The 60,667-nt window shown below is 51.8% G+C and overlaps 2 protein-coding genes across 4 annotated transcripts; one reads left to right on the top strand and one right to left on the bottom strand.

Annotated features, from left to right (window-relative positions):
- The first annotated feature begins 209 nt into the window (after positions 1-209).
- Positions 210-33,035, top strand: NSMCE1 (NSE1 homolog, SMC5-SMC6 complex component). The gene is made up of 8 exons (XM_055339791.1): positions 210-345; positions 6,956-7,102; positions 26,170-26,291; positions 27,203-27,280; positions 28,731-28,877; positions 31,404-31,520; positions 32,273-32,393; positions 32,820-33,035. The coding sequence occupies exons 1-8, from the start codon at positions 306-308 to the stop codon at positions 32,897-32,899; spliced, it is 852 nt and encodes a 283-aa protein (XP_055195766.1). The 5' UTR covers positions 210-305; the 3' UTR covers positions 32,900-33,035.
- A 91-nt stretch (positions 33,036-33,126) lies between these two features.
- On the bottom strand, positions 33,127-60,177 carry KDM8 (lysine demethylase 8). 3 transcript variants are annotated; one of them, XM_055339790.1, is made up of 8 exons: positions 60,037-60,177; positions 49,536-50,037; positions 47,482-47,648; positions 46,185-46,317; positions 43,013-43,057; positions 38,183-38,332; positions 37,390-37,443; positions 33,127-37,276 (listed from the first exon to the last, which is right to left on the bottom strand). In XM_055339790.1, the coding sequence occupies exons 2-8, from the start codon at positions 50,019-50,021 to the stop codon at positions 37,112-37,114; spliced, it is 1,200 nt and encodes a 399-aa protein (XP_055195765.1). In that variant the 5' UTR covers positions 50,022-50,037; positions 60,037-60,177; the 3' UTR covers positions 33,127-37,111. The 3 variants fall into 3 exon arrangements, with proteins under 3 accessions (XP_055195765.1, XP_055195763.1, XP_055195764.1); XM_055339788.1 differs by having other exon boundaries at positions 37,390-37,482; positions 60,037-60,175; XM_055339789.1 differs by lacking the exon at positions 60,037-60,177 and adding an exon at positions 59,577-59,647 and having other exon boundaries at positions 37,390-37,482.
- Between the last annotated feature and the right edge of the window lie 490 nt (positions 60,178-60,667).

Genomic DNA, 60,667 nt, shown 5'->3' with positions numbered 1-60,667 from the left:
CTGGAGGCAGAAGGTGACCCGCCCGCGGCCCCGCCGGGTGAGGTCCGGAGAGTGGCGGGAGCGGCACGGAAGTCGCCGCCTACCCCGCCGGCTCCTCGGCGCCATGGCAACGGCGAGCAGGAAGTGCGTCACCCGGTGGGAGGGACGAGCGTGAGGCTGCCGCCAATAGGAGAGCCGCGCCCGCGTTGGTCCCGCCCCGGAGGGGGCGTGCCAAGCCCGCCTTTCGGCGTCGGCGGCGGGCAGTGGGGGCTGCGCCCGGGTACCGCGGAGGGTGAGCCGCGCGCGCGCCCGCGAGGCTGTCGGGGATGGAAGAGGGCCGCGCAGAGAGGCGACGGAGGACGGAAGGTGGGCGTCAGGCCCCGGGGGCGGCCCGCGTGGGTGCCGGAGCGCGGCTCCGGGGGCCCGGGGGGCTCCTCGTTGGCTGATGCAGACAGGCCCAGAGACGGGCAGGAAGGCCGGCGGGCTGGGACCTGGTGCCCCCGACGCCCCCCGACGCCCCCCGACGCTGGCGGGTCGTAGCGTTAGGTGCTGACCTCGGTTTGACCCCGCTCTTGGGGGACGGAGGCAAAAGACGGATGCCTGAACCGAATACGGAAAATACGGCCTTCGAGGAGCACCTGTCGGTTACCTGTGCCCGTGCTCTCTGTCGCGGTCCGGGGACCCGTAGAGAGCCCCGAGGCTAGACGTGTGCAGATGCCCCGATGTTTCGGATTTTTCGAAAGGGATATGGTATATTCCTATTCCCCATGGTCTTTGGGGTCTGGGCTGCATCTTGTCATCACATACATGAATCCGTGCACATTTGCCCCCAAAGGAGGTCAAGAATGGCCCAGAGATAGCCTCACCTTATAGGTCAGATCAGGTCTTCAGGCTTCCAAGGTTGGAGGCCTTAGATCTTTCTTAGATCGGAGAATTGTAGGTGAGGAGTCCCTGCAGGTGAGGGATCTCGATTTGCTTGTTCCCTGCTATGCCTCGCTTACCTGGGGTGTGTGTGTGTGTGTGTGTGTGTGTGACAGTGGCGGTGGCGGTGCTAGGGTTCCTGAACTCTGCTTTTGCATCGCCACTCTCCTGCCCATCGCTGACTCCGTGCATCTCCTGGTGCCTCCAGCCTTGCCGCATCTGGAAAATGGGGGCATGGATGTGAGGATCCTCAGGTTCCCAGGAGGATGGAATGAGAGTGCAGTGAAGCACTCCCCCCTCTGCCTCGCGTGTGGCTCAGGTGGAGGTGCTTGAGATCTGCTTATTGCACAGACATTTCTGTTTTTAAATGTTTTTTTTTTTTTTTTGGGGGGGTAGGCAGTTCACCATGGTTAACTTCTACCACCCAGTCCATCTTCAGACAATCGCCTTCTGTGTGTAAACAGGCCTATCTGTATCTGTGTCCCTCTCCTTTTTTTTTTTCCCCCGAGATTATTGACTTCTGTGCTGTTCCAGAGTTGGTCCTCCCCACTGCCAAGATTTTTAATTTATTTATTCAGGAGAGACACAGATAGAAAGAGAGGCAGAGGGCAGCCCCGATGGCTCAGCGGTTTAGCACGGCCTTTGGCCCAGGGCGTGATCCTGGAGACCTCGGATCGAGTCCCACATCGAGCTCCTTGCATGGAGCCTGCTTCTCCCTCTGCTTGTGTCTCTGCCTCTCTCTCTCTATATATATGTCTCTCATGCATAAATAAATAAAATCTTAAAAAAAGAAAGAGGCAGAGACACAGGCAGAGGGAGAAGCAGGCTTCCCGAGGGGACCCTGATGCAGGACTCGGTCCTGGGACCCCACGATCACACCCTGAGCCAAAGGCAGACACACTCAACCAGTGAGCTACCCAGGCGTCCCTAGAGTTGGTCCTTTTTAGCATTTATTTTGGCTGTTACGTAACGTATTTACATCATTTCTTCTTTTTTTAATCAAGATATGTAACATACCTATAAAAATGTTTGCAAATGTAAGTTCGAAGAATAAAAATAAGGAACACACGTATACTCCCCATCAGGTTAAGAAATAGAACATTATCTTATGCTGAAAGCTCCCGCTGAATCCTTTCTTCCCCTCACTAAAGATGAGCACTGCCCTGAGTACTGTTACTCATTCCCTTGTTTTTCCTTTATGGTTTTTACTATGTATCTGTAAAATGACTGCCGTGTATGGTTTTGTTAGGTTTTGAATTTGATGGAGAATCCTCACATATAATTAGTGTGACTTTACTTTTGCACATAACATTCCCGTATGTGAGATGCATCCACAGTGATTTGAGTAGCTCTACGTCACCTTCATTGCTTCATCGCTATTTGGAATTCCATGGTTTGAATATAAATGCTTTGCTAGGCATTTTTCAACTGGTTGCCATTGCTACTGTTGCCAGATTTTTGCTACCACATGGTGCTTTTATACACATATTTCCTTAGGCAGATGTGGATAGTTTCTGTAAGTGAAAAATCGAATACCGCATTTCTGGGCATACCCAAATTCACCAGTAAAATCAAATTGTCTGACACGGTTCATAAGAGTTTACACTCCACCAGCAGTGGATGAGTTTTAGCCGAGGCCATTCTTCAGAATCTTTGCCTTATCTGGTGATGAGTAAGAGATTTGTCACTGTAGTTTGGATACTCGTTAGCCTGATGACCTCAAGACTGTGTATCTTTTAATATATTTATTAATCATTTGTATATCTTCTTTGGAAATTTCAGTTGCTAATTTTTCTTTTGCAGTTTTCTTCCTCTAACTGATTTGTAGGAATTCATTACATATTCTGAGTATGAATCTTTCATGGGTTCAGCATGTTTCAGATGCTTCCCAGTTTGTAGCTTGTCTTCTCTCTCTCTCTCTCTCTCTCTCTCCTTCCCCCCGCCTCAAGTATTTTCAGTGAACAGAGGTTCTTAATTTTAACAAAGTTGAATTTACCTGTATATTCCTTTATGATTTGTACTTTTTGCATTATTATTATTATTATTATTATTATTATATCTTTTAAAGAAATCCCTGCCTTTGGCTTATAAAAGCCAACTGCCTATATTGTTGTCCAAAAGTTTTGTAGCATTTCCTTTCATATAACCTTAATCTTCAAAAATATTTTGTGCATAATGAGGTGAAGGTTCAATTCTCCAGTTTTTTCACATAAGGGTAATCTATTGTTCTGGCACCTTTTTTTTTTTTTTTTCTGGCACCTTTTTTTAAAAAGCTGTTTTGATCTGGAGTTCCATTTCTCCAGCGTGTCAAGTATCCACATCCACATGTGTTTCTTATCTGGGTTCTCTGTTCTGTCCCACTGGTCTTACTTGGTCCATGTTTATACCATTATCGTCTATTATTCATTACTCTAGGTTTAAAATAAGTCATTACCTGGTAGGACAAGTCTTTCTGCCTTTATCTTCTCCCAGAATGGCTTTGCTGTTTGGCCTTTGTGTGTTCCATGTAAATTTTGGGGTCATTTTGTCAAATATCACACGCACACACCCACAGAGCCTGTTGGATTTTTTTTTTTAAGATTTTATTTATTTATTCACAAGAGACAGAGAGAAAGAGAGGCAGAGAGAGAAGCAGGCTCCATGCAGGGACCCCGATGTGGGACTTGATCTCAGGACTCCAGGATCATGCCCTGGGCCAAAGGAAGGCTCCAAACCGCTGAGCCACCTAGGGATCCCTGAGCCTGTTGGATTTTGATTGGAATTGCATGAGTTCAGTTGCATTGGATCAGTTTGGATTTGAAAGTGATTGCTTTCAATATTCCATTATTTAAAGAAGATTTTATTTATTCATGAGAAACACATGCACAGAGAGAGAGAGAGAGAGACAGAGAGAGAGACAGAGAGAGAGAGAGGCAGAGACACAGGCAGAGGGAGAAGCAGGCTCCATGCAGGGAGCCTGACGTGGGACTCGATCCTGGGTCTCCAGGATCACACCCTGGGCGGAAGGCAGTGCTAAACCGCTGAGCCACCGGGGCTGCCTCTCAATATTCCATTTTTAAGTTTTATGTTTACTGTAGGTTTTCGTAGATATCATTTAGTAGATAAAGGAAATTTCCTTCAATTCTAAGTTTGTTAAGAGTTTTTAGTATATGCGACTGTCAAATTTAACAATCATAGTTTCTGAATCTATTAAGATGATTGTAGACTTTCTCCCGTGTTTTGTTAATGTGGTGACTCACACTGATTGATTTTTCCCCCCAGCTTTATTGAGATATTATTGACAGGTGACATTCTATTGATTTTCAATTGTTAGACTATTGAGGGGATAAACCCAACTTGGTTATCATATACTAGCCTTTCTATTTTGCTAGATGCAATTAAGGTTTTGCTTCGGACCATTGAAGTTGCATACCTGAAAGATACAGGCCTTTTCATTTTCCTTTCTTTTAAAGCTTCTGTTAGGTTTTAATGCCCAACTTATGTCAGCCTTATCAAATTATTTGAAGAGGGTTTGCTCTTTTGCAGCCCTGGGATAGTTCTGTGAAATTTGAAATCACTTGCTTCCAGAAGGCTTGGTAGGGCTTCTTGATAAATCCATCTGGATCTGAAGTTATCTTTGTGGGAGGTTGGACTTCCCACAGAAGGTTTTCAGTGGTTATAAAACTTGTTGATTTCCAGATAATTCTGTAGTTGGTTTTGAATGGATTTCCTATAACTTTGCGTATATTTACAACTTCAGATTATTGTTTTTATGCCTTTTTTTAATGTTTGTGTCCTCAATTAGTTCTCCTTTTTAATTCCAAACAGTGTTTGTCAGTCTTCTCTCTCAGAAAATCTTGTCAGAGTTTGGTGGCTTTTATTATGTTCTTTTTCAAAGAATACTTTTGGTTTGGGATGCCTGGGTGGCTCAGTGGTTGGGCGTCTGCCTTTGGCTCGGGGTGTGATCGCAGAGTACTGGGATCAAGTCCCACATCGGGCTCCCTACATGGAGCCTGCTTCACCCTCTGCCTGTGTCTCTGCCTCTCTGTCTCCATGTCTCTCATGGATGGATAAATAGAACTTAAAAAAAAAAAACTAATTAAAAAATCAAATTATACCAACCAAAAAAACAAAAAAATCAAATTCATTACCAACAATACAAAAAAATTCAAAACAATTTAATTCAACAAAATATTACACTATCATCCCACATAAATTTCAAATTATTTCCTATATAATCTTTATATCTTCCTTCTTCACTCTAATTCTCACTTCATATTCCAATTATACCATTAACTACATAAATACATTCCTCAATCTCACTACACTTCCCTCCCACTTTATCTTATTTTTCCTCTCTCATCTACCCAATTTATACCCTTAATTATATCTATAACCTTTACTACTCTTCTAATCTTCCAAATTATTAATTATTAAAAATTTTATATTAAAAACAAAAACACCACCAAAAAAAAAAAACCACAAAAAAAAAAAAAAAAAACAACCCAAAAAACACAAAAAAAAAAACAACAAAAAAACCCCCCCCAACCCCAAAAACACAAAAAAAACCCAAAAAAAACAAAACAACACCCCCCCCCAATCCCCCCCCCCCCCCCCCCCCCCCCCAATCCATTTTTTTTACCCCCCCCCCCCCCCCCCCCAATTACCCCCATTTTTTGTGTTTAGAAGAACAGTAAGCAGCAGCTAGCCTTCTTGTGTCTCTCCTATGTGCCAGGTCCTTGGCAAAGCTTTGGTAGCCACATCTCATTTAAATGGCATCTTCTGCCTTAAACATACATTTTGTTGTCCCCATTTTATGGCTGAAAAGACTGAGGCCTAGGGTGATGAAGCTTGTCGGCTAGAAATGTTTTTACTCTGTATTTGCCTAAGGGAACAGCGACTTTCTTGCCAGATCATGGCATCACCTGAAGTGAATGTTAAAACCTCAGAATTCCAGGCCCCTCTGCCATCATCAGAACCTCCAGGAACGGTGGGCGGTGGGTGGCAGGTGGTGGAGGGAGTGCAGGAAGCTGTATTTTTCCTGCACGGCTTTGATGATCCTTGAGATCAAGCAGGTCTGGCAAACACTGGTCTCAGTACCACCTGCCGATTTCTAAACCCACGCTCTTTGCCTCCGTGCAGTACCACCTCTCCGTGGCGAGAACAGGCTTTTTGATCAGGACTTGTGTAATGCTTTTATCAGCTCTGATCTTTGTGGTTTGTGGAAAGATGATGCTTTAGTAGAGAGCAAGAGATTGAAAAAGCACCCCACAGTGACAGTTGTTTCATTAGTGGTTTGGGAAATGAGAAGGAAACTAGCACTGAATACACCTTTACTCGAGGCATCCTCTGGGCAGTGAGTGCTGTTCTAAGTTTAGCGTGAGAAAATGGGGCCTCAGCTGCTTTTCTCCAAGGCCATAGATCTGCTTGGTGGCTGAACCAAGGTTCAGACCCAGAACTATCTAGGAGTAAATATAGCTAGCACTTACCTCGTGTTTAGCTTTTATTTTGTGTTAACTTTTATTATGTGTTAACTCACTGGGGCACCTGGGTGGCTCAGTGGTTGAGCATCTGCCTTTGGCTCGGGGTATGATCCTGGAGACCTGGGATCGAGTCCCACATCGGGCTCCCTGCAGGGAGCCTGCTTCTCCCTCTGCCTGTGTCTCTGCCTCTCTCTTCCTCTGTGTCTCTCATGAATAAATAAATAAAATCTGTTATGTGTTAACTCACTGAATAGAGTAATTCTGTGGAGCACGGTTCTGTCGTTAGTCTCATAGATCAGAAACTGAAGCACAGGGAGGACAGGTTCTCCAATTTCACTCATTTAGATGGAAAGGTAAGCTGGGTCCAGGCGTGCTGGCTGGCTCTGGGACCCACGTTACTCTTTAGTACCTGCTGGTACTAGTTGGCTTGCCCCTGACTGGTGTCCTTTTCATTTTTGGGCTATTCGGCAGGATGCTCTTGAGTCTAAAAACTATAACAAATGGCTAGCTGTGAATGTAAGTTAGTACAAAATATAGAACCTGGCTTTCGGAGCGCTCAGAGGTGAATGGGTTTTGTTTGCTTCTTTTCTTAGCTCCTTCGCACACACAGGGTGGTACTAGAAGAGCGGGCGTCATGACTGACGTTCACCGGCGATTCCTCCAGTTGCTGATGACTCATGGAGTGCTGGAGGAGTGGGACGTTCGGCGCCTGCAGAACCACTGCTATCGAGTCCATGACCGTGAGTATCATTTCCCCGTTCCCAGGATGCCCTGGAGCTGTGCGATCAGGGACTAAGACACTGGGATAAAACAACCTGGGTAGTCAGGTCTCTCCCATACTCTCACACCAGCCTGTGCTTCTCATCTTGGCTTTGACTTTACTTTTTATTTATTTACTTTTTTTTAGTAAATCTAATAGCCCAATGGGTAGGAATTTGGACTTTGAAGCTGTTTAATTGTGGTTCACGCCAAGGCTCCAGCATCTTCTCTAGCCTGAACTTCTTCATCTCTCACATGAGGATAATTAATCATCCTTGACACCATAGAGGGGTTCAGAGGATTAAGAGACAAGATACGTACAAAGTGCCTGACCCTGGGGAAGGTGCTCATTTAGCTGTCAGTGGTTAGAGGGCAGCTTAGCACAGGGGGTCAGAGTGTGGCCTTGGACTCAGCCAAACCCAGAGATAATGCCACCCTGTCCTGGGCCAGCTGGGAATTTGGAGCATCTTCTCAGTGGGTTGCTGAGATGGGATGTAAGATAATACACACAGACCAGACCTGGCTGAGTTTTCATTAACTGGAAGTCACAGCAGAAACAATAGGATCATTGCTGGCAGGTCAGTAAAATCAATATTGGTAGCTCGGGTTGAGTGGAGTGTCAGTATGGGTAGATCCTGTTGAATGAAAAAGAAAGTGGATAAATCATACTTACTGTACGATGTCACTGTGTTACGCTTTTTGTAAAACATAACAAATTTTTAAAAGATTTCATTTATTTGAGAGAGAAAAAGAGAGAGTGCGTATGAGCAGGGGCGGGGTAAAGGGAGAGGGAGAAGGAGACTCCCTGCTGAGCAGGGAGCCCAATGCCATGCGGGGCTGGATCCCAGGACCCTGAGATCATGACCCAAGCTGAAGGCAGTAGTTTAACCTACTGAGCCACCCTTGTGCCCCAACTTATAAATACTTAACATCTGCATGTAAAAAAAGTAAGAGTGGACCGAAAGGATATGTAACACACTTGTGAGGTGCTTGCCTTTGGGGAGAAATCAAAGGACACTCATCTTTATTCTATTTTGCTCTTTTATTAAAGAAAAGAAGACTTGAAGTAAACATGACATTCATAGTATAGTCTGATGATCATCACTTCTGATTAACGGGAATACAGGTGTTTATATTCTGTGCTTTTGTCTTTCTGAGTGTATTTTCTGTTTCCAAAACAAGAGTGGAAAGCACAGAGAGGTGAGCCAGCCAGGAGGTGTGAGGAAAGGTGTGTGCATGGGGCACTGGGTTTAGGGGTGAAGGCCCATGAGAAGATGAGAAGAGGGGCCACATATGGAGAAGTGCCGAATGTGGCATGGGGGAGGCAGAAGCCAGATCTGAGAGAGGTGAAGGGTGGATGGGAGCAGGAAGGGCGAGCTGGTGGGTACAGAGACACATTCTCCCCCATGACGTGCAGAAGGAAGACGAGAGCTTACGGGTTAGGGCAGAGGCAGTTTTGGAGAGACTGGCCCCTTGAGGTATGCCACATGAAATTCTGGGAGCTGGCTGGTACATGCTAACAAATGAAATGCCTACAGGGATCCGATAGTAAGGAAACCTGTTGAACTTGGTTTAATCCCATGTATCTAAACCTCGTTGACCTCCACTTGACATACTTTGGGAAACCCCAGATAGGAACATATGATGTGTGGGAACAGATGCGTCTTTGTGGTATGTGAGTCTATAAATCAGGAAGAACCCATAGTATGTGCACCAGAGTAATGGGGTTTCTTATGTACTTAATTCTGAGTACAGTGTGGACGTCTGAAAGGACTTGAGACGGGAAAGGGACATAATTAGTGTTGTGCTGGAAAACTATTCTTCTGGTAAAAACACGTCTGTCCTACTTGCCTGTGTTGGGGTGGATAGAGGTCTTTGGTGAGGGCCTCTATTAGGGGAAGGGAATGTTACACCTGCCAAGCCAGCCTCTCTCACTCCTTGAAAAAGCACAACAGGATTTCCACCCTCCCCCTCAGAATGCTCTGGTGAAGGGCATAAGAATGTTTTTCTTAGTCTTTTATCCCTTCCTCCTCCCCTTCAGTTTCTCTTGTAAGTCCTAAATGTGGGCTTTAATGCTAATGGGGAAGTTTCATAGCTCACTGCAGGGAGCCACATGGTGCCTTAGTACTAAGAATGAAAGTGTTTTTGCCTTTGTTTGACCTTTAAAGTTGTTATGACCTAATTTAGGAAAGTCCTGTAGAATATATCTAGGAATTAATTTATTATTCACACTTTATGTGCCATATCTGTGCATAAAGATATCAAGATATGCTTATGGCTGGGCTAAATGGGATAGAGCTGTAGTTTGCTTTTCCCCACACCCTTCATTTAAAAAAAAAAAAAAGCTTTCTCTCAAGCATTAATGTTATTTCAGAGATTTTAAAATGAGAGATGATGGAAAGAAATGATCTCAAATTAAATAAATATAAACATCATTAATCTGTCTTTTGAAAAGATGCCCTGGAAAGTCCCCTTTTACCAGCTGGAAAAATATTCAGCTTCTAAGATAATTATGAAACAGAGGAGTAATTGAATCTGTGAGTTATTCTGATTGTAGTTTCCCATGGTCTTTTGTCCAACTTATCAAACATGCTTCCTATTCTGGGCTCTGGTTCCAGGTCTTACCATCATTAAACTAGAAGCAAATTCCCCAGTTATCTGGGTTAGGGAGAGTTTATATTTTGTTGTGATGGGCTGGTGTAGAGCTTTGGGTCTGGGCTTTCTAAGTGGCATGGAGGGCCTATGTGCCCTCTGAGGGCACCTGGGGTTGTGAGCTGGATCTTGTGCACATGTGTGTGATCATCTAGCACCTCTTGCTGTGGCATCATGGAGGCCAGGTCCCTGTGCTAGGGACTGGTGACACAGAGACAAAGCTCTTGCTTCACCTTGGGTTTCATGAATCATGCAGATGCAGAATCATATGATTCTAGTATAAGCTTCCTTTAATGGAACTAGGCACAGGAAGCCTAGGGAGTGGTGGTTAAGAAGACCTGTGTTTGAGGATTTCTACTTTTGACCAAGATAGAGCAACAGGGAGCAGTTTACCTTCCTGTATGAAACAATTAAAAATAAATGAAACAAGGGACATTAGTCAGTGAAGGACAGAGAATCCTTGAGAGATAGGGAGTGAAAGTTTTTTTTTCCTTTCCTGACACCAAATATGTGTTGTATTTTCCAGTACTTCCTCCCCAGTTCTCTGGATGCTCACTGGATGTCCAGTGGTTCAGCTCAGTTCTGACACTGTTTACCTGGAGTGAGGGTCAGATCTCATGGTTAAAGGGGTTCAGCCCTACCAGGCTGCCCCACTTCAGATGCCAGTCTCAAGTCTAGGCCTCAGACTTCTGACCAACCACCTATAAGGTCAAGTCCTATGGTCCACCCCTCAAGTTCAGTAATTTGGTAGAATGGCTCACAGAACCCAGGAAAACACTTATGTTTGCTGGCCTCATATAAAGGATAGAGCTCAGGAACAGCCAAATGGGAAGAATGCATAGGGCAGGGCTTAGGGGGCAGGGGTGGCATGCAACTCCCACACCCTTTCTAGATGCTCCACTTTCCCAATACTTTGATGTGTTCATCTCAGTGGATCTCCAAAAGCCATCATTTGGAGGTTTTTATGGAGCTATCATTACTTGTGTGATTTGACTGAATCATGGGCCATTGGTGATTAACTCCGTATGTAGTCCCTCTGCTCTTCCCAGAGTTGGGGATGGGGCTGACAGTTCCAAGCTTCTAATCAAAGCTCGTTTTTTTCTGGCAACCGACTCCCATCCTGAAGTTCTTTAGGGACCTGCCAAGAGTTGCCTCATTAGAACAAAACACTTCTGTCACCCTTGTCACTCAGGAAATTCCAAGGGTTTTAGGAGTTCTGTGCCAGGAACCAGGAATGACAACCAAGTATTCCCTCTTTTTTTCCCCCAAGTATATTTTTTATACCATAGGCAAAAACAAAATGAGCACTACAATTGCCTCAGCTCAGTGCCCTGAGAGTTTTCAGGCCATGGCGTAGGGGAAACCCAGGTAGTACTGAACAGACAGCTGAGGGGATGGAGGATGAGAGCTCAAGGAGACCAAAGTGTTTGCAGGTCAGAGTGGGGTGGGGGTAGAGTGGGGGCAGGAAGAGGTGCCTAGAGAGGTGGAGTCAGCTACCTCCCCCCACTCCCTGGCAGGGATCCATCTAAGAGCAGATACACTGGTTGCTGCCTGAGGCCAGGCAAAGATACATTTGAAAGGATTAAGAGAGAAGCAGTGCCTGATGTTCACGGGGCAGGGGGCTGAGAATAGTATGGTTCCAGGAACAGCAGCTTTGCTAGGGAGTTCTACCAAGTATTTAAGGAAAGAATGGTACCAGTTCCACCCACATTCCTCCAGAAGATTGAAGAGAAGGGAGCATTTCCCAACTCATTCTTTGAGGCCTGCATTATCCTGATACCAGAACCAGACAAAGATATTGCAAGGAGAGAAATCTAAAGACCAAGATCCTTTGTGAATATAGATGCTAAAATTATAAACACAATTTTAGCAAGTCTACTCCAGCAATATATAGAAAGGATGGTATAATATGACTAAAGTGGGGTTTAGCCCAAGAATGCAGGGTTGGTTTATTATTTGAAAAATCAATACATGTGATTTACACCTTAAAAGAAAAAGAAAAACCATATGGTCATCTCAGTAGTGCAGAAAAAGCATTTGATAAAATCTGATATATCTCCTGGCATGACGCAGCAGAAGTTTCATACAGGAAACTAGAGACCCTAAGGATCAGGGTAGAAGCAGAGTTATAGGAACTTGGGGCTTAGAGCAGTAGAGAGTACTCAACAACTGTTTGTACAGAATTAAAAAATCTAACATCTATTCTTGATAAAAGCCCTCAGCAAAGTAACAAAAGAAGGGAGATTCTTTAACCTGATAGAGAGGGTCTATGGAAAGCCTATAGCTGACATCATACTTCATTGTGAAGACTGAACACTTTACCCTAATATCAGGTGCAAGATAAGAATGTCCAGTCTAATCATTTGTGTTCTAGCCAGTGCACTTAGGCAAGAAAAAAATAAAAGGCTTTCAGTTTGGAAAGGAAAAAGTAAAACTGTTGAAAGACAGGATCATCTATGTAGAAAATCTGATGGATCTTCAAAAAAGCTACTAGAACTAATAAGTGGGTTCAATAAAGTAGCAGGATACAAGATCAATATCCAGAAATCCAAGTATTTTTGATGCTTACAATGAGTCATCTCATTGAAATTGAAAATTTGAAAAGCACTATTCATAATAGCATAAAAAATATGAAATACTTAGAAATAAATGTGATGGGGCACCTGGGTGGCTCAGTGGTTGAGCCTCTGCCTTTGGCTCAGGTCAAGATCCCGGGGTCTTGGGATCGAGTCCAGCATCAGGCTCCCCACAGGGAGCCTGCTTCTCCTTATGCCTATGTTTCTGTCTCTCATGAACAAATAAATAAAATCTTTTTTTTTTTTTTAGAAATGTGATAAAACATTCCAAGCCCTGTACACTGAAATGTACAAAAGATGTTGAGAGAGGTCAAAGAAGACCTAAATAAATGATAACCATGCTCATAGGCTGGAAAACTCAATATTATTAAGATATCTATTCTCAAATTGATCTAAAGATTTAATTGAATCCCAATTAAGTCCCAGCAAGGCTTTTTATAGAAATTGACAAACTGATTCTGAAATTCATGTGGAAAGGTGAAGGACCTAGAAAACCAAAACTATTTTGGAAAAAGACAATCAAACTTGGAGGATTAACACTGAGTAATTAAAGTTAAGAGTAACCTGATCTTAAGACATATTATATAGCTACCCTATCAAGACAGTGTGGTATTGGCATAAAGATAAATTCAGAGATCAGTGGAATAGAATGGAGTCTAGAAATAAACCCAAAATAGATGGATAGCTAATGTAAAGGCAATTCAATGGAGATAATCTTTTCCAAAAATGATGCTGGAATAATTGGATACTGCATATTTTATTTTTTATTGTGTTGTATTGTATTTTTAAATTTTTATTTAATTTTTATTTTTTAATTTTGTTTTTTAAAGATTTTATTTTTGAGCAATCTCTACACCCAACAAAGGGCTTGTACTTACAGCCCCAAGATTAAGAGTCATGTGCTCCACTGACCAGGCCCAGCCAGGTACCCTAGATATACCATATTTTAAAAAATGAACCTTGATCCATGCTTTGTACAATAATAAAAAAAAATTAACTCAAAATGAATCATAGATCTCAACATAAAACCTGGAACTATAACAATTTTAGAAGAAAATGTAGGAGAAAATCTTTGTGACTTTAGGTTAGACAAAGATTTCTTGGATATAACACAAAGATGTGATCTGTAAGAGTACAAGTTGATAAATTGGACTTCAGAATGTAAAACTTCTCTTTAAAATATACTGTTTAGGGGCACCTGGGTTGCTCAGTCAGTTAAATGTCTACCTTTGGCTCAGGTCATGATCCCAGGGTACTGGGACGAGCTCCCTGCTCAGTGGGGAGTCCACTTCTCCCTCTCTCTGCCTCTTCCCCTGGCTTGTGCTCCCTCTCTTTCTCAAATAAGTAAAATCTTAAAAAAAAAAAAATACTGTTTAGGGGATAAAAAGACAAGCAAAATGCTGGGAGAAAATATTTGCAAATCATATAACCAATAAAGTATTTGTATCCAAAATATGTAGAGAACTCCCCAATTCAACAGTTAGAAAATATACAACTGAAAAAAATGGGCAAAAGACTTGAACAGATAGACACTTCACCAAAGAAGTTAGATTGATTGCAAAGTACGTGAAAAGTGCCCAGCTTCATTAAGGAAATGGCAAACTAAAACCACAGTGAGGTACACTACATGCCCACCAGAATGGCTAAAATTGAAAAGATTGCATACCAAGTATTGACGAGAAAGTAGTGGAACTGGAACTCTATCTGTTTGAATCTAAAATGGTATAGTCATTTTGAAAAAACATGAACACTTTCATGACACAGCTATTTCTGTTTCAAATAGTTGTTTTTAGACTCAAGAGAAATGAAGATCTATGTCCTCACAAAGGCTAGTACATAAATGATCAGAGTCGGTTTGCCTATATGGCCACAAACTGGAAACGCCTAGCTGTCTACCAACAGGCAAACCGATAAACACACCGTGATATGATCCTTCTGATGGAATACTACTTAGCAGCAAAAAAGAATGAGCTGGTGCTACAGGCTCTTACATGAATGAATCTCAAAGTGATTATATGCTGAATGGAAGAAGCGAGGCAAAGGAGTTTATGTCCTCTAAGAATCTGCTAACATACACTCCTAGACAGCGTGCACTTGGGTGGAGTGACGAAAAGGATGGCATAGGGGAGGGTTGAGCGGATGCTAAACCACTGAGCTACCTAGGTGCCCCCAGTGCTGCTCTTAAAAACAAAAAAAAATCTGAATTTAAAGCTACTTTGCTGCTTGGTAGCTCCATTGCCTTGGTCAAATTGCTAAACCTCAGTGCTTCCATTTTCCTAGCTATGAGGTGGGGCTGGAGATATCTGGCACCCTGGGTTATTTGTGAAGATTACAAATGTAATGTGTAACATGTGCTTAAGGCCTCTAAGTGCCCAAGATGGCAAAATGTAGGGGATAATCAGGTTCACACAATAGAGCTCATTTTCTGGGTGTGGTGAGGGGCCCTGCATCATCTGTGTGGGTCTCTAAGAAAATAGATGTAGCATCCAGGAAATAGATCCTTTCTGTCCTGTATCCAGGGTTTACCTGGAGGAACGCCTTCCTTGAAGTCCAACTCACAAAAGAGTTGGGAAGTAGTTATGTAGTAATCAGGTAGTTATGGACAGTTTCTTTGGTTCAGTTTCCTAGAAAACAGAATGAATTGGAAACTTGAATTCTGAAGCCTTCACAAGTGGCCCAAGGCCCTTGAAGAGGAGGTGTGTAAGCCTGATGATTTTGTCATGGGATGGTGTTGGCCAAGAGCCTGACTCTTGGTTGGCACCTCTGTTTCATTTCTTATGTGGCATTACTGAACAGAGGCAGAGGGTCACCATATGGCAACAATTCGAGTTCCTGGCCTCATTAAAATGTTTTGGGTCTGATCTTCTGTCTTTTGGTTGAAACTCATAGGAAAGCTATAAGAACAGTACAAGGAACTATTTCTCCCCAGATCATTTGAGAGCTACCTATTGGAAGTTCTGTCACCCCTAAATTCTTTAGGGAACATGCCCTTCTAGCAAAGACATTCTCCTAAATCATCATGAGATAATCATTCAGATCAGGACATTAATGTTTATGTCTCCCTGTCCTCTCATCCACAGAGCCCACTGGAGTTTCATTTGTCCCAGTATTGTCTCCTGTAGCAAAGGATCCATCGCTGGGGCATGTGTTGCATTAGTGGTCATGGACATTTCTTTAGGTGCCTTCGACTGGGAAGTACTCCTCAGAGGCCTTTTCCTTGACTTTTGTGACCTTGACATTTTTGAAGATTATGGGTTGATTATTTAGTAGAACAGAGCTGATAGAAGTTTAATGTAAGCCACATATGTAATTAAAATTTTCTGGTGGCCATGTTAAAAGAGATAGAAAGAAACAGGTATAATTTATATCCCAAGTAACATCATTTCGCCATGTAATGAATATCAAAAATTATTTTTATTAAAGATTTTATTTATTTATTCATGAGAGACACAGAGAAAGGGAGATAGAGACACAGGCAGAGACAGAAGCAGGCTCCATGCAGGGAGCCCGACATGGGACTTGATCCTGGGACTCCCGGATCACGCCCTGGGCTGAAGGCAAGCGCTAAACCGCTGAGCCACCTGGGCTGCCCAATATCAAAAAATATTCTTATTATCATTATTAATCGATATCAAAAATTATTAATGAGATACTTTCTGTCTTCTAATAGCACATCTTTGAAATGCAGGCTGTATTTTACACTTGGGATGTATCTAAATTTGGACCCGCCACATTGCATGTGCCAGGTTGCCATGGGCCTGGTGGCTGCTGTATTGGACAGCATGGCTGTAGGCTGTCCTTCAGTTCAGGTTTGTTTGCTGTTCCTTCTGAGTCCGTTATGGTTATGCTTTTTATTTTTGCAGGAGTAATACAAGAAGTGGTGTTCTCTGCATCCTAGCTGGTGGTATATGATTTTGGTTTAACATGGTGTCTGCCAGGTGTCTGCGCTGTAAAGTTGCTCTTTCCTGTGTGATTAAGAAGTATTTTGCAGAGAGGTTCTCTGAGACAAAGTCATCCCACTTATACGCACTAGACTTAGCATCCAGTGGGGTTTCTTCCCTAAGATCATGTATTTTTTTCATGGTTGCCAGCTTGCTGTGTGGTCCTTTTCTATATTCCCAGCACTCACATTTTGTAATTAATGATGTTTATTATTTGTTAATTTTAGTGGGTTTTAAAATTATCTACGGCCCTAAGGACAAATTAGGTAAAATATCTCAAATTTTAGCTAAAAACAAATGAAGAGTTGGCTTGATTTCCGTAAGCAGAGTAAATAATACGGTGTTCAAGCAAAAAACCAGTTAACCGAAATGCACGTTCCAAAAATAGATTCGCGAGCACAGTGTGAGAGGAACGTTGGGTTTTGACAGGTATTTTCCATTTCTGTCAAACCTTTTACCTAGCTTCACCATGGCTCTGTTTTTCTCATGCTGAGTTACAGGGGAGGTCTGCCCCCGTCAGGACCCCTGCACCTCATTAGGTGGTGCGTTGGTAGTGAGTCACAGCGATATAGTTGACGTTTTTGTGTTCCCTCCAGCATATGGCCATATTTGTAAGTGTCTGCTCTTTTAAGGGAGGACTCTGTGGTCATTAGAAGCCAGCTCCCAATAAACTTGCCCCCTGTTTTTAATGATTTCATTGTGCCTGTTTCCCCTTTGGCTGTGAGGAACAGGTAATAAGCTTGCCACCATGCCAAGCTGCCTGCCCTCCCAGTTAATCAAGGGGGATTAAGGATATGATCATAACTGAAAATTGGCAGAAAATTAGCTTGAAAAGTAATGTCTACAATGTAACTTGATGAATTCCACAACAGGTGTCTGTTGCCTGCTTTACCAGGACTGTCTGGGTTCAGCAAGCTCCTTAACCACAAGGAAATGAACGTTGCTTTCACGTCCCTGGCTCCTGAAGGCCTCTGGGTCCATATCCCCTCCCGCTCTTGACCTTGTGCAGTGCAGCCCTCAGGGTGGGACGACCCTACAGTGGCCCGCACAGATGTCCTAAGCCAGGACTTCTGTGTGCTCCACGCCCTTCTAAGTGTGCACTTCATTGGTTTTGGATTGCATTTTGTCCTGGATCTCAAACACAAGGGAGGTTACGTGTGGCCACTGGAGGGCCAGGGATGAATTCTTCAACAGGATTGTCACAGAGGCCTCTGGCAAGAGCAGGGAAGCCTTTTCTTTTTTCTTTTTTTCTTTTTTCCAGATAGAGGTTCCAGTCAGAGACTTGGGGGAAGTTCTTTTAGTTTCTGAGTCTCAGCTTTCTGTTCTAGAAAGGAAATCTTACCTACTTCATGGAAAAGTCGTGAGGGTTAACCAGGGAAACTTGTATTAGGTGCCTGGTGCAGGGTGCTTCTTGGTGGGTGTTCAGTACATGCTACCTGCTGCCCCTTCCTTCCTCTGTCAGATGACTCTTACTCTGTCATCTGACCCCGCATCCTGGGGATAGGGCGTGAGGGTAGTGACTATCAGAAGATTCATAGTGCTGATAAAGAGCATGATATAGACCATAGGGGGCTGAATTTCTGGCGTGGTCTCTATTTCCTAATGGAAGGAAGTCACAAGTTCCTTGTGGCGTTCCTTGTGGGCAGGCAGGAGGCCCACGTGGTGCGAGTATAGAGCGAGGAGGGGGCGCGCACATTGGGATCATGAAGGAGTGTAGCTGAGTGTGGCTAAGGGTGATGGAGCCCCCATTGGGGGTGTGGAGAAGCGGTGCCAGGACCTGGCCCTGTTCTGGCTGTGTATGGGGGCCTGGGGTAGAGGGCTGCAGTAGGTCTCCCAGGAGACTGTAGGAAGCTGGGCCACATTCCAGGGATGAGGTGAGGGCTGTGGAGAAGTGGACAAAGTGTCCAGAGTCTCCCCTCACAGCACCATAGACCTGTGCACACCATTCAGCCACCTTGCTAATGCCTGCCGGGAACGGGGCACTGAGCTAAGTCTTGCATGTGGACCTCAACAGAGACCACCCAAATGGGAGTAGGCAGGGGCTGTTTATTCAGAGCTCGCTGTGGCGAGGGAGGCGGCCCCCTCACTTGTGTTTTGGCAGAGACTCAATGGCAGGCCGAGGAGCGAGAGAGAATGGAAGGCATCAGGTGTGCCCTGACTGCAGGCCAGAGGCTGGTTAACTAGAAGCAGGACATCCCTCGGTCAGTTGAAGGGAGCGTATTGGCTTCCTCTGGTTGGTCCTAAGCAGGAACAGAAAAACGAGGGGAGCTTTCAGTTACAGATCAAGTCCTGGTCATCTTGAGCCAGTTATTTCGGAGGTTTTTGTCTGCCTTCCTGGCCTGGATGCTAGAGGTAGGGGGCTGACTTCCTACAAGTCTGGCTTCTAGGGAGTAGGCTGGCTCCCTGGGCTGATTAGCGTGGAGAAGGGGCTGCTTCTCTGTGCTGGCAGCTGCAGATTGTGGGTCATAGTCCTGTTCTTACATGTGGTCTGTTCCTGGTGTGTAGACCTCTTTTTCTTGCAGTTTGCTTTATCATGCTTTCTAGATGTTGCATTTTTTTTTTTTAAACAAATCAAAGGTTTGTGGCAACCTTGCATCAGGCAAGTCTGTTGGTGTCTTTGCCAATGGCATACTTTGTGTCTCTGTGTCCCATTTTGGTAATTCTTGGCAATATTTCAAATTTTTGTATTATTATATGTTATGGTGATGTGTGATCAGTGATTACAACTTGCTGAAAGCTCAGATGTTGGTTAGCATTTTTAGCAATAATGTATTTTTAAGTGAAGGTATGTGCATGGTGTTTTTAGACATAATGCCATTGTATATTTATTAGTTAACCGTGTAGTTCAAGTTTAACTTTTATATGCACTAGGAAGCAAAAAAAAAATTTTTTTTTTTACTTGCCTTATTGCAGTGATACTTGATTGTGGTGGTTTGGAACAAAGCCTGTGCTATCTCTGAGGTATGTCTGTAGCCAGTCTCTCAGAAGAGTGAGTGTGACACAGTCTGTTCTGAGTTATTCACAGCCCAACCCGCAGTCTCTTATCTGGCAGGTCAGGGAACAGAGTGGCCCCATTAATCATCTTGTCTCTGTATGGCAGGGTCCCAGCCCACATCAGAATTTGCAGACTGGGCCTGTCAATGGTTTCTAGCTGATGGGCACAGTTTGTTTGCCCTACAATGTTTTAAAAATTAATTACCATATTAAAAACAAAAACCAATCAGGAAATTTCTCATTAAAATCCAAAGATTGAGTATGTGGTTGAAGCAGAGTAGTCCTGCTGCTCTCGATGGGGCGGGTGTTCTCCATTTCACCCCCTGCATCTGCTCTTGTCCCCCTGCCCCACCCACCTTGCCTGGCCTCTATGGGCATCTGATTCTGTCAGGAACAACAGGCTTTGTTCAGATGAAACCAGGGGAAGAGGAAGCTCACACACCAGGGATAAAAGAGCTACTGGGGTTTTAGCATGTGGGTGGCCAGTTCTCTGCAGAGGCCCTTCATCTGCTCCCTGAACTTTCCAGGGGTGGGGGAGGCAGGGTTGGGGCTGCTTCTCATCTCAATGGTAGGTGGCCCACCTGTTTTCAAAGGCTGAGATGAAGTGAAATGCACATTAATAGTATCAACAGTCAAGTTCTGCTGAAAGTGGCTTCATCTTCTGTGATGACTCACATTGTAATTCAGGATGCCCCAGCACCTTCTTGACAAGGAGGCAGCGCTGCTCTGTTCCCCACAGGAGCACTGACCAACAGAGCTCTGGCGAGGGGCCTGGCTGATGGGTGGGTTCCCGGACATACAGAGACAGTAGGCACACCACCCATCACCACCCCAGCAATGGTGTTCTAGGTCTTAGGGTCCTTGGTACCCTGTGGCCAAGATGCAGGGAACTGTGCCAAGTAGTGTAAAATAAGTTTTGTCTGCTGCCATTTGAAGGAAGGTCCAAAGAGCAGGCTTTCTAACTAAAGTTATATTAAAAAAAAAAGAGGGGAAAAAAAAGTCTCTGTGTACTTAGAAACAGCTCTCTAAGCAACAGATATAAGAACAGTCCGTTATTAAAAAGCCTGTTTCCCTTGTACGGTCAGAGTTCTGAGCTCACTTACCTTGTCTAGGAGCACTGTCATTTCTCTTTTCAGATTTAGAAACCCGAGGGTGAAGGCATCAGATTACATCGTTCTTGAGGATTGACTTTTTTTTTTTTTTTTACCCTTAACTGGGGAAAGTCAGACAGAAAAATAGAATAATGCAGTGAAGCCCATTGCCCAGTAAAAAATGGCAACTCCTCACTAATCTTATTTGACCTACACATCTCCCACATACCTGACCCATATTGTGAAGTAATTCTCAGATATTGTTGCACATCTAAGCAAAACTTTGTTTTAATGAATGCTCGAGTCCTTTTTGTCACTGTACCAAACACTAAAGGCCAGACATCGGATTTCCAGTCTGCTGTTTGTCATTCACTGGCCCTGGGATCTTGGGTAAGCCTTTAAGCTCTCTGACCCTTCGGGTCCTCTGTGGAAACCCCTGCCCTGGACCATGCTGTATCCTAGCTCGGCTCAGTGGTTGTTGATGAGGCCCTGCTGAGACCACAAGGGAGTAGGAGCAGGGTACATGGTGAACAATTGATGCACAGACACAGAGAATTACTTATCAAATGTATTTGCCACATGAAAGACTGCTCCTCCCCTCCCCGCTCTTCTGGCGGCATTCACTAGCCAGACTTTGGAAATGGCATTGTTGTCAGTTCCCATCTTTCTCCCATATAGCTGAGTGTCCAGAGAGGCCTTTTCCCAGGCAGTTGATGTGAAGGTCACAAGCTGAGATGTGACCCCTTAAATGCCTCTCTGTGTCCCTGCCTGCCAGCCTTTCCCAGCCCGGGGGGCATGTTCTGGGCCCAGTGTGCCCCAGCACCCGTGTGTGGTCCAGCGCTGGCCCTGCCCTGTCCTTAGCGCTGCGCTCAGATGGACCACCTGGCCAGCCCCAGCAAAGGAGAGGGCGACTTGGCCCACAAGTGGTTTGGTCCCTTGGGGTCTTATTTTTTGCTGTTATTTCCTCTGCCTAAAAATAGCATTTTCTATCTATAGTACCTAGTTTGGAACAAAACTGTTGCTCAGAAGTTAGGGCAGCAGACTTCCTGAGTGCCTGCCGCCCGAGTGTGCAGTGAGCCCTAGGTTCTAGTAGCCTGATGGGAAGCAGGAACCCTGATGAGTGAGAAGAGGTTTGTTGGTTAAGCTAAAATCTAATTTTACAAGAAAAGGAAATCATATATATATATATATAGAAGTGGCCAGAAAAAGCAATCTCTCAAATTGAAGCAGCCCCGCTCATCAGAGGAATGGTGTTCCCTTTTGTTTGGTGCCACCCCAGCCTATGCACTGCCCCAAGTCCCCGCTTTTTAATTGTCCTGTTGGAAGGCATTTCCCACTAAAGAAAGAGCTATCCTGTCCTCCCCAGGACCTTGGTGTTTCAGCCCCGCACATGGCAGGGTGTGTTCACAGGGAACACTCGCTCTGCATTGTGGACGCTCTGTGGCTTCGTGTGCCAGAGCTTGGGATGTGGTGTCACGCAGGCCTGGGCACCCCTGCTAAACTATGGGAACACTGGGTAAGTTCTCGGACCTCCCCAAGCTTCTTGTGTATAAAGATGATATTCATAACTTGCGTTCTAGAGCTCCTGTAGTGATGAAGTGAAGCAAGCTAGTGAGCAGTGCCCAGCACACACTCAGGCGAATGATAGCCACACATTTGTAGGCTCCCTATTTCTAGCTCAACCAGAGCAACTTTGCCACAACCCACAAGGAAGGCCGAGGGACACCCTGCTCCCAAGTAGAAAGGATCCAGGAGGCACCTAAAATCCATAGGCCTTGGCTTGGTTTGGACATGGTACCCCATGCCCTGGTTTGGGTGGTACCCTGCTCTCAGAAGAGACAGTGGTGGTGGGACCAGGACCATGCTCGTCACTTCTTAGAACTGGTCATCCCATGGTGCTGACTGCAGGTCCATGGGATTGAAAGACCCAGCCTCTGATCCAGCTCAACTGCAAAAAAACTGGTTACTTTGATACGTAGCTGAGGCCTGTCTTTTTTTCTCAGTGGGTTTGGGATTCTGAAGGGAAGAGTGATGTTATTAATTAATTCTCTTAAGTCATCAAAATGGTGGGACTAAGACTGGACATAATTGCCTCAGAAGTGTGTGGGTCTGTCTTTTATCTCATGCACTTTGACATGACCATAAATTCACAGGATGTTGGAGCCAATAGGATCCATGGACACTCCTTTAGCCTGGGCTGTTTGTACAGATCTGCAGACTATAGCTGCTCCATGAGGGCTTCAGGAACAGGGCAGGAGAGGGGGCACAGCAGTGAAAATAGTGCATCAGAGGATGGGAGGTCGGGAAGCGCGCTGGTCTGGTGTACCCGGGACACTTGATGGGCCTATCAGGGATCTTGGTAGCAAGCAGGTGGCCTCAGTTCTGGCTGACTTTAAAAGAACCACGTGGGAAGGGTGTTGGGACAGGATTACACAGGACTGGTTGGCAGCTAAGGGCCAGCCTGGGGAGTGGGCAGGACCCCAAGGACACCAGGGCACAGGACGACCTTATGGCCAAAGCCATCTTCCCACCTTCCCACCTTCTGGTGGCTGAGCTGGAACCACCTCCAGCCCTCCCTTTGTCCCTTCCTAGATTGAGGGTATCTGTCTGATGGATCTTGGACCACTCCTGACTGACCTGAGATCTGGTCCCTTCAGCTTCCTGCCTTCTGGTTCTCTGGATATGGGTTCTTGGAATTATTCTCCTCCCCAGATCACACACATAGGGGAAAGACAATAAAAAAAAAAAAAACCCCAAAACAAAAACAAAACTGAGATCCTGTTAGGATCTCAGCAAACGTTACCAGATGACTCCGGTAGTGGGGTGGCCAGATTTGGTAATCCGAGCAGCCAAGTGATTGGGAAAGGCAGTGCTTGACAGCGGTAGGAGGCCAGGCCACGGGAACCTCCCCTCAGCTGGTCTGGTCCAAGAAGCTTGCATGGGAGGGGAGACGTGTCCAGGATGCCAGGGGAGTGGGAGGCTAGGGGGGTCGGAACGAGGGGTGGCTTTAGAGAGAGGGTCAGAGGGATGTGTTTCAGACACATGAAGTTGAAGGTGAGGCAGTGGGTGGCCTTCAGAGATGAGAGGAAGGGAGAGACTCACCTGGGGTCCCCCAGAGAGGCGGGTGGGACTGGGCTGGCTACACAGCACCATGCTGTTGCCCCCCCAAAACTCAAGTCAGGTGGGGGGTGTTACTGAACACAAGAGAAGTTTATTCTTAGGTAGTGATTAAGAAGGAGGTAGTAGGGGATCCCTGGGTGGCGCAGTGGTTTGGCGCCTGCCTTTGGCCCAGGGCGCGATCCTGGAGACCCGGGATCGAATCCCACATCGGGCTCCCCGTACCTGGAGCCTGCTTCTCCCTCTGCCTGTGTCTCTGCCTCTCTCCTTCTGTCTCTCTCTATGTGACTATCATAAATAAATAAAAAAAAAAAGAAGGAGGTAGTATGGCACAGGGTGTGAGAAACACGCAGGGTGTCAGCAGTTGGCAGGGACGAGGACTTGCCCTTGACATAGGAAGCAGTGTGGTCGGAGAGGGTGAGGCCAGAGAACGTGAGCAGGGGAGCAGGTGGCTGGTTTCTGCAAATGAGGACTGCAGTAGGAAGTGGGTTTTTTGTTTTTGTTTTTGTTTTTGATCTTTTTTTTCTTTTTGGTAAAGTGAAAACATTCATTATTTCTGAAAAATGAGACTGGACAAAACGCCAGAGGGAGTGGGAGAGGGGAAAGTGCCGAGTGGCTATTAGCTCACCTCCATGCAGATAAAGTATCTGGAAAGTCCGATGTATTAGAGTGTTTGTGATCTGCCCACAGGGTACCTTTTTCTGAGCGACACCCAGGAGTGGCCTTTTCAATGGAAAATGTGTATTATCACTTTCAGAGGGAGGTGGGACTTGCCATTGTGTCATGTAACTGGGTGGACGGAGCAGCTCCTGCCCACGAAGAGCCCTGTCACCCCCCGCCCCCAAGTCAGTGAGCAGTGCCCCCAGCTTCCCAGGGTTGGAGCTTGGCAGCAGGAAGGGCTTCCCGCATGCGGAGAAGCCTCCTGGCCATGCTGCACAAGCCCCGGCCCACATGCTGCTTGCGCACGTCTGTGTGGAAGAGGAACAGCAAAGGCACCGCGTGCTGGGAGCTGCGGAGAACATTTCATGGAAAAAAAGTGCTATTCAAGCTGGCTTCCGTGATGAGTAGTAGGTAGAAACGGGGGTGAGGAGGAGGAAGGAGGCATTTCGGAAAGGAAGAGCCTGAGCGAAGGTGCAGGTGCGGGGGCTGGAGTCCCGCCCGGCCTCTGCCCCGGGCTCTCCGCAGCTGTCGGCGCTCTTCGCGCCATGTCCACGCACCGCCTACTCACTACTACTGATGTTTTATTTAAAGTGTTTTTTTTTTTTTAAACTTAAACAAGTTTACTTAAAAAGGAAGATTGGATCCCTGCTGTGATTTGCACATATAGTACTGTTGTCATGGTCATCAGCTGTTCCGGGCCACCTCGTGTCCTCCCTTGCTTGTGTTAGGACAGTCTCCTTGTGTGGTCCACATGGCTGTGACCGTTGGTGCCACCAGTGTAACCGGTTATTGTTTTTAACCTTCAGTCTGTAGGTATACAGGAGCTTCGAAGTGTCGTTCTCTGTGGGAAGTCAAACACAGAGTTCAAGTGCCCTGGGCCGACCCCCTCGTCTGTGTTTCCCTCCTGGCAGTGGCCTGAGCCATCAGCTTGCTGGGTCGTTCTTCCTGGCCTTTCTCCTGAAGTATTGTTTTGTTGGTTTTATCATTGCCTTTAACATTAAGGGTATCATATTGTTTGTATGCCTGCTGCTTCTCAAATTTGTTGAAAGTCCTTTAATAAGTAAAAACAGTAATAAACACTTTTTATTTAAAAAAGTATCACAGTACACAGAGGGGGTAAATCTAAGACACAAAGCTGCTTTCTCTGTTTCCAACTCGGAAAGGCTCCCCATTGCCCCCTCCCTCTGGGCTGCAGGGCCTCCTGCTGCAGCCTCACTGGCTCCCTGATTGCTTTCTGTCCCCAGCTGGTGGGTGGTTCATTCACTGCAGCCCCTGCAACATGGGGATGCTGATCGCATACCTCTGCTGTATGGATTGGCAGCCCCAGGACAGTGGTGGGGCCTTCCTTGTGCAGCTCCAGGCAGCCTGGAGGCGGGCTAGCATACAGGTTGGAGCTCAGGTCATGGCTGTGCTGCGAGGCTCCCTGCTGCTCACTGTGCCCCAGGGGTTCATTGCAGGCAAGTCAGCTCCCTGTGCATCCGGGCCTCATCCCCACACCAGAGGACGCTCATGCCTGCCTCAGAGGCCTGCTGGCAGGATGGACTAATGCCTGGAAAGTGCTTAGTGCAGGGCCTCCCTGGGGGGCAGGGGTGATCAGTGCACGCTGGTCTCTTACCCAGGTCGTTTAGTCTTCACTGCTGCCCCCTGACCCGCCCACCACCCCTTGCCCCCAGCCCAGCACGAAGGCTGGCATGGGGGTGTTCGGTATGTGTCTGGATGGTGGAGAAAGGGAAGAAGGAATAGAGATGGATCGGGCATGGGGGAGGCTGTGAGGGGGAAGCCTGCAGAGGGGCATAGGAGGTGGCAGGGGACAGCAAGGACAGGAAGAGCTGGGTGGGCTCAGAAACCATTCCCCGGGGGTCTGATGACTCGAGGAAGGAAGCCATTGGCATTCACCAAGGGTCTGGGCCTCCACCTGCTTCTGGCCTTGGTGTCACGGGCTCAGGTGGATGGAGAGATTCCAAGCACCACACTTCTTGGTGCCCTCCCCCCCCCCCCCGGGCTCATTTCTCTCCAGGTACTGCCGCTGTGGAGGAGCTGGAAGACTTTATCAACAACATTAACAGCGTCCTGGAATCCTTGTATATTGAGATCAAGAAAGGAGCCACCGAAGATGACGGGAGACCCGTGTACGCGCTGGTGAGTGCCTGCTGGCGCCCTCTTGCGGCGTCTGTGCGGAGCAGAGGCGCCCCTGCCGCAGCTGCCCTGCAGGGGGACGCAGACGCAGCCCAGGCCACCAGAGCCACCAGGCCACCAGGCCACCAGAGCGTCCTGTGCCATGATCAGGGCTAGGGGCTGTCACCTCCGTGTGCACATCACTGCCCCACACCGAGCCCCTGCCCGAGACAGGGCAGCGTGCACTAGGCTTTGTTTGGTCTGTTGACAGTTCAACGCAAGCAGTCACCTCAAAAGTGTGGAATATTAGGATTAAAGGGAGGAGAGTGGTTTCTCATTTTTCATAAGGCATAGAAGCTGTGAGAAGGAAAAAAATGTGGGGCACTAGGGGTTGAGAGCCAGTCAGGCCTTCTGTTGTTCCAGTGTCCCTCCTGGCCAGGGAACAAGGGGCGAAACAGGCAGGCGGAGCAGACAGGCCCCCGGCCCGGGCTAGAGCACCACTGTAGGCCCATCTGAGGAGACCAGGCTCCCGCAGCCAGGCCCATCCAGAGACAGGCGCTGGCCAGGACTCCCACACCCTTCCCCGGGAAAAGGGTTGTGGAGTCAAGTAGCTATGGGAATGCTGGATTAAATGGGTGAATCTGATTTGTTTACTGCTGGCCTTGTCAGTTACTTTTGCATGTGAGGCTCCATGAAGCATGCAGGTAAGTTCCCCAAATGTATCTGGGTTTGGAAGATACTACACGTTCTGAAAATCTGAGATTCAGACGTGCTGACTGAGTTAGAGACTTAAGTCTGTAACATGTGACTGTTCACAAATCCAGCCCTATGGCCAGCAGCACCTGCACACTAGTGCTCAGTGGCTGGTGAGAGGTGCTCTACTAGCTGACCAGCGAGGGGCCCAGCCTGACTGCCATGCTGACCTCTTTTTTTAGGTGAATCTTGCGACAACTTCCGTTTCCAAAATGGCCTCAGATTTTGCAGAGAATGAGCTGGATCTGTTTAGAAAGGCTGTAAGTACAGTAGTTCCTGTTTATGGGCTGGGCTTCTTAGGGGAGATTTGCTGTCTTCCATCATTAGAAATGGAAACCAAGATCTTGGAGAGTCACCACTGCTGCCCTAGATAGCCATCTGCAGGGGGTGGGTCACTGAGCAGCTCACCACGGATGGCAGAAGGGCACCAGGGCTTCCCAGGAAGGAAGAACTTCTCTAGGTTTAAACCCGGATTGGTTGTGCACCATGCCTCTGGTTGTGCAATGCAGGTGAACAAGTGCTCCTCTTGCTGCTCCCAGCAGGGTCCAGACCCCCAGAAGCAGCAGCAGCAGCACCAGGGAAGTTGCTAGAAAGGCCAAATCCTAGTTCCCCCCCCTCCCCTCCGCCCCACACCACAGACTGTTGAATCCAGGTCTGCATTTTAATGAGGTGCCCCAATGGCATGTTTCCCCATTCACACTCGAGAGGCACTGCTCTGCCTCCCCAGTATCAGAACTGTTGGTTCAGCCTTGTCACTCACCTGGTGAGCACCTGGCCGTGACAGTGGTTCTCAGCCCTGGGTGCATATTCTAATAACCGGAGGGTAAAAATAGTTGAGACATTGGGACCTCATCCACACCTGGCGAATCCAGGTCTCTGATAACTCCTCCTAGAATCATTCCTTTCCAAGCCTCTGGTGACAACTGGCAGCCTAGGTTGAGAACCAGGCACTGGGATGCTAGCCGGCCTGTGCGGGCAGGAAGCCTATCTTCCCAGCAGCCCTGTGAGCAGTGTCGGGACCAGCCCGCTGGGCCCTCCTGGCCTGGGCTCCACACCGTCTCTGCAGCTTCCGAGCAAGCCTGCCTCCTGGTCCACCCTGGCTTTGCTGTCTTGCCCTTCCTGCCTCCAGCCTGCCCTTCACCTGTGAGGTCCTGTCCGTGTGAGTCCTACCAACTGAGTAGGAGGGTGCTACCTTGGTATTCATTCATTCCCCAGCTTCTCTACCTTCAGGGAGGTGGGGGCAAGAGAGGATTCTTTTTTTTTTTTTTTTAATTTTTTATTTGTTTATGATAGTCACAGAGAGAGAGAGAGGGGCAGAGACATAGGCAGAGGGAGAAGCAGGCTCCATGCACCGGGAGCCCGACGTGGGATTCGATCCCGGGTCTCCACGATCACGCCCTGGGCCAAAGGCAGGCGCCAAACCGCTGCGCCACCCAGGGATCCCAAGAGGATTCTTGATTTAGGGGTGTTAAGGTCATCCATTTGGCATGATATCTCAGGGTGAGCACTGAGTCTAAAGGACTGACCGTGGTTATGGCTTTTGGTGCTCGTCACAAAGCTGTCTTCCTGAAGGAGCGTCCCAGGGCCCAGTGCTGCCGCTCATTGTGAGCAGTTTCACAGCCTCCTGCCCCCGCCAGGATTGGTGTTCTTGCTCAAATGTTGTTTTTTGGCGGTTTGATAGATGAACGTGGTACCTGCTGTTTCTTCCAGTTGGAACTGATTATTGACTCAGAAACTGGCTTTGCATCTTCCACAAATATTTTGAACCTGGTCGATCAACTTAAAGGCAAGAAGATGAGGAAGAAGGAAGCAGAGCAGGTGCTGCAGAAGTTTGTACAGAACAAATGGCTGATCGAGGTAGTGTGGTTTCCCCAGCCCGGCACATTTAGAACAGAGAACAGTTTTTCTCTAAAACCATATCGTATCCAGTTGTTGTCTGTTGAGCTAGGCCCTATCAGGCCTCTTGTCTGCTTTAATGCCCATCGGGACCCTATGAGAAGGACTTGGAGCCTCCCGCTTGCTCGTGTCATGTGGCCAGGGCACCCTGGCCAGAAGTGCAGAGCAGGGACTCTACCCGGTTTGGCACTCTGGTCCACAGATGTGGGGCCATGGGCGCTGTGGGTGAGAGCATGGCTCTGGCACCGGACCCGGCCCAGTTCCTGGTCAGGGAACCTAGAGCTCCTCTTCTGTAGGAGGGGAGGAACAGTGTCACCTCCTGGTGGGAGGTGGGGGGAAGGGACGGCAGACATCCAGTGCCCAGTGCTGGGCTCCCAAAGGAATTTGCCATCCTTGTGGTGGTTATTGTCAATGTTACATCAGTCAGGGCCCGGGGTCCATGGGCCTTTTGCTTCGACATGGCCCCAAGGTGCAGAGAGGACTTGGGGGCAGATGCTGGGGAGGAGCTGTGGATGTCTAAAAGGGACCAGACAGCACTCATGTTCACATTTCTAGACCCCCCGTGGCTGCTTCTGCTGACTGGAGCAGAGCAGATGTTTCTGGGCTTTTCCCACGAAAGGTACCACCAGGAAGCCCGAGGCAGACAAGCCCTGAGCTGGCCTCTGACCTCAGCCGTGCCCCTGAGTGCCTGTGTCTGCACGTGGTGGGCTCAGGTCACCCTCTACTTCCTCGTTCGGCGGTCTTTCCCGTGGCTGGAGGCTGCAGCTCACGGTGAGACACTTCTTCACTACCCTCCCCGGGACAGCCTGCCTCTGGTCACCGAGCGGCGGCACTGAGTACTTGCTCCCGAGGGGCGGGCCATCCCTGCAGTGTGACCAGCAGGCCTCAGGGCCTCCGGTGCTTCCCTGGCCAGGGGAAGACAGTTGCAGGGCTGAGGGCAGGGGTGGTGGGACCCACCACAGTCTTGGGTTCTCCGCTGTGCCCTGACGACAGCCCCTCAGCTCTGGTGTTTAGCTGGGCACCTGCGGCTCCGTGGCATGGGTGGTGTCCCCCATCCAGGCCTGGGCCAGGGTGACCACAGCTCCCAACAGTGGCCGTGTCACAGGCTCTCTTCCCCTCCAGGGCAGGTTTGGCACAAGGGAGCATTCTTGGGTAGCTCAGGTTACAACCGACTGAGGTCTGCCCCAGACCAAGTGTTTTAACAATCTCTCCCTGCACCTTGCCGCCCCTGCAGACACTCCGCCAGTGCTGCTGGGGGGATGGCTGGGTAGGGAGGGGATAACCTGGAGGGATAGAACTTAATTAAAATGAACTCAAACACATGCAAGAAGTATTTGCTCCTCATGGGAGGATGAGAAGATAACTATTCTCCATGATCGCCCATTGGTCCACCCCCCAGAGCTCCCCACCCTGCCACTCAGCAGCCCTGAGCACCCTGCTGTGGGTGCACATCCAGGGCACAGATATGAAGGTGTCCCGGTGGTGGGGGCTGGCAGGTGGGCATCCGGGACCGGGGGAGGCCCCTAGGTGGGCTGGCTGCAGTGAGGGTGCGGGTCCTCAGCGTGGGGGCCTCTGCTGACAGCCACACTCCACACAGCAGGGGCCATCCTGCTGCAGGGCCTGAGCTCAAAGGATAGCTGGGAGGCCTGGGAGATCTTGGGAGTCTGGCTCTTCTTTGGGGGACCAGGGCACCTCATCTGCAACAGGGCCCCCATAGGACTGAGCAGGGTCATGAACTATGAGCACTGGCCAGTTCCAGACACACAGTAGGTGTGTAGCACGAGTAGAACTTGTTCATGGGGGCCTGGGCATTCACCCCGTGGTCTCAGTGCAGGGCCGAGTCCACCTGCCCTGGGAGGTTTATCACGGGATTGCCCAGTGCTGAGCCCTGCACTAGGCTTGGGGACACAAGAGCAGAACCGGGCCTGGTGCTGTCCCGGGGCCCGCGGCCTGGGGAGGAGCCAGAGATTGGGCAGGCAGCTTGCTGAAGTCGAGGTACAGGTAGAAAGGAAACACGCTCGCAGGACAGCTTTTCCCCAACTGAGGCAATGACCCCGGAGCTGAAGGCTGGAGTGCTGGCTGGGGAAGGAGAGGGAGGGGTGCACATGAGGGCAGGGGATGTGCCCAGCTCACCCCGTGGGAGGCCGCCTCCCTCTCCCTGCTCCGCATCCTCCCTGTAGGGGAGCGAGGGCAGTCCTTGCTCGGGGGCTGCTGGCACACTCGTGGTTCACGCCTGTGTGGTACAAGGGAGGTGCCGAGGCAGGGGTGTGCAGAGCCTCACCTCATTCTCTTTCAGTCTCGGCCCAGGTTTTCGTGGCTTGTGGCTCTGCCCAGGGGCCGGCGTGGACACCTGCGGGTGGGGACTGGTGAAAACCAGTGGCGTGAGGGGTGCCCCGTCTGCAGCTCTGTGGACCGTGGGCCTGCTGGGTGGGAAGGCCCTGACTTGCCAGAGGCTCAGACGTCGCCACTTCCCGTTCTGCCCTGCAGAAGGAAGGGGAGTTCACCCTGCACAGCCGGGCCATCCTGGAGATGGAGCAGTACATCCGGGAGACGTACCCCGATGCCGTGAAGATCTGCAACATCTGCCACAGCCTCCTCATCCAGGTACCGTACCAGCGGCGGGGCACCTTCTAGAACTCATCCTGAGCCTCTGCCTCTGGCATGGGCAGACATAGGGCATCCCCTGGGAAGTGTCTGAGGATGACCAAGCAAATGCCCGCCCTTTCTCCCCGCGGAGCCTTAGTTCTAGTCCAGGGGCTCTCAGAGGTCTGTGTGTAGCCTGCGTCACCTTGGCAGTGGCGTGCTGAACATCTGGGCGTGTTGACCTCTGGTGTTTGGTTCTGTGCTGCCTACTTGGCGAGGTTTTGCTGCCGCCGGGCCAGCACGGGACGTCTAGGGTTCTTCCTTCTGATTCTTACCTTTCCACTGTCGTCAGCTGTGCCTCGATGAGCCTCTTTGCACACCTACTTCTGGGCACCTGGGGTTGGTTCCCTGGGCCAGATTCCTAGAAGTGGAATTACTGGAGGGGCTCACACGTTTTCTTAAAGCCTCTGACCCACGTTGCCCGGGGGCCTTCCTGAAGGCTGTAGCTGTGCACAGGACCCCTGCGAGGTCTGTGCCACTGTGCGCTGGCTGGCAGAGCTTTCAGTGTCCTCCACCTACATTCCTTTCTCAGAATTCTGTAATAAAAATTCCTAAAAGCCCTTGAGCTGAGGGCTTTGGGATTATCATTATTCATTGGGGGCCTGGAAGACAAAACTGTGGAGCCTGTTGGGCATTCTCCTGGCCATTTGCTGAAGGTATGTGACCACGGAGGTGCACCCAAGGCTCCACAGCCGTCGCCTTTCTGGTTTCAGGGTCAAAGCTGCGAGACCTGTGGGATCAGGATGCATTTACCTTGCGTGGCCAAGTATTTCCAGTCCAATTCAGAGCCACGCTGTCCCCACTGTAATGACTACTGGCCTCACGAGATACCAGGTTCGTGTCCCTGCAGTGCTCGGGTGCTGACCCCTGGCCTCTGGGGGGGGTGCTGGGTGGCAGGACTGAGGGGACACCTGGGGACAGGGAGTGCTCAGACGAGGGCTCCGTGCCTGCAGGTCTGTGTGATCAGGACCCGAACCCAGTAAGTGGAGGCCTTCCTGCTTGCACACTTGCAATGGCTTAGAACCCAGTAGAACTCCCATGGCACGTGAGGCTCTGGTCTAAACAAGCCCCCCCACCTGCCTCGACAGCCATCTCGGGATGTGAGGTGACCCTCCCTTCCTGGCTGTGGTGTGGGGGTAGATCAGCAGGGAGGGACGAGCAGAGCCCACGGCAGGCGACATGTGGCAGTGGACGCGGCTGCTGCTGTGTGTGCGCCCAGCACTGCCACTCATGGTACCTTCTCGCCTTTTCCATGTACAGAGGTCTTCGACCCCGAGAAGGAGCGGGAGGCTAGTACCTCCAAGGCCAACAGAAAGTCCTTGCGGTCCAGGCAGCACTAGCTGGCCCAGGCTTGCTGCCTTTGGGGGATGGCAGGTGAGCCCTGTTGGGAGGACTAGCATCAGCGTTCACGCTGCCCGAATCCCGTCTGCTCTGTGTTCACTCATCAGCAGGTTCAGAATAAAAGTTACTAATGAGTCACTGCTTCCTTGGTCTGTGGTCGTGCACCGCCCTGGGAGGCTTCACGTGGTAGCCCGTCCTCTCCTGGGCTCCCTGATAACTGAGAACCCCCTGGCTTGGGTCACTTGACCCTTCAGCGCAGGCCAGCCCAGCTGTCCCCAGCTCCCTGCAGTCTGGAGCCTCCTGTGGCCCAAGAGGCAGCTTGCCTGAGCGGGCAGGAGGCTGGCAGGCTGGGCTGGAGGGCACTCTCCTCCTGGGGCCCTCCACCCCTGCATGGCGACGGGCTGCCTTGCCATCTGCTGTCCTAGCTGCAGCTTCCTCCCTCTGTCCTGCGTCAAACCAGCTTCCGAATCCTATGCCCCTGCCCCCTCCGCCTCTGCTAGGTCTGCTCCTGGGGCAGCCGGCCCCCCCGCTCCAGGTTCTCCCACCAAGGCGACCTGCCCCTGACACGTCAGCGTGGTGTGGCTCCTGCTGCCCAGGGGCTCAGGTGTAGACCCGGGATCCAGGAGGCCGGGCTGTGCCCGCTGTTCCCACGTGGCATTTCCCTCAGTTCGGAAGGGCCCTCTGTTCCTGGCCTCGGAGCCCCTGCACACACTGTGCCCTCTGCTCAGGAACTTTCCCTTCTTGTTTCCCACCATTGTCTGTGTCTGGCTGCTCTTTGGATCTTGTCCCGCTTCCAGCCCTCGGTCCCCATTTACCCACACTTCCCTGCTCATCACACTTGCCTTCTGGTTCCTGTCTCCGTCTCTTCCACCCTGAATATCCCCTTTAGTCATGACCGAAAGCCTAACCAGACTGGCTAAAACAGGGAAGGACTTGGCCAGAAGGCATCCTTCCGGAGAAGCTTGACCCGGTGGGTCCCGTGATGTCACCGAGCATCCACTTTGCTGCCTCTGCTGTATTTTCATGAGCTGGCCTTGTGCGTGGGGCCTACTAGATGGTCTCCCAGAAAAATCCAGCCACTTTCTTCCTGCTAGCCATACTTCCAGGCCTCGCACACTAGTGCCCCAGCAGACACCTCATGGTCATAGCTCCACTCTGGATACTTACGGAGGCGGGGACAGGATGGGCCAGTTGGCACTAGCAAATCAGGGCTTGCCTCTGAGCCACAGAGTTATCTCCCAAAGATAACTGGACATGCTCTTATCAGGCAGGTGGAGAATCAACTTGGCACCAAATGGACAGTGTGGCCTCCACCCATGCAGGCAGGGATGCTCTGCCCCGGTCCGTTCCACAAGCGCAGTGCACAGGGGCGTCTAGCATACAGGACACGGTGGACAAATGACACCTGCTGATGGGAGGCTCACCTTCCCAGCCTCAGGTGGGTCTCATTGCCCAGCTTCCGGACAGTGAGACTGCTGCCAACTGGAGCTTCTGGGAGCCAGCCTGGGATCCCCGCGCTGCCCTCAGGAGGCAAACAGCAGCCCACTGATAGAACCCCATGGGTACCCCCCGACTGCATGGGGAGGTCAGTAGTGTCAGGCAGGCAACCAGAGAAGGGCTTTCTTGGCAGCCTGCAGGGATGATGGGAAGGCAGGGAAACCAGTTGAGAAAAGATGGTACCTTGGAACTGGGGTTTTGGGAGGGCCAGGGGGCGGGGGGGTTCCCCACAGCCTGCTTCCTGCCTGCCTGGCCTGGTGGTGTGGCTGTCAAGGAGGGGCAGGGTCATACCATGCAGGTCCGGTTGAGTCCTATGACTCCACAAGCTCTGAGCACTGGCCCCTGGCCCCTCCCCACCCAAGGCTTGCATCTCCCCTGCATGGATCCCAACGTGAACTTCTGGAGGACTCCTTGACCCCGCCCAACCAAACCTTCACAATTCTGAAGACCTTGTCTGGTGCCCCAGGCTTTTGGGATCAGGCCATTGTTGGCCTCCCTGTGCAGCCTGTCTTCACCCCCTGCTCCCCCTGCTGACACGGTCACTCCAGGAACTGACAGGACAGGTGACACTCGTGGCTGTTCCCTTTCCAGGCTTCCCCTCCGGCCCGTCTTACAGGCTGTCTCCTTGGCTCAGCACCCTTGCTTGTCCCCCGCTCCTCCCACCCCTGGCTCAGTCCAGGCCCCTTTGCTCCGGCTGTTCCGGTTCCTTCCTCTCCCCAGGGCCAAGGCCTTCCTGCCCCAGGGCTGCTGCACCTGTTTGTGGGCAGTGCTGGCCTCCTGGTCCTTCTGGCTTACTCAGATGCCGTCTGTGGTTAGTCACATCTGTCCCTGTCCCTTCACAGCCCTCACCACCATCTGCATGAATTCACTGCCACCCTCCTCTCCAGACCCTAGGAGACCGTGTGACCTGCCAGGGCAGGGCCACATCTGCTCAAGGCCACATGTGCCTGTCGGGGCAGACCCTGAGCAGGCCTCTGCAGCTCGGGTGGGGAGTGGGGGGCTGAGCTGGCCTTGTGCTCGCCCCTCCTTGGCTCTGTGAAGAGCTGGCGGGCACTCTTCCTTTGAGTGGCCTTGAGCCTACCCTCCACAGGGCTGAGGCCAGCCCTCGGCAGCTGCTGTAGCTGGCAGCCTTGGACCCCTGTCCAGAGGGCACCTAAAGATTTTGTCTTTTGCCACTTTACAAGGGACATTTGTTGGAGACGGCCAGGCCTCTGTATCGTGTTTTAATGCCCGTGTCACCTGGTCCCTAACCTCAGAAGCATGATGTTACAGATGAGAACGGTGGCTCGGAGCAGACGTGGGGCCTGGCAGTTGGGAGACCGGAGCCCCACAGTCACCCTCGGGTGGGGAGGGCTGTGGTGCAGGCAGGCCCCTGACTTAAGGGCTTCTGCAGAGCCAGGTGGCCGCCTTTCCTGATGGCCGGTGTGCCGGACACTATTTTCTATTTTATGACCCACTGCCTTCAGCGGCATCAATATTTGGTGTACGTTCTTCATCTGAAAAATTTGGCAGAGAACTATTAATGATGCCAGGTGGGGGAACCAGCGGTCTCCACAGAGAGCCCTCCCTCCACTTCCCGAATAGCCGGCCTCGGCCTTGGCCTGTGCCCTCGGAGCCCTCACCCCGTGTGAGTTCCAGCCGTCCTACAGGCTCCACCCGCCCCCCGCCCTGCCCCCATCTGCCTGCTCCAAACCCGGGAGCCCCAAGTGATAAAGCTCAAACGAGCAGCTAAGATTTCCAGCTGCCCACCGGTGCCTCCCACCCCACTCGGTTACCCAGGGTCCGCGTGTCAGCCAGGCCCGTCCGCCTGAGTGGCCAGGCCCCAGCTGCGGGAACTGCACCTCATTGGCTCCTGGAGCTCTGGAGCGAGCCTGTGGGCCCTGGCGCTGACTGCAGGGCCATCTGCTCCCCTGGGGGCAAGGCTATCTGCAAGAGGGGGACCAGTGAGACTGAGGGGCACGACGGGGGTTCCTGGGTGCTGCTGATGGTGGTTTCATGATTCGGGAACTGGCTACTGGGAGGGCGCACACTTGGAAAGCGTCAGGCCGTGGGTGTATGATAACTAAACCTCCCTGGACTTCCCGCCGTTGGCTGGGCTGGGCTGAGCGAGCCCACAGGACCCTTCCCTTGCCCAACACCATCTCACCAGAGTCTGCGTGTTGGGGTGTCCTGTCAGACCCAGTCAGGACAGACCAGTCGGTAGCAGTTGTAAGAATTCTTAACATCAGACAGCTACGTTCACGGACCTGCGGGGGCGGTCCACGCACCACCTCTCGAACGTTCTGGTGGGCGCTCCAGCTGCCCCGTATTCCACACCATGACCCGATGAGGTGCCTGTCCCAACCGTCACGGCAAGTAAGCCCAGGGGCTGGGTTGGAGTCCAGGGAGCCAAGCCCAGATCCCAGCTCTGTCACTGCACATGCTGCTGCCTGTGACCGCAGCTCTTCAGGCCTCGGTGCCATGGTCTCCATGGGGTGTCGGCCTGCAGCGTCCTTCTGGGGGCTTGCCCACCTGGCTCTGCTGCCGGCCCCTGGCCTGAAGCGTGCACCTTGCGGGGCCCCCCGCCCGTGTCCGCCCAGCTTGGTCTCCAGCACAGGCTTCGGCACAGGCCAGGTTGGGCTGGTCTCAATGCTGGGACCTGGCGACAGGCCAGCTGCGGAGCTGGGGATGCGTGAAGCCACAGCTGCTGCTGGCGTGTCATCCTTGCACTGTGGCTATGACCACCAGAAGCTGACCGAGAAACTCAAGTCCAGAGCCCGCACGTAATGCCAGTACTGAAGCGGGATAAACAGAATCTCCCCGGGAGACAGGATGCAGGACAGGGACGGGGCCTCGGCAAACCTGGGGAACTTGTCCAGGTCAGGATTCTCCACGTCAACCTGAGGAAAACAGGAGCTGTCTCCTGCCCACCCTCCCGAGACCCAGGGAGGGGCGGGGCATGCTGGCGGGAGGGGGTGAATGTGCAGCGTCACGCAGGGTCCCATGTACCCACCTGGCTCGTGTTATGAAGAAGGTGCGTCTCGTGTGGATATAAAGCCTCGGACTCCTGCGGGGAGTACAGGCGGATGTACTTCCTGCCCATCACCTGGGGGACGGGGACTCGTCACTCTGCTGCCTCCTCCTGCCGAGGGCAGGTCCCGGGACCCACCATCCGCCCACGCCTCTCCTTGCCTTCCCACATGCTGTTCCCCGCGCCCAGACTGCCCCATCCCTGCTGCGCACATTCTAGGTTGGGACTAGGTTCAGCCTCCACATACATCACGGATCAGTAACCAGAGAGGCTGGCCGGGTGGCCCACGGTCACCGAGCTGACAGGTGCCAGGGCTGGCGTTGACGCCAAGCAGTGGCTCCTGGGCCCAGCTCACAGCCTCTCTCTAGAGCCTCTGGGCTGGAAGAATGTTCCCGTCTGTTAAATTCTCTGGGTCTCAGGACACACCATCCGGTGGCCGAGAAGCCGTGCCCTATCTGGGGAGAGACTCTGGAACGGGGATGCTGACCTGGTTGAGGCGAAGGCAGGCGGCGTGGGGATGCCCGCTCAGCCCTGAGATGGCGCCCGGCCCTGCTCTGCCCTAGGGACACGGCCAGGATCCCAGGGGCTCCTGGTCCCAGAACCACATCCGGAAGCAGCCCCAGCCAGAAGGAGGGCCCCACAGGGGCCAGGTACCATCCCTGTGTTTTCATTTTTGCCCACATCCCTCTCTGGAATTTAAACACGGATAACGTGGCCAGGCCTCACGGGGCTGGGCAGGAGGAGGCAAAGGCTGATGTTCTGGAGCATCTCCCACCTGGACCAGGAAGTTCTGCTGAGGGTCCTGATGAAGGGGGGACACAGTGCCTTGGGGGCCAAACCAGGCATTAATGGTGATCTCTTCCTCCGCCCCGTCGCCCAGGCAGCAGTAGTCAGGGATGCTGATGTCCTGCCTCAGCTCCGGGATCTGTGGGTGTCCAAGCACACGTGGAGGCTGAGCCAGGGCTGGGGGGACACACCAGCCAGCACTCAACAGGCCATCTCCCAGGAGGGCCAAACACACTGCCTTTTTGGGTAACACCACGACTGCATCTGCATTTTACTGTAGGGGAATTTACAAACCAATTGAAAAAATAAATATACAGGGGCGCCTGGGTGCTCAGTCGGTTGAGCGTCTGACTCTTGATTTACGTCATGATCTCAGGGTCGTGAGATCGGGCCCTGTGTTGGGCTCTGTGCTCAGCAGTGTCTCTTTGTCCCTCTCCCTCTGCTCCTCCCCTAATGTAAGCTCTCTCTCTTACACATAAATAAATACAATGTTAAAAAAAAAGAAATAAATAATTATTAGTTAAGAGTTACATATAATTTTCTTTCCAGACTTGTTTCTCTGCCTATGCATTTTATTTTTGTTTTCTTTTCGAAAAACCTGATAGTACTGTTCTGCACTTAAAAACACCAGCTCGCGATGTTCCGAAGAGTGCAATGTTTTTGAAAACCAAATGAAAAGAAAAACCAGAAAGAAAATGGAATTGGCTATCAAATCTCTGGGAAGGAAGATTTTCCAAAATTGACTAACGAGAAAGCAGCCACTGCGCACACATTTTAAATACGTTCATTAATACAAAGACCAGTAAAGGGAGAAACTTGAACTGTGGTCCGTGAGGGTTAATGTGCTCGTACAAAATAACAAAAATAATAAGGATCCTGGTACGTAAGTAAGCAACACAAATAATCAAAGGGCAAAAGCCAGATGGTGCGTAGAAATGAATTAGATACAAGGAAGGGGCTGCCGGCTCCCCCGCCCCGGCCACTGGCCCCGGCCGGCTGACAAGAGGTGCTTTGGAACAGCAAGCAGTGGCCCCCCCTAGAGTTTTCTTCTAGCCCTGCGTCCTCCCCGGCTGGGGCTGCACCCGGCACAAGGTGCTGCACCCAGCAGAGTGGTCCCCAGTGCCCCTGCCCAGGGCTGATTGGGGTCTGGACACCCCGGCCCGTGGCCTCCTGAAGGCTAGCCAGGGAGCGCTTTCCTCACCGGCGGATGTCGGCTCGCTCCCGCGGAGGCCAGGCCGCCACAGCCCCGTGCAGCCCCAGACCTCCAAGACTGCCTGCTGCTGGGGCAGGTGGCTCAGAGGCTTGGGGAAATGCCACAGAAACCCAAGTCTGGTCCCTAATGGGTGCCAAGGCGGGGACCCCTCTGCTACTTTCCTCAGGTATTTTGAGAGTGACATTTCCCTGCTCTGCCTGGGCGGCGACCCTGGCCACTCTTTCAATAATAGTGGCTCTGAGTTCAGGATGCTGAGAAGCCACTGATCGATCCCTAGAATGGCAGGGGCCTCAGGCTCTTCTGTCTCAAACAGCCTGTGCAGACATACAGAAATGCTGCTATGTCCACTGCTCTGGGGGTAACCTACAAGTTCCCAATCTGGGGGTCCCCTGTCCTGTTGGCCAGTGTGGGGGGGTGGGGGTGGCAGGTCCCAAAGGCCTCTGGGAACCTCCTGCTTCTCCACCACCACCAGGCTCAGTGACACTGCACACCTGCTTCTAGCTGGGACTGCATCTGACCCCCTCGCCTCACCTCACCATGGAATGCTCAGAAGCTGACTGGTCCCTGATGACATCAGGATCTCTGAAATGGGACTGGTTGATCAAATGGTGTAATCAGAGCCACTGGCCAAGGACTCAGCCCCCCCCCCCCCCCAAGAGAAGGAATGCTTCCTGGACATGACTGATAATTAAAGGGAAGCCTAGTGTGGTGGCCAAAATCTTCCATGATGGGGGGCCCTGGAAGGAAAGGCAGTAAGAGGTTTTGAGCCATTGAGCTTGGTGGAGGCAAGAAGGCAGTGCAGGGCCTGCCAGGTGGTGGTCTGGGCAGCAGAGGTGAGAGCACCCCTCTGGGGAGCTGAGGTGAAGACCCAGGTGGCCGTCCAAAGGCAAAATGTCTTCAAGGGCTTGGTTCGTCTTAAAAACAATGGGGCACTTGGCCTTCCACTTCTAAGACAGCTTCCTCTTGTTCTAGTCAAGTCGAAAATGGCTGCTCTAGGACATGGAGGCTTCGGGGGACCCCTGGGGGGTGTGACTGAGGTCAGGGGGCAGGCTGGCCACGCACGTGGGATGGCACAGTAGGGGCCTGCTCCCATAGACTCCCCCTTTCCTTCAGAGAGGGCAGGAGGCAGGATCTCCAAGCCCTAATCCCAGAGGCCCAGCCCGGCCTGGCTCCGGCCCCTTTAGTTCTGGTGTGCAGGGTCCCCTGCCAGGACAGGCAGAGAGAGTAGGCCCCCCGCCCCGGGGCAGACCTGGCACAATCGTGCCCCATCCCCCCAGATCTTCCCCCTTTGGGGTATGAGCCCCGTCCTGGCCCTGGCCACGTGCTGCCCTGCTGAGCCCCACCGTGGTGTCTGGCCTGGCCCAGGCACCAGCAGAGTCCCTCTTGGATCCCCCGGCTCCCCTGAGCGGGCGCTCAGTCTCAAATCTAGAGTGTTCCCTGACAGCTACTTTTCCCTCAACTCGCCTAGCCACCTGCATCCAGGTGTGCCGGCTGCTGACACCTGTCTGGAGCCTGTCAGCTTCCATGGGCATCAGCTCCCCGCCGATTCTGGCAGCAGCCTCCTGGAGGTCCCCTCACGTCCACAGCTGCCCACCTTCCCTTCCCCTCCAGGATGGGGCCTCGGCCACCTGAGAAACACCCCAACCCTCCCAGCTGCCCAGCACGTGTCCTGCCTCTTCAGCCCCACCTGCTGCATCCCTCCCCACCAGGCTCTGGGCCCAGCCCCACTGCTCCCCTAGCTGGCACGGCCCCCTCTCGGCCCCCTCTTGGCTCTGTTTAGACCCGCATCAAATACGGCGCTTACAGTGACAACTAGCTTAGACCCAGAACGTACACGGAGAACTCGTGACACTCAGAAGGAGATAAACAACCCAATAAAAAAATGGGCAAACTATCCGCTCCACGGCTGGAGACCGCTCGCCTTTCAGGCCCTCTCCGTCGCCTCCTGGAGACGCCTTCCCTGCCCTGGGCTCGCAAGCCCTCCTCCCCGAGCAGCCCCCTCCACGCACTGCCTCTGTTCTCCTGGACATGCCCCTCACCAGCTCTGGGGTAGGGGTAGGACAACTCTTCCTTATCCTGCCCCCCACCCCCCACCCCCACCGGGCCCAGAACATGGTGCAGAGGGGCCCGCGAGGCAGCCCAGGCCCAGGGGTGGGGGTGTTGCAGCCCGCGATCCACAGACAGAGTGAAGTGAGGGGGACGGGGAGGGGGTGGGCAGAAGGCCAGACTGTTCGACGATCTCCTTGGGATAAGCCCTCAGGTTGTCTCCGCCTAACCAGGCAGCTCTGAAAATGCAGAAGGCAATGGTTCTTCACTTTGTTCCCTCGTTGGGTCTGCGTTTACAAAGTCTGTTTCTTCTCATTATGATGAGTGTACCTTGCTCTGCGAACAGCAGAGAGGAGAGACCCCACACGCCTTGCCGCCCGCAAGCACTGCCCATCTTCTGGGGGTACTTCCTTCTGTCCCCACCAGAGCAAAGGTCCCTGTGTACGTGATGGCGCGTCCTGACTTTCTCACTTCCCGCCAGCCAGCCCCTGGGGTCCCATGACCGTGTCGTGAGTGAGCACACCTCAGCCCCCCGGGTGCTCAGGGCCCTGGGTGACCCGCGCTGCTACCGGGGTGGGGGCTGAGAGTGATCCTGCATTTCCATCAGCTCCCGGGGCACTGGGAGGCCACGCTGGGGTGCCCCCTTCTTAGGGCTGACAGGTGAGGGAGAAGGAGCTGATGCAGGACTTCTGGCTCCTGGATGCTCTCCCAGGCTCCCCTGAGGGATCTCCTGGGACACCTCCTCTTCCCGGGACCCTCCTGCTCAGAACCTCCCAGGTTCCCTGCTGCCCTGCAGCTAAATCCGAGCCCTTGGTCTGGCCTTCCAGGCTCACCCAGGTGGGCCCCAGACCCCTCCCCCTTCTCGCTCTGCTCTCCTGAATGCACCCTCCCAGGCAGGTGGACTAGGCCAGTGCCCGGGCCTCGGTGCGAGAGGCGCCTCTGGCCCCCTGGACCCCGCTCTGCCTCTCCACCCCGCTTGGAGCCCCCTGAACTTCCGCTCTCCAGCCAGCCTGTCCTGAGGGTCTTCAATCTGGCCCACCGGGGCTGGGCACCCGGGGGAATGGAACCTGGGCCTGCCAGGCGCCCCAGGCCCAGCCCTGGGGAGACAGCCTCACAGGTGGGCGACTGAAATGGGGTGAGGGCAGTGCCGGGACCCCCAGAGAACTCCAGGGCAGGGGAGGCAGCAGCCTGCTCTTGCCGGGTCGGGGCAGAGCCTGCCACCCTCGCGTGGCTCCCCGGGACCCATTCCTCAGCTCTGACCACACCTGCTCAGACTTCTGGCTCCCCACGCCCTTCACAGGGGCCACCTCCGTCCAAGTCATGGCTTCCTCATACCCCCACCCCAGGCTCGGGCCCTGGGGTTGGCACGCCTGGTCTGTCGCTGGCCACCTGGCAGCTGCATCTGTTCTCCTGCTGCCCCGCTGGAGCGGAGGACACGTGCACCACACCCGGGGGTGGCCAACGAGGCTGCCAGCCTCTCCTGCCTCCCTCCCTGGGCTCTGAGCCCAGAGGGCGGGAGAGGGTGGGCGGGTCAAGGACGGGGCGCGGTCTCAGACTCACCTGGTCAAAGAGCTGGTGCTGCGCAAGGTACCCGACGTCCTTGGGCTAATCCGCAGAAGGGAAACCAGAAGTGACAGAGAAGCCTGGTTAGTCGTGGAGGGACACGCCCCGGGACTACTGCTCAGGGGCTCTCAGAGCCGGGCGCGCCCCAGCCGCAGGCAGCCACGGCCACAGCCCTCCAGTGGGTTCGCTTGGTCCCCTCTGTGACCCGTCTCGGGTGGGGGTGGGGCTGGGGAGACTCGGGGGCTGGGGCCGCCTCTGTAGGGACTGCCCCGGGCTCAGGCTCCCCCTGGAAATGAAGAGGCTGCACGCACACGAGGATTTCTTTTTTCAATAAAAATGGAATCATCTTATGTGTGTTACTTTGAAGTCTTTTGTTTCATTTAACGACAACCTCACGAATGTCTCCTCAGGTGAGCACACACAGATCTGCGTCATCTTTCATCTTTTTGATGGATTCGTGTTTTATAGCCAGGACCCCCATTAATTCAACTGCCCCGCTCCCCCGCTGGCGGACAGTCAGGTTATTTTGCCAGTGTTCCCACAAACAGCCTAATATTCTAGTCCCCCAAAAGTAGAACAACTGAGTCACGGAGTGTGTACAGTTCAAATTCTAATAGCTTCAGCCAGCTTCTTTTCCCAAAATTCAGCACATACTGTCTTCCCAGCAAAACCGTGAGTGCCCACTGCCTACGGCCTAGCCTGTACTCCTGGGAGATGGTCACTTTGTGAACATGCATCAGATGGATGACAAGATCCAGCTTCACTAACTGGGCTTCTTGGGAGGTGCGTGTGGGCTCTGGAAGGGTCGGTGTGGGTAGAGCCCCCGGGGGGCTGGCCGCCACGCCCCCAGCCACAGCCTGGCTCCCACGGGCTCTGAGGCTCCTCCCCAGGATCCCTTGAGACTCTGTGCTGCCGGCCCTCTCCCTCATTCCCTTCTCTTGCTGATAACCATGGAAGTCACAACATGCCAGACCCGGTGGGCAGGGCCGGATCTGTGTGATCTCTGCTGTCACGGATGTTCTGGCCCAAAGACACTAAGTCAGGTTAATGGGGCACTAACCACGCTGCGCTTAGAGCTTTGTGTTTTACTCTCGCCACGACCCTCTGAGGAAGGCATTAGTAACCTCTAAGTAATCCCAACTAACCCTGACTCACCCACAGTCAGGGCACTGGGCGTTGAGAGGTTAGATGACCAGCCCAGGCCACACAGCCAATGACACAGTGCTGGGGTCAACGCTCTTTTTTTTTTTTTTTTAAGATTTTATTTATTCATGAGAGACACACAGAGAGAGAAGCAGGCTTCATGCAGGGAACCCGATGTGGGGCTCGATCCCAGGACCCTGGGATCATGTCCTGAGCCAAAGGCAGACGCTCAACCACCGAGCCACCAGGCATCTCTGGAGTTAACACTTTTGTACCTGAATCCAAAGCCTGCCTTCCTGCCTACTTGACAAACTGCACCTCTGCTTCTGGCCTCTGCTCCAGGCACTAGGCTTCTTTCCAGCAGAGGGAGATGGAGTGAGGCCGCTGCAGCAGGTGTGCTCTGGGGCACGGCTCCCTTCTCCAGGCCCCAAGGTGATGGCGGAGTGAGCAGGAGTGGGTGTGGAGGGCAGGAGACACAATAATGGCAGATGTCTGTGAGCACTGCCAGAGGAGGCCGCAGCCCAGAGAACCACCCTGGGCCCTGGCAGAGGAGGCCGGACACTTAGGAGTGGAAATGATGGGGGCAGGCAGAGTAATGGTGGGGGTGTGTGTGGGGGGGTCCCTCAGGAGCTTGCAGTTACAATGCGGAGAAGGCCAAGGGGAGAAACTGTCAGCCAGCAGGGTCACCATCCGGACCCTTCGACTGCAGCAGACCCACGATGAAACCGGATCAGAACTCTCTAGAGGCTGGGCCTGGGGCTGCCTCCAACGTGGGGAGTGTGTGGAAGAGTCGCAGACCACTGATTCGAAATTCCCCAACCTCGGGAAGGACTCTGCTCTCTGGGCCAGGAAGGGTGGCCAGGACCGCGGATGCTGGGTGGACACCCCTCCCCTTAAAGGGTCTGTGCGCCACGTGCGGGCTTCCCTTCTGAGCCCAGAGGAATGGTTTGGGAACTCCAGGGCAGAAAGGCTACATTCTCTGCCTCCAGGACCTCAGGAAAGGGAAGCCACCCCCTGCTCTTACTGTTAAGAATCTGAAATGATAAGGGGTGCCTGGGTGGGTGGCTCAGTCAGTTAAGCATCTGCCTTCAGCTCAGGTCATGGTCCCAGGGTCCTGGGATCGAGCCCCACATGGGGCTCCCTGCTCAACAGGGAGTCTGCTTCTTCCTCTCCCTCTGCTCCTCTCCCCTGCTCGTGCTCTCTTTCTCTTTACTTTTTAGTGTTTTTTTTTTGAATTTACATTCAATTCGCCAACATATAATGTAACACCCAGTGCTCATAAAATCTTAAAAAAAAAAAAAAAGAATCTCAAATGATAACACAGCACAGCTGCTTTCGAAAACAGTCTGGTGATTCCTCAAAAACAGTTAAACGCAGAGTCACCGTGTGACCCAGTGATTCCACATCTAGTATACGCCTGAGAGAAATGAAAACACACGTCCACACAAAAAGTGGAACAGGAGCGTTCCCAGCGGCGCTCTTCATGGCAGCCAGTGCGCGCCACCCGAACGGCCGTCAGCTGCCGCATGAACAAAGTGTGCTGAGCCCACCCAAGGGGATGTTCCCCAGCCGCAGCAGGGAACCGAGTCCTGACATGTGTGACGGCGTGGACGAACCCTGAGGGCATGGTGCCGGAGGCGGCCAGACACAGAAGGCCACGTATCATCCAATTCCGTGTATACACCAGAATTGTCCAGAAACAGCGATTAGCAGGTGTCTGCAGACATGGGGGCAGTGCAAGAGGGGCAAGCGACTGCTCATGGCCTCGGGACTGAGGAGAATGTTCTGGGATTAGATAGTGGGGCTGGCGGCACTACAGTGTCTTATAAAGACATTAAAAAACCCCACTGAATTCTACCAAAAAAATAATAAATAGAAGGACCTGAAATGAGCCAGTGTTCTGTCTGCTGCGTGGCTGGCCTTTCTCGCCCTGGGCCTCCACTGAGCCCTCTGACCCCTGCAGCGCCCCAGGGTCCTGTGTGCTCCCCACCGCGAGCACTGCAGGAGGGGAGGCACGACCACGTACCTCACTCCTGATGTGTCTGCTGATGAACTCGTTGACCGTCATGAGCGTCTGGGACCACTCCTCGTCTGTGTACCTGGAGCCAACTTCCACCGGCACTGTCCGGCAGCCGGCGATTTCTTGGATATACTCCAAACTATGAGACGGAAATGGATGGTCAGCATGGTCGCTTTTGCTGCGACCTGCCGGGCACCCGCCACATGTGCTTCACACTGGCCTCCTCTCATCCCCACACAACCCCACAGGGAAGGGCTGCTATGACCCCCACTCTGCTGGCCACGGCACTGGGCATGGACATGTGGGGTGATGTGCCCACCGGTGCCACGTGGCTTTGCAGAGAGACCCAGGGAGGCCATCTGCCAAGGTTCTTGCTGGGAGGTTCTATCTCCCTGCTGGCCAATGGCCCCGCAGTTCTCACTGCTCACCCTGTCTCGGAGCTGAGAGACCTTCTTTGAGCAAAACGGCAGACAGCACGGCAGGGGTGCTGAAGTGCCTGGGTTCTGAACTCGGGCGGCCTGGCTCTGGCCCTGCCCAGGGACCTTTGGGAAGTTATTGTTTACCCCATTTGTAAAAGAGGGTGATGACAGTACCTGTCTCTTAGGACGGGGAATCAGAGAAAGAGAAAGCATGGCAGGTGCCTACCCTGGCGCTGGTCTGCAGTAAATCACATAACGAACGTTTATGGGGCACTGGCCCCGGCAGCCAGAACTCTTCACATGGCCTCAGCGGGAAGCACTCCCTCCACACCCCACCAGAGACAGGGGACCTGATCAACCGTCTCAGAGGCCCCTGCTCATCTCATCTCCTCAGCTGTGGCATTATGGCCCCTGTCCAGCGGCCTGACCTGCTCTCATCACCATGCATCTGAGGGGGAACCAGGAGCAGAGGTGAAGAGGGAGCAAGCCCAGGAGCCCCGCCGAGAGGGGATAGGACGTGTCTTGGGTTCTCACTTCTGCTCTTGACCTCAGGGCCCCTGGGCGAGTACATGAAACCCCTCAAATCCCAAAAAATGGCATTAACCAACCCAATGCCACAGTGCCAGGTGAGCACACCTGTTTAGAGCAAGTGAGCCGTGGAAGGTGCGGATCCTACAACCCCTGGCACAAGCTTGGGGCACTGCACCTGCAATCCCTGGTTAACCCTTGGCAGTTCCCGCTGGGACCAGTCGGGAAGTGAGCTCGAGGCTGCATTTCCTTGGGATGCAGGGAGGCAGAATTGGAGAGTCTTGGGGCTGGGGGTGTGGGGGTGGAGGCGGGGGCTGGAATAGGCAGAGGGAACTCCCATACTCAGAGCCACCCACCTCCACCTCTTCATGCACGGCCACTGGTCCGCCACGCCTTCCAAGATCACAGGCCTCCCAGGAACCAAAAAGTACTTCCTGAAATGCTCGAGGGATGGACAGTGAAGCCGGGGGACCGTTCTCTCTGACGTCATGTCTGGAACCAAAACAGGGTCGTACCTTGCTTTCTGTTTAAATCAAAACACAATGGTAAAGAGTGCAGAAAAGTTAACATTGGAGGCGTTGGGCTGGGCATCTGCGTCCACAGGAGGCTGACCTAATCTGTCATTGATCGTGGCAGTTACCACTTGTTAGCACTGTCCCTGCGCTGCCTTCTCCGAGTCCTCCCCGGCGACATCCAGGTTTCTTCCTTTACTAGTTCATCTGACGTGTTCCATTATAAAAAGAACAGACGGCTTTTGCTGAAACTCCGCAAGAGGGGAAAAGTCACCACCCCAAATGCCACTTGCTGTAAGAGGACCCTTTCCCAGGACTGTGAGTGCCTGTGACGCGTGTGGCTGCTGACGCCCCAGCGGGAATGCACAGGTCAAGCAGCTGAGCCACAGGTCAAGACTCTGTGCGGTCCCGGCCAGGTCGTGTGAGTGGCTGCACCAGAACATGCTCACCCTCCTCCCAGCTGAGTGACATGAGCAAGTCACTCTCTCGGGCCTCAGTTTCCTCATCTGTTATGCTTTTGGGAGACGGGACCTCCCATGTAGAGTACCCAGGATCATTGGCGGGGGTGGGTGTCTGCTTCCTCTGCCCCCGCGGGCCAGAAACAAGGCCTCGCACTTGCCTGTTCTCGGCCTTGGTATTCCCCTGCTTTGGTTTTCACACCTGCCCTCATCAAAGAGGCCCTCCCTGCCCACCCTATGTGAGCAAAGCCACCTCCCTCACCTTTCTCACCACAGGGAGATGACGTTCCTCTACAGCCTCCTAGAACTGAGGCTCCAGGAGGAGCCCTTCTGTGTTGTACCCTCAGCGCCTGGCACATCTGGGCCACTGCTGGTGCTCCAGAGTCGCTAAGTAAACCCCCCTTACAGGCTTGGGAATGGGGGGTGGGGATGGAGAAGGCACAGAGGGGCCTAGACACTGGGGAGCTTCTGGGAACATGAAGCCAGGCAGACCGAGTCCAGAGCATGAGCTACCCCCCCATTAGCTACACACGCACCTCAAGGCCACTGACACCACGAGCTCTGTCTTGGGTACGGGGCCACCTCCATGTTCCCTTGGGACAGATGTGGCAAGGGGAAGGGAGCCCCTGGGTCTGAGGACACAGGCACTTGCCCCTGGATCTGCATGTCCACGCTGCTCCTGAAAGGTCAACCAATACACTATGCCGGCGGTCCCCCTGGCATCCTCGGCAGCACCGGGTGGTAAGGAAAACCTCGTCTGCTGACCTCATAGCCAAAAATGGCTACCTCTGTTCTCGCCTTTTTTTTTTTTTTTTTTTTGTTTAACCACAGAGGAGGTTGAACATTTCCCCACATGCCTGTGTAACAGCCCTATTTCCTCCCGGGGAAGAGATACACCCAGGGGTTCATAGGTGAGGGCTGCACGCGTGGTACCCGAGGCCCTGTCTGCACCCACCCTCGGCTCTGCAGGCTATTCTTCGTCGGCCCCAGACATCAGGAGCCACCTACGCCAGGACCTCAAGGCCGGGACCGATCAGCCACGGTGCCAGAAGGCAGCTGCAGGAAGTAGCTCGCCCCAACTCAGCAGCACAGAGAGCCAGGCAGCCTGAGACACGGGTGACGCTTCAGCCAGCTGACCACAACAGGCTGCCTGCAGCTCTGGCCTGCACGAGCACCTCGAGCTGCTGCTCTTGGCCACAGGGCTTCCACCCGCCCTCTCTCCTGAAAGGGGCACCGCTTTTGTAGAAAGTGGGGGGAAGAATTGAGAAAACAGACCAAGCCTTTCCATTTCTAAATCGACAGAGATGTTATTTTCAGCCAGAGGTAAGCATGCCATGAAGGCTCACCCCTGGGGACAGCTGACTCCTTCCTTCTAGAAAAAATGGGGTTGGGGGGGGAGGGGCACCTGAGGTGTGGTGAGTGGTGATCTCACCCAGATACCTTCATGCTGGGTGGCTCCTGGGCTGGGCCAGGCCTCTTTCCTGAGCGGAGGTGCGCCTGGAGAATGGCAGCGACTTTAATGAGGATGTCCCCAAGGATGGCCGCACCCATCAGCAGGCCCATGTCACAGACTTTCAGGGCCGCAGCCACTGCGGTGGTGTCCCCGGGCTCCTCGCACAGACACACAGCCTTCAGGAGGCAGCCAAAGGCATAGACGCGGCGCCAGTCCTTGTGCACGTCCCGCCATGGCCCGGTGTTGAGTCTCTCCCAGGAGTAGTCCAGGATGGCCTCGCTGGCCTGCAGGCACTCACTCCGGCAGCCCCCGCAGAAGAGCTCGGCGGCCTCCTGCAGCAGCTGCACCACGCTGCGCTCCACGTTCTCCCCAAGTTCCAGGGCCAGCTCCTCTTTAGTGGGGGGCAGGAGCGCCCGGAGGGCCTCCCGGAGGGCACCAGCTCCTGCCAGGGGCTCTTGGGTGTCTTCAGCCATGGGGCCCTCTACCAGTCTAGTCAGATGAAGGTGGTGGGAGAAGAAAGAACAGTTAGAGCAACAAATCATCTTGCACACCTAAATATACACATTTGTAGATTTTCATAAAATCAAACTGGGGCAGGGGATGGGGAGGGGGAGCTGGTTCTATGATGACATTCACTGGCCAAAATGTCAACCACCGAGCATTAAAAAATAGATACTTAAAAGGCAATCTACTGAATGAGAGAAGCTATTTGCAAATGATGTAACTGATAAAGGGTTAGTTAGTATCCAAAATATATAAAGAACCAACACAACTCAACACTCACAAAACAAACAAGCCAATTAAAAAATGCACAGAAGACACGAACAGATATATTTCTCCAAAGAAGACATATGGATGACCAACAGACATGTGAAAAGGATGTTCAACATCACTCATCATCAGGGAAATACAAATCAAAACTATAATGAGATTTCACCGCACACCTGTCAGAATGGCTAAAGTCAACAACATAAGACATAACAGGTGTTGGTGAGGATGCGGAGAAAGGGGAACCCTCTTTCATTCCCATCTTGGTGGGAAGGCAAACTGGTGCAGCCACCCTGGAAAGGAGTTTGGAGGTTCCTCAAAATTAAAAATAGAACTATTCTACAACCCAGCAATCCCACTACTGAGTATCGACCCCCCAAAACACAAAAATGCTAAATCAAAGGGATACATGCACCCCCTTGTTTACTGCAGCATTATTTACAATAGGTGAACTGTGGAAGCAGCTCACGTGTCCATCAACTGATGAGTGGATAAAGAAGATATAGTGTGTGTGTGCACATACGTGTGCATGTGCGCACGTGCATGTATGTGATGGAATGTTATTCAACCATAAAAAATGAAATCTTGTCATTTGCGATGACATGGATGGAGCTAGAGAATACATTGCTAAGTGAAATATGTCAGTCAGAGAAAGACAAATACTGTATGACCTCACTCATATGTGGTATTTAATAAACAAAGCAAACAAACAAAGGAGAGAAAGAAACCAAGAAACAGACTCTTAACTATAGAGAACAAACTGATGGTTACCAGAGGGGAGTGCAGGGAGGGATAGGTGAAATAGGTGATGGGGATTAAAGTGTGCACTTATCATGATGAAAAAAATAATTTTAATAAAATGATAAAAAAATAAAAAATATATAAAGTTATTTTCCAAAAAGACAGACCACACAGACTTCCTCCCTTCCGGGCTCCCATGGCTTCCCATTACGTGTCCTTTGTGACAGCATCTCATGTGTCATGATTCTACAGTGGCCTTCTCTGCCAGGTACAAACTGCAGGCAGGGCCCTCGTCTGTCTGGAGTCACCACGACATTGGGGCACAGTATCAGACTTGCCGTGGGCACTGGATAAGTGTTCAGAGAGGAACATGTACTGTCCTTGTCTGGAATGCCTCCAACACTCTGCCTCTCTGGCAAACTCCTACCCAACCTTTAAGGCCCACTCTATATGATGCCCTTTGGGAAGCCTGCCAGGACTCTGACAGTATTGTGTGTTCGGACAGCTCTTGACTTATCTTAACAGCTCTTGTCCCAATGTACTATGAATACTGGCCTACATGTCCGTCTCTCCAATGCTAGCTGGTGAGCTTCTCCAGGGCAAGAACAGGTCTTATTTCTCTATATTTCCCTAGAGCCCAGCTCATAATAGGCACTCAATTAAGGCTACTGAAGGAATGAGATCTTGACTTCACAGGAAGAAACCTGGAAATACATAAAACCTACAAAGAAAGGAAAAATAGCATAGCTGGTGCTTTTGGTGGGAATATATATGGATGGCAGGCAAGTCCTAATGCAGAAGAGCTAATATGTGATTAGGTTCTCACAGGTTCATAATTGCTCACAACTGATGATTCACCTGTGCTACTACGTGCTAGGTATACCAGCAGTTGTTATATGCCCTATCTCATTTGATGCCAAGAAATAGGGACCATCGTGCTTTTTGCGGAGGCTGTGCTATGCTAGGGGTCAAGGACTTCTCCCGTGGAGGGCCAGAGAATCCACATTTCAGGCCTGGCAGGCGGTAGTCACTGCTGGTACTGCTCTGCAACTGTAGCGTGTATGGTATGTAAACGAACAGGCGTGGCTGCGTTCCAATAAAACTTTATTTACAAAAACAAATGCTTCCTTCAAGCTCACCGAAATCCATTTCATCTTCTTCCTGGGCACACAAGACTACATTTCCAAGTCTTCCTTGCAATTAGGTGTGACCAACGTCAGCAATGGAGCCACTTCCAGGCCTGGCCCCTGCACACCTCCTATAAGATTCTCTAAGCTTTCCCTACACACTGGTGGGAAGTGAAGGATTTGGGGGCCGTAGGGGATGACAGAGCCATGGAAGCCACCTAACCAGGCAAAATACACCCCTGCTGGAACAGGCTCAGGAGCCAAAAATAACTTGTATCGTTTTGCGCTAAATGGTCGATGTATGTTAGAGCAGGTGGCTGGCTCTGACGCAGACACTCCTATTGTTGAAGAAATGGATGCGCAGACCGCAGAGGGTATTTCTGAGTTTTGTGGCTCAAAATCCTTTTCTCTTTAACACACCTCCGTTTCCTCTTGAGGAGTTTCATCTTGCCCACTGAGGTTGGTCAGGAGGGGTGCTGCCAAGTGGTGAGTACGTGTGCAAAGCTGGGCCATTGAATGGCCTCCCCTGAATGTCAACTTTAGGCAGATCAACTGGACTGGAGACAGCTGATCTCTTCATTGTCTCCCACTGGCTGCTTCCAGACCAGGGTGTCCTTGCTAAGGCCTCACGGTGAGCGCCCCTGACTCCTAGGTTCCAGGGCCATTTTCCTTCTTGTTCTCTCCCAAGGGCACCCTTCCAGGTTCCATTCATTCTGCGGCCTCAGTGGCCTTCTGATTAGTGTCTTCTTCCTTATGTCAGCCAGGGTTGGCGTCTTTGGTTAAGTGAGAGGACCCTAGTACGCCCACATAAGTCATCGACACCCAATATCCCCTGGTGGATGGTGAAGGCAAATGGAGACGTGCCTATGATGAAGCCGTATCAGGTGCATCACGCCCTGCGAGGGGGAGAGCCGCAATCCCCAGTGGTCCCTGCCTCCTGTTGTTATTAACACCCTTATCCAATTCCCTCCTCCTGGGTGCTGACAGGACCTATAACTGAGTGAGTACACAGAATAATGGTCATTGCAGATGCCATTAGGAATAAGGACCTTGGCATGGGAAGATTGTCCGGGATCATGTGGGTGGGCCCACCAATTTAATATAGCAGTCCTTGAAAGAATCTTTCCTGTCTAAAGTCAGAGTCAGAGGGAGAGGTGATTGCAGAAGGATCAGAGAGATGCTGTGTTGCCGGCTTTGAAGATGGAGGGAGGGGGTCACACACCAAGGAATGTGGAAACCTCTAGAAGCTGGACGAGGCAAGGAAATGGGATTCTCCCCTGGAGCTTCCAGAAGGGAGTGCTGTCCTGCCAAGACCTTGATTTTAGCCCAGTCAGTCCTGTGTTGACCTTCTAACCTAGAGAACCGCAAGCCACCAAGGCTGTGGTAATTTGTCAGAGCAGCAATAGAAAACCATTATGATTTTCTTCTAACCAACAGATGTCCAAGTTTGATATGTGTAGTCATTTTTTATGTTTTGGTTTTGTTTTTTGGCCTAAGATGGCAAAGGTGATGGGATGCCCCTCGATCAGGTTACATGAGATTGTAACTTCCAGGGCGAGCAGACTCTCCCTACTGCCTTCCTGGCTGGCGTGCACTGATGAAGCAAGCGGCCATGCTGGACATGTCCACGTGGCAAACAGATGGCGGCGGCTCAGGGCCAGCAGCGAGCCAGGAACGGAGGCCCTTGGCCCAACAGCCCCCAGGAACTGAACTGTTCCAACCACCACAGGGGTTTAGATCCTTGTCTAATTGGGCCTTCGCATCATAAGAACTCTGTCCTGACACCCTAACTGGAGCCTTGTGAGATCGTGACACAGACGGCCCCTCGAAGCCACACCCAGACTCTTGACCCAAAGAAACTAAGATAATAAATGTGTTGTTTTAAGCCACTAACTTCATGGTGATGTTATGCTGCAGTAGATAACTAATAAACTCCCCTATCCAGACTTCCCTGACACCCTGGCACTCATCTGTTACCCACACAACAGAGCGAGAGGAAATACATGGCTTCCTTTAGCACCGTGTATGAGGAAGTCAGCAGCAGGTAGTGAAGTGAAGACACATGAATGAATGCTAGAGGTGTGGTCCCTAAAGGTAGGCTGGACAGCCCCTTCCCTACCTCTCGGCTCCACTTCAGCTCATTCCTCCCCAGCTCACGAGGAACAACAGACAGAATAATGGGAGTATTACATGATTACCTCACGAAACCTCACAACGACCCCGACCCCGTGAAGCCAAGAACATACTTACAGACTAGTTACTGTAAGGCAGGTGTGCTCCAGGCACTTTTTAATTATTTTTTTTTAATTTTTATTTATTTATGTTAGTCACAGAGAGAGAAAGAGAGAGAGGCAGAGGCAGAAGCAGGCTCCATGCACCGGGAGCCCGACGTGGGATTCGATCCCGGGTCTCCAGGATCGCGCCCTGGGCCAAAGGCAGGCGCCAAACCGCTGAGCCACCCAGGGATCCCGCACTTTTTAATTCTTACAGAAACCCTAAGAAAGTATCCTTATCTCCACTTGACAGATAAGGGAGCTACGGCAGAGAAGTTAAATGACTTGCCCAAGGCACTCGGCTAGGAAGAGGCGATGCAGAGATGTAAAACTCGGGCCGTCTGGCCCCCACTTCCATGATCTTATATAGGTAAAGGAATGGTGCCATGCCATCTCCAGCCAGCCTGTGACAAAGCTGGGAATTGGGGTGCTCAACCCTCAAGAAGACTCTGTAATGGAGGGATTACTGTCACTTAACAGATGAGAAAATCCCATCACTTCACGACAGGAGAGGACCCATCTTTCTTGTGTGTCATTATTTCTGAAGTACCTCTTCTGGGGCCTGTCCTAAAGTTGTAGCAATAATGTAGAGCTCTTCTCACTCCATCTATTCCATGGCTCCCCCACCTTGCCTCTTCCTCTCATTTGATTTGTACCTCACAGCGTAAGGTGGATAGGAAAGTATGTGATCATTTCCCCTACAACCCTATCTTATTTTGTCCAGGGACAAATGAGGTGACTTTACTATGTGCCGTGTCAATGCTCCGTGTTTTATGTCCGTCACCTCCTAATCTCATGATGTGTTTATTCCTCCTTATCTCATGATGTGTGGTTTTACAGATATGAACAGTTAAGATTTCGGAGACTAAGCAGCATAGAACGTGGCAGCGTTTACCAGAACACTCTTCAGCTTTCGGGGTGAGGGCTGAATCCGTTTTTGGACCTGTATCTCCTAGCTCGGGCCTTGGCGCGCAAGGGGTATCTTTCCCCACTGGCCCCATGAATGATGGGACAGAGAGCCTCGAGGGGCCTGGCCATCACCTGCCAGGATGATTTCTATCTCTAGCCTCCTGGATTTGTAAATGTCTTTGTGTTGGTCAAACAGCCTTCTTGGGAGAGCTGCACAGTCCCACCTTCCAGCACGGCCTTATTTGCTACCCACCCCAAAACTGCATGGGTGCCCATCAACTGGCCTCCCTGGTGGCTTCACGGCTCATCACCTCCTGGGAGCCACCCACGTGTCTTAGGAAGCAACCTTGAGAAATCTCGAGTATTCAAAAGACCTCATATCTTGCCTTCTCTCAAATGTCTATTAAAAAAAAATTTCCCAGAAGACCACTTATTTGCCTTACTATAAAAATGGCTTCCACTGGGGCCTTACATACCAGCTTTCTAAACTGGTCTCTTAGTGGCCTTAAAAATTGGCTTCCCAGAGGATTTTAAATGGGCTATATAAACTGATTCCCTGGGATGCAGATTACAGACTTTGTAAAGTGACCTCTCAGGGTGACCTTCTAAAACAGCCCTTCACAGAGCCCACAAAGGCCTTACAGAGCGAGCCTCTCCAGGTGGCCTGGTGTGCTGCTCTGCAAACTGGATTCCCAAGGCGGTCTCGTTTGGTCTCCATAAACCAGCCTCCCCAGGGAACCTATGGGCTACTCTGCAAACTGGCCTTGGAGAGGGCTTCCTACAGATGGCCATGTCAGATAGCCTTCTCGGAGAGAGCCTCAGGTAGGCTGCACAAAACGGTCTCCTCTTAGCCACATAACACAGCTTTAGGAACTAATTTCTAATCCAGAGTTCCTCAGTGAATAGCCTTAAGGAGGTCTTTGGAGATACTTATGGTGACACTATGTGACAGAGTTTTCCAGAGGTGGAGATGCTTCAGGATAGCTCTGAGGTTGTTTTCTAAATGATTTTTTTTCGGATTGACTCTGTATGAGCCTCCAGCATGGCCTCCCAAGGGGCCTCATGATTGACCTTAAAATACGAGCCTCCATGGGGCGCCTGGCTGGCTCAGTCGGTGGAGCGTGGGACTCCTGACCTTGTGGCTATGAGTCTGAGCCTCACGTTGGATGCAGAGATGACTCAAAAATAAAATCTTAGGAAAAAAACAAACAAAAAAAAAAAAAACAACAAACTACTAGCCTCCCAGAGGGCCTTACGTTGGCAGCAGAACCAACTTTGCATGAGAAGGTGGCATGCTGGTCATTATCTGAGTAATCTTACAGTAATTCTAATCTTACGGCTTCTCAGAACTTCTCATTATTTAGCCTTCTAAAGAGTTGCCGTATCAAGCAGCCATTGGTGGAGGAGCCACATCCTACTACGTCAGCCTTCCAAAGTAGACTCACGAACGGTTTCAAACACAGGCTTCCTTATACTTTGGGCCCGTGTCTGGGGGTCAGGTGAAACCCAGGCTTTGTCTTAGTTTCACAAACCAACCTATCTCCTGTGGTGTCTTCGGAGCACCAGGAACCAGGCTATGTTCTACTAATTAACCTTCCCGTTAGCTCCTGTTACCATGGGAAGCGGCCTTACGGGACAAAGGGCCTTTGCCAGCTGGGTCAAACACCCTCTTGCTGACTGTAGGAAACTATCTTCTTGAGCAGGTGGCCTCACGTGGGCTACACGCAGCGGCCAGCACACAACCAGCCCTCCACTGAATGTCAGGTATAGGCTACATGAAACCCACCTAAACGGCCTCAAGTCCTGGCTTTACAAATCGGCCTGACATCCCCCATGTATCAGTCTGACAAATAAAGCTGCTTGATAATTATATTAGTTTTCCAGAGAAAGGCATCACCCTGAGCAGCCTGTGGCCTGGCTTTATTGACTGGCTTCCCAGAATTCCTCACTGAATTGCTTTCTACAAAAGGTTACACTAAACAGTCTTCCAGGGGAGGGGGTCAAGAATAGACTGTGAAACAGTATTTCAGAGTGGTATTGCAGATTGGTCTTCAATTTGGCCTCCTAGAGTTCCACAAAAAAACAAAAGGGCGTAAGGAGAGGTTGTCCAAACAGTCTTCTGGTGGTCAGATATAGGAGGGTTAACTATAGAATATTTCTGACAAACCAGGATGTTAAATATAGGCCTTTTTTTTGGCTTGGCATACATTTTTCTCTTGTAAAATCTTTTATTCTCACGATTTTCTCCAATGTTTTCTTTTTAAAAAGATTTTTATTTATTTATTCATGAGAGACACCGAAAGGCAGAGACACAGGCAGAGGGAGAAGCAGGCTCTGTGCGGGGAGCCTGATGCGGGACTCGATCTCAGGACCCCAGGATCATGACCTGAGCCAAAGGCAGACACTCAACCACTGAGCCACTCAGGTGTCCCTCCAATGCTGTTTTTCATTGCTTGGAACTTTCACTTCTGTAAGCAGGAATTTTCATTTTACACAAGTTGAGCATCTGGAGTGCTATTAGTAGCTTTCTTTCGCATATATGTAAATTTCAGTATTTATTTAATATTGCCTAAGTATTTACAATTTAGGACTGGAAAAGTCAGAAACTAGGGTTATTCCAGGCCAACTGAGAGGTATGCTCACCCTAATTACAGGCCATATGAAAAAGCTCGAGGGGCCTTATATCATCACGTTAAAGTCAGTCTCCTAAACTCCAACAGGTATTAGCCTAGAGACCTCATGTTGGTTATAGACTTTTTTTTGAAGTGAGGGTGCAGGTGTCAGGTACAGAAACAGCTGGAGTGGTCTTTGTGTCCTGCCTTTGTAAACAGACTTTTGAGCGCCAACATGGAACAGCTTTCAGCGGGAGGTCAGGTACAGGTCCCATAGAATAGCTTCTCTTGGTGGGCTGTGTCTTGGCTTCTTCTTTTTTTTAATACATATATATATATATATATTTTATTGGAGTTCAATTTGCCAACATATAGCATAACACCCAGTGCTCATCCTGCCAAGTGTGTCTTGGCTTCTTATAAAAAGCCTTCCTGTTGATACATGAAGCGATACTCTTGGCATGGGGGTCACGTAAAGGTTGTATGAACTAACCTTTGTAAATCCGCCTAATGCGAATGTTATAAAAGGCTTCTTGTCGGTTGTATGAAACACAAAGGAGATGAGCAGAGGCTCTATGAAGCCTGCACTCACTTCCTAAATCCACCATCTGCATGGAGCACATCACCTAAGTAAGCCGGTTTTCCGTTGGCGGACAGCCCGAGTGGGTTCCGCTGGTTGCAAAATAAAGCCTCCTGAGGTCACCCGTCACATCCCAGAATTCTCTCTTAAATCATCTTTAAAAACCTACAGCAGGGATCCCCGGGTGGCTCAGCGGTTGAGCGTCTGCCTTGGGCCCGGGGCGTGATCCTGGAGTCCCGGGATCGAGTCCCGCGTCGGGCTCCCTGCATGGAGCCTGCTTCTCTGCCTCTGTGTCTCTCATGAATAAACAAATAGAATATTAAAAACCAACCAACCAACCAACCTACAGCAGCCAGCTCCCGGGGTAGTCCCCTAAGTGGCTTCTCGGGGAACCCCGGCAGGCCTCGCAGCGGGCGATGGGCGCGCGGTGTCAGAGAGCGCCACCCCAGCCCGGAGGGCTCACCCAGGCCTCGGGCTGACCCCAACCGCCCGAGCGAGCAGCCTTCCCCGGGTGCCTTCCAGACTAGCAGCCTCCATCCGGCTTCCTGGGGACAGGCTGCCCACCGGGTTCTGAAATCTCTCCCATTTTACTGCGGCACCATCCAGCCGCGAAAGCCGTGCGGAAGACCCCAGGAGCTTCCCGGGGAGCTCTGGGAAGCTTTCCGGAGAGGTCTGCGAACACCTGGCCCCTGGCCGGCCTACACACCTGCGCCGGGGTACCTCCCGCGGCCTCCTAAGGGGTCGGCGTCGGCGCGGCCGCACAGCTGCCTCCCCGACCTCGGCGCTGCGGGGCACACAGACCTACCTCCGCGGGACACCTGCGCGCGGCGCTAACACCTACCCACCCAGAAATCCCTGCCCTCCAGGTGCGCCACACCAGCGGGGCACCCGAGGCCTCACGCCCCTTCCCTTCCCGGGCCGCCACTGCTCGCGGCCCACCCCCGGTGTGCAGCCCGCCCCGCTCCAGGCCGACGACCAAGTAGATTCGGCCCGAAAGCAACCGCAGGGAGATAGATACCTGCCGAGGAAATAAAAACTCGCGCAGGCGCATTAGCGTTGCACCGACGGGGACCGTCCCCTGGCCCCGGGAACTGCGCAGGCGCACATCCCCCCCCACCCCCGGAAGGCCTCACGCATGCGCAAAAAGAAACGACAGGCGAAAGGTGAGCATCACGCACGCGCGGGGTCTACGCGCCTTCCCCCCCCCCCCCCCGCCGCAGCGCGGGAAAGCTGGAGAGCCGCACAACGGCGTTGTCACGGCGCATGCGCCGACTCTGTTTTCCCTTCCCACTCACGCCCCAGAGACGCTACTTGACAGAGCGGCCCCCGGGGCTTTCCTAGGCGCACGCGCGAGGCCGTCTTTCCCGCCCCCGCCCCCCCCCCCCGGCCGCTTCGTCTTTAACACTGCGCCTGCGCAGTTCTCCCCTCCGCTTCTGAAGAGCCAGAGCCGTCCGCCCTCTGGAGCTGCTCACACTCACCTGTCTCGAGTACGGGCGGTGTCGAGTTGCCCGGAGGCTGGCGATCACTTGTTCGGTTCGGTCGGAACTCTCCGGCCCTCTCCTCCGCCCGGGTAGTCAGGCTTGCCGGGGTATCGATCACTCGGTGCTCGTCTGAGCAGCACGGGGTGCCTAGCCGAGCGCCGAGCTGTGGATGCCGCGGCCCCGCCCCCGCCCTCGGCCCCGCCCTCGGCCCCGCCCCCGTCCCGTAGTGTTTCCGAGACCCGCGGGTGCCGGCTGCCAGCAAGGGTGCGGGCCTCTCTCCGGTCTCTCCTCCCTCCTGGGGTCACCTGCGAGCTCCTCAGCTCTGATAACTTCCTGAGCTCGTCAGCTTCGCGCCCGCCATTGCATCTAAGCCATGCAACTAAGATGATTCGTGTTCCTGCTTTGCAGAGAGGTCAGCCCGTGCCCAGCGGCTTACAGAGCCCCAAATCCTGGTGCTTTGAGAAAGTCCTAGATCCTCCGTTTGAACCCGCAAGTGCTGCATCTGCGGCCCGTGGCAGTGCGAAGGCCCTGGGCTCCAGTGGGGAAGTCAGACTCCTCACTCCTGCCGACATGGCCCTGACCTTGACCTTGACCTTGACCCTGACCCTGACCCTGAGGGGGTGGGCAC

Source organism: Nyctereutes procyonoides, unplaced genomic scaffold, assembly GCF_905146905.1.
Source record: "Nyctereutes procyonoides isolate TBG_1078 unplaced genomic scaffold, NYPRO_anot_genome, whole genome shotgun sequence".
Classification (NCBI taxonomy): Eukaryota; Metazoa; Chordata; class Mammalia; order Carnivora; family Canidae; genus Nyctereutes; species Nyctereutes procyonoides.
This window is presented reverse-complemented; position numbering and strand designations above follow the sequence as displayed.

Bases quoted from the DNA above. Each gene is read 5' to 3' on its own strand.
- NSMCE1 (XM_055339791.1), top strand. From the start codon at position 306: ATGGAAGAGGGCCGCGCAGAGAGGCGACGGAGGACGGAAG. The intron at 26,292-27,202 runs GTGAGTGCCTGC...CTCTTTTTTTAG, and splicing joins GGAGACCCGTGTACGCGCTG to GTGAATCTTGCGACAACTTC. The intron at 32,394-32,819 runs GTTCGTGTCCCT...TTCCATGTACAG, and splicing joins CTGGCCTCACGAGATACCAG to AGGTCTTCGACCCCGAGAAG.
- KDM8 (XM_055339788.1), bottom strand. From the start codon at position 50,021: ATGGCTGAAGACACCCAAGAGCCCCTGGCAGGAGCTGGTGCCCTCCGG. The intron at 46,318-47,481 runs GTGGGTGGCTCT...TCCGTCTCATAG, and splicing joins CCGTGCATGAAGAGGTGGAG to TTTGGAGTATATCCAAGAAA. The intron at 37,483-38,182 runs GTGGGAGATGCT...CCCGTCCCCCAG, and splicing joins AGCAGAACTTCCTGGTCCAG to GTGATGGGCAGGAAGTACAT.